Here is a 72,089-nt window from a genome sequence, read left to right on the forward strand (position 1 = left end):
GTTGGCATAACATCTGTACAAAACAATGAGGGCAATACTACTGTGAGGGGTTATGATTTTCTTAAAGTATTTGGGGGGGGGGGTGCCAGAGAAAGGACCCGCCCCAGGTGCCAAACAGCCTAGGCACGCCACTGCTGCTGATCAGATCGTTTGTTGGCTGATTTGCATGTTTTATCAGGATGAAAGACGTACAATTATTGTCAGCATATCTCACTGTGTAATCAGGAATTTGCTGCCAATAATCAACAGAACTGAATGAGGGAGCAGTGACTGTGGTAGTGATTATTCCTCCCCATTTACTTTGCATCAGCCTGTGTAATAGGCTGATGCAAACAAGTGCTGATTAACTTTTTTTTTTGCGGCCCCTTGAAATAGAGCAATGTGACAATGCGGCCCCGAGACCAAAAAAGGTTGTGCACCCCTGTTTTAGTGTCTCCATATTCTGAGCTATAGTTTTTTTTATTTTTTAGGCGATTGTCTCAGGTAGGGGCTTATTTTTTACGGGATGAGATGACTGTTAGATTGGTACTATTTTGGTGGGCAAACGCCTTTTTGATCGCTTGCTGTTGGACTTTTTGTGATGTAAGGTGACAAAAAAATGGTTTATTTAGCACAGTTTTTATTTTTCATTTTTTACGGTGTTCATCTGAGGGGTTAGGTCATGTGATATGTTTATAGAGCCGGTCGATATGGACGCGGCGATACCTAATATGTATACTTTTTTTCCCCCCTATTTTTTACCTTTTTTTTTTTATTTTATTTGGTGAGAATAAAGTTTTAGTTTATTTTTACTTGAAACTTTTAATTTTTTGGGGGGGAAAACTTAATTTTTTCAACTTTTTTTTTCACTTTATTTTTTGTCCCACTTTGGGACTTGAACTTTTGGGGGTCTAATCCTTTACAATGCATTCCAAAACTTCTGTATTGGAATGCATTGGCTGTATGAGTAATACTAGTGTGTATTACTCATACAGCTTCCGGCCTGTGAGATTCAGGGGGCTGGATCTCACAGGCTCGTCTTAGACATCGCGATGCCTTCCATGCCATCGGGTCCCCCCCACAGCCGCATGGGGACCCGATGGCACCGCTGACCACCACTGCCGCACCAGGTAAAAGCCGCAACCCGCAGGTCTGAATTGACCTGCGGTTTGCGTCGATCGCCGATATGGGGGGGGGGGTCACATGACCCCCCCCGGTGTTGTGACAGGATGCCCGCTGAATGATTAACCCCCGCCGCGCCACAATCTACTTTTAAACTTAGGACGTACCGGTACGTCCTGAGTCCTTAAGGACTCGGCAAACGTGGCGTACTGGTACGTCCTAAGTCCCTAAGGGGTTAAGGACTGGTATAGGTGTGCTATCGATAGGTGTGATACACAGAGGGGTGCGATATACTTATAAAATACTTTTATAATGAGTCAAAAACACATAGATCTATATAGTGATCACTTGGAAGTCAGGGGCCTAGGGGCTTACTAGGGCCATTTTTATATAGGGTAAGGTTCCGGACGGGGTCGCTCTTATCAGGGCGGGTGGTCTGTGGTTAGTCTATCTGTTTTTTGCTTTCCCTCTGGGATTCATGGATGTGCACTGGAACCCCCCGGATTGTGGTAGGACATATGGTTTCTGATTTGGTGCCGTCGAGCACTTGTTATTGCCGACCACATCTATGCTTTTTGCTTAACTTTAATAATTTAATTTATTTTCCATTCACACGTCCGCAAAATGGGTCCGCATCCGTTCCGCAATTTTGCGGAACCGGTGCAGACCCATTCATTTTCAATAGGGCCGGAATGTGCTGTCCTCATCCTCATTTGCGGATCCGCATTTCCGCATCCGTGCTTCCGCAAAAAAATAGAACATGTCCTATTCTTGTCCGCAATTGCAGACAAGATTAAGCATTTTCTATTACAGTGCCGGCGATGTGCGGTCCGCAAATTATCTTTATGTATATTCTAATGGATTGCTTTCCATGTACAATGTTATAATATACTTTCTATGTTAGACAGTATATTATAGAGCATTTGTATTGTGCGGCAGTTGTGTGCGGTTCTGCTGCGATACTGCAGGTATATAGAGGGACAAGCGTTATTGGAACAAATCATTTCTACTGGTGCGATATACCAGTCGTTCCCCCAAAAAACAGATTTAAGCGGGGTGTTATATACCAATATACAGTACAGACCAAAAGTTTGGACACACCTTCTCATTCAAAGAGTTTTCTTTATTTTCATGACTATGAAGGCATCAAAACTATGAATTAACACATGTGGAATTATATACATAACAAACAAGTGTGAAACAACTGAAAATATGTCATATTCTAGGTTCTTCAAAGTAGCCACCTTTTGCTTTGATTACTGCTTTGCACACTCTTGGCATTCTCTTGATGAGCTTCAAGAGGTAGTCCCCTGAAATGGTCTTCCAACAGTCTTGAAGGAGTTCCCAGAGATGCTTAACACTTGTTGGCCCTTTTGCCTTCACTCTGCGGTCCAGCTCACCCCAAACCATCTCGATTGGGTTCAGGTCCGGTGACTGTGGAGGCCAGGTCATCTGGCGCAGCACCCCATCACTCTCCTTCATGGTCAAATAGCCCTTACTTTCAAAGTTTTCCCAATTTTTCTGCTGACTGACTGACCTTCATTTCTTAAAGTAATGATGGCCACTCGTTTTTCTTTACTTAGCTGCTTTTTTCTTGCCATAATACAAATTCTAACAGTCTATTCAGTAGGACTATCAGCTGTGTATCCACCTGACTTCTCCTCAACGCCACTGATGGTCCCAACCCCATTTATAAGGCAAGAAATCCCACTTATTAAACCTGACAGGGCACACCTGTGAAGTGAAAACCATTTCAGGGGACTACCTCTTGAAGCTCATCAAGAGAATGCCAAGAGTGTGCAAAGCAGTAATCAAAGCAAAAGGTGGCTACTTTGAAGAACCTAGAATATGACATATTTTCAGTTGTTTCACACTTGCTTGTTATGTATATAATTCCACATGTGTTAATTCATAGTTTTGATGCCTTCAGTGTGAATCTACAATTTTCATAGTCATGAAAATAAAGAAAACTCTTTGAATGAGAAGGTGTGTCCAAACTTTTGGTCTGTACTGTACTTTCATTATAGTACATTTGGGTACTATATAGTGCATTTGCGCATGCGCTTACACGAAAATTATATTGCCGATATTTCGCATTGAAAAAAATTATGAATGGAGATCGCAAATTGGAATAATACATCTGGTATGTCACTGTCCATGTTGTGGGACTATTTGTGCACTTCTAGTAATTATTTCTTGGCTGCAAATATGAGCTGAAGGTTTTTCAGGTTCGCCTGCGATTAAAATGAATGGTACTCGCCGCAAACTTGCGGTTCGCGAACATTTGATTGCGTTCGCGAACCGTCCCGGCAGATGTTCGTCCATCACTACTGAGAGATAACTCCTCCATAAGGCATCATCTAGCTTTCTAACTATTAGGTATGTGAAATTAGACCAGTCTTCGCTCGGAACCAGCGTGCGTCTGAACAACTGTGAAATAGCAACATCAACCTTGGGGGGTTCTTCCCACTGTTTATTTTCTTGGTCTGTCATGCACATGGTTTTAAACCTTTTGTTAAATATTGGTCCCTTACCTGGCGCTTTCCATTCATTGACCATAAGTCTTTTCACCAAAGGGTCAACCCTAAAGGCTCTAGATTTCTTGATAGGATACCATCATCTCCAACTATTTCTGCCTGTACTACAGACTCAGGCTCTAGAGAGTTAAATAATTTTGACATTTTCTGTAATGGAAATAAATTTATTTCCTGATCGCTATTCTCAGATTCTAAAGAGTTAAATCTCATCTATGATTCTGTGTTCATCAAACATGTCAGACTCTCTGGGAGAAGAATCCATCCTCTCAGAAGTAGCTGCCAGCCTCAACTCTGTCGGAGAAGCTTCAGCTTCATTATTCTTAGCGGTTGACTGAACGCATCATGTACAAAGTCTTTCATCCATAATAACACATCCTTATTAGATAAAGGCTGATCCTCCACAGGAAAGTAATTTGCTCTGCAGTCTGAGCAGGAATAAAACTCACTGCCATCCGGCAGGGGGGTGTTATACGATCTGCAGGACACGTGTTTTCGCTTCCTAGCGGACTTTCTGAGGAGTTTCTATCTTCAGAACCTTGAGACATTCTTCTACAATAGAGCAGAGCAAGTCATTAAGATTATTCTGCTCCATTGTGACAGTAAAAAAGTCACAGAATATGCAATGATATCTAAGAAAAAAACATAGCTTCATAAAACTGCATGCGTAAGGCTAAGGCCTCAAGCACACGACCGTTGTGTGCATCCGTGGTCGTTGTTTCGTTTTCCGTGATTTTCTGCGGACCCATTGACTTTCAATGGGTCCGTTGAAAACTCGGAAAATGCACCGTTGTTCATACGCGTCCGTGATCCGTGTTTCCTGTCCGTCAAAAAAATATGACATGGTTACCGATCGGAGCCCCAGCGATTAAACCGGGACTCCGATTGGAACTCTCCACTGCCACCAATGATGGGGGAACGCGATTTTAACTAGGGAGGGGGGAGGGGAGATGTGAGGCCGCACTGGCCACCAATGATGGGGGATTCGGAACGTGATTTTAACAAGGGGGGGGGAGATGTGAGTCCGCACTGGCCACCAATGATGGGGGATTCGGAACGTGATTTTAACTAGGGGGGGGGGGGAGAGGGGAGGCCGCACTGCCCACCAATGAATATAATATTGGGGAGGGAGGGGGGTCTGCCCCCTCCTGCCTGGCAGCACCTGATCTCTTACAGGGGGCTATGATACGCACAATTAACCCTTTAGGTGCGGCACCTGAGGGGTTAATTGTGCGGATCACAGCCCCCTGTAAGAGATCGGGTGCTGCCAGGCAGCAGGGGGCAGTCATGTACACAGTTCGTAGGATATTCTAACTTGAAGCGTCCCCATCACTATGGGAACGCCTCTGTGTTAGAATCTAATGTCGGATATGAGTTTCACGATCTAACTCAAATCCGATGGTATATTCTAACATAGAGGTGTTCCCATGGTGATGGGGACGCTTCAAGTTAAAATATACCATCGGATTGGAGAAAACTCCTGACTTTACATTGAAAGTAAATGGGGGACGGATCCGTTTGCAATTGCACCATATTGTGTCAACGTCAAACGGATCCGTCCACATTGACTTGCATTGTAAGTCAGGACGGATCTGTTTGGCTCCGCACGGCCAGGCGGACACCAAAATGACTTTTTTTTCATGTCCGTGGATCCTCCAAAAATCAAGGAAGACCCACGGACGAAAAAAAGGTCACGGACCAACGGAACCCCGTTTTGCGGACCGTGAAAAAATACTGTCGTGTGCATGAGGCCTTACTGTAAAGCCTGAGAACTGCAGAGAGCCAATGCCATACTACTACACATACACCAGATTGAGAAAAAAGAAAGAACCTCGGTGCATTTGGAGACTAAGGAGGGCAGACCCAGCATAGAAAACATCACCAGCAGCAGCTCCAAAGGCAAACAATAATAACGTGCCCCCAGCAGAGAAGCCCCTACTACAACAGAGTTCATGTGTGAGGGGCCTCCTTCAATACGTAGAAGATCCGGCAAACAGCTCGCTTACCTTAGCAGGAGTGTGGCAAAGCCCAGCAGAGTGTAGAGGATGACGGACGCCACCATGTTTTTATCCCTCTCCCCCTCCCTGCGAGGCGGCGCACGCGCAAGACGCACTCTTGCAGCGTCGGCCGGGAGGAGGTGGAACCACCAGAGGGACACGCCGCCATAGGTAACAGCCTACGTCTGCACACAAAATACAAATCTCCTGCACAACAGCACAAGCGCGCTGTTTAGCTCTTGCAGGATAAAAGCATACAGGATAAAAAATCCTGAGTGTTATGTAAGGGCTCATGCACACGGCCATTGTGTGCCCGTGGCCGTATTGTGTCCTGCATCACGGATGCGGACCCAGTCACTTGAATGGGTCCACAATTACGGAGATGCGGAACGGAAGCACGGATCGGAACCCCGCAGAAGCACTATGGAGTGCTTCCATGATGTTTCTGTCTGTGCCTCTGCACCGCAAAAAAATAGAACATATTTCACAGATCCATTCAAGTTGAATAGGTCTGGATCCATCCCGGCCGCACGTTGCCCGTGCATTGGGGACCGCAATTGTATTCTATGAGAATTTGAAATTCTCAATGCACATGATGCTGATTTTTTTCCGCGCTGATTTTTACCTGTGGTGCAGATTTTAAAATCCGCAGCATGTCAATTTATTTTATTTTTCCTCATTGGATTTTCTTTATTCACTTAGTAAAATCCGAATGCCGCAAATTCGGACCGAATCTGCACCAATTGATGCGGATTGACCAAACAGATTTGCCTGCGACCACCTGCGGATTTCAGTGCCTATTCTCCGCACATGAATCCTGACTGTGTTCATTTAGCCTAAGTCTAAAGCTGCTAACTCCAGCCTATTGCCACCATCTAAAGGATGGAATATAACAAATAAATACTTCCCAACATCTCCACCTCCTTCACAGAAAGAGGTCTCCAGGAAGGACAGGAAAAAAATAGGAGGGTCTAAGTTAGGCAGTCTTATAGGATCTGCATTTAATTGATATCTCCTGTCCTATGTTTCAGGAGAATTAGAAATCCCCGTTGGTGCTGCTGCTGTAGGAAAACAAGGAAATATTAGAAGTCTGACTCCCAGCAGCTTACAAAGCACAGTGCTGTATATTGTATAATGGCTGTGCTTGGTATTGCAGCTCAGCCCCATTCACTTCAATAGGAGTGAGCTACAAATAAGCCATGTGACCCATGAACAGTACTTTACTGGCCAACGAAGAGGCCATGTTGCTCACCGGCCTATTAAAGAAGATTAAGGGGTTGTTTTATCAGACTCCACAGAGTGGCCAGATATGCAATGCTGATTATACTTACCTGGTCCTCCTCACTGGGTTCTGGCTTCCTCTCCTGCCCAGTCGACTCCACGGGTCTCGGGTCTCCCAGATCCTGGGAACATGAACATAGCAGCCAATGAATGCCGGCAGCGGTGACATATCACCTGTGTGGCATATCACAGGGTCACATGCCACATGGGTAATACTTCGCTGCCATTCATTGGCTACAGCAGTTACATGCCCAGATATGAACACAGATTAGCCAGAACCCAGCAGCGGGGACCAGGTTAGTATGATCACTACCACGGGTCTGGCCACTATGTGGGGTCTGATTTAACATGTTAAAGGTAGACAACCCCTTTAAAGACAATGAATTGCCTAATATGTAAAATATATATGAAAATGGTCCTTGTGTGATATCTATGTATAACAAGATTTTATTTATCTGAAAAGCGCTTCTTACATTTTGAGCATGAAAACAGCTTCTCTCCTTTGTGACTTATCTGATATGTGAATTCTGTCATGTATAACAAGATTTGATTTCTGTGTAAAACATTTCCCACATTCTGAACATGAAAACGACTTTGCCCCGGTGTGAATTTTCTCATGTTTAAGTAGATCTGATTTTTGTCTAAAAGATTTCCCACATACTGAACATGAATATGGTTTCTCTCCCGTGTGAATTCTTTTATGTGCAACAAGATTTGATTTGACTGTAAAACATTTTCCACATTCTGAACATGAAAATGGCTTTGCCCCGGTGTGAATTTTCTCATGTTTAAGTAGACCTGATTTTTGTGTAAAAGATTTCCCACATTCTGAACATGGAAACGGCTTCTCTCCTGTGTGACTTTTCTCATGTCTAACAAGAGCTGATTTTTGTGGAAAACATTTTCCACATTCTGAACATGGAAACGGCTTCTCTCCTGTGTGACTTTTCTCATGTCTAACAAGAGCTGATTTTTGTGTAAAACATTTCCCACATTCTGAACATGAATAAGGCTTTTCTCCTGTGTGGCTTCTTTTATGTTTGACTAGTTGTGAATTATATGTAAAACATTTCCCACATTCTGAACATGAATATGGCTTCTCCCTTGTGTGAATTCTCTCATGTTTAACAAGATGCCATTTCTGTGTAAAGCATTTCCAACATTTTGAACATGTATATGGCTTCTCTTCTGTGTGGCGTCTCTCATGTATAACAAGATGTGATTTCAGTTTATAACATTTCCCACATTCTGAGCAAGAGTATGGCTTCTCTCTTGTGTGAATTCCTCTGTGTGAAGAAAGACCTGCGCTTTTTGTGGACTCTTTATCACAATGAAACCTTTCAACTCCTTTCTGAGCTGTACTTGTGGTTGCAATCTGTGATTGATCAGAAGATGGTTCTTCATAATTAGGGGGATTATATGAAAGATTTGTACTGTGACATCCTGGATAAACATTAGGGGTAATGAGCTTTTGTTCTGTAAAGTTCTCCATGATATCTTCATCTTCTAGAGATAACATGAAGTTTTCCTCAGAATTGTTACTGGGGATTTCTGTTAAGATAAGAATTGAAAATTTATTTTTACAAACTACAGAGTAGACAAACTTATAACATTACCATTAGGCTGAAGGTTGATCGAGCAGGAAGAACTATAGGCCATTTACTTTGAATCCACTCCTGGTTTTGGCTAACAAAAATAAAAACTACACTTGTTATTTCAATCTTACAAAGCTTCTATAACTTCCTGACAAAGTCCAGGATTCTGTTTTACACCAGGTCATGACTTTTATTACATACAGTAAATTATGACATGCTAAAACTCAAAAATGTGAAATGCCCGACCATGTCTGGCACCCAGTCCTGCTCTCCGCCACAGTACTTTTTGCTCCCCAACACCAACTGGGCTTTTATACAAGTTCACAAGTGTGACGATATCACACCTCGCAGCCCTGCCTGACTGTACATTGGCATCATACGGGCACGGGCACAGGTAGGCATGGGGAGGGAGAGAGGGTCGTCCATGCTACCTTCAGGCATGACACAACACTCGCTCAAAACCCTGACAGCAAACCCTGCCCCAGTGCAAAAGAGCTCTGCCTGCCCGGTAGACTGCCACCAGTTTCTCATAATATATATGCCCGGTCCATTAATGGGATTATATCGGGTTAGAAACCAACCCACAGGTAGCATATAACGTTATGCCAAAAGACGGATGTGGGGATTCGTGGATTGAGATACAGAACAACGCAAGATTCATTTATATATTTAATTGTTTTAAGGGTGCACTAGACACAACACTATATACACACACACACAACACTATATACACACAGGTATATACAATGGTCAGATGTGCAAATACAGATGGTGGTATAATCAGTTAGCAAATGAAAGTCAGTTACCAAATATGTAGGTGGTTCTTGAAAACTATAGTTCCTTAGCTTTATTCTTGGATGGTTGTCACAGTCACATGGAGGTAGTGACGTGAGCAGGTTTTCCAAGGTTCCTCCAAACATGCTACACAACATGACCTCCTTCAGAGAAAAAACAATGGCCTGTGCCCTGCACGGGCACTTTAAACCTTAGTCAGTCATGCCCTTTCCTCCACCTGGGAGGATTCCACTTCCTCTTACTGGTCCTGGTAGCCAAAACTCCACAAAACCCATTATGGCTCATAGCTCCACACCGGAAGGTCATGGGAGATGGTTCTGGTACCAACGGATCCGCCTGGATTCTGGGTACAATTCGAAACCAAACATGGCACCATTATTTGGTTCCTACTAGGATTTCTCCGTATCTCCCCTTCTCTGCATCCCACACACAAGAAAAGACCCAGGGTCGCAAAGACGTGATTGGTGTATGTATGCAATGTACGGATAGTTCATAATTTCTTATGAACTGCCGGTTCCATGATGTCTACAGAATTTCTTTGTTGTTATTGACCTGCTGAGCTGCCAGTGTGGCAGAGTGGGGTGTGAAATGTGAACACGTGGCCCTGCTGTGACCTGTGGAGCCTGATTTCCTCTGCCCACTTATGGAGCAAATGGCAGCAATTAAATCATAACTCCACATATTTCTCACAAGGATCAATGATCTGTCACCTTTCAACACAAACTGCATCTATTATTAAACAGCTATTAAACCTGATGACACTGGTGTACTCATTAGAAGAATTCATGTCATAATGCCCATTTTTATTTTTAGTGCACCTCCTCCCCTGATAAGAATCCCACACATGCTCAGTACAGGCTGCAGTCTCCCTGGCTCTTTAGTGAGAGAGCACCCATCTTCTAGGAGCATGGGAAATCACAGCTTCTAATTCCATCTACTGCTTTATTTTTCTGCAGCTTGTACAGAGCACGAGCAAGACAAATAAACGCAATAAATATTTCTACAAACCCATAGAATAAAATGAACATTTTCTTTTTACTGCAGAATAAACATGTGTGACTTTTCATCAGCAGCAGAGGAGGAGGTACATTGAAAGGTAAAGCAGCCTGTCAATTACATTATACAGTCATGGCCAAAAGTTTTGAGAATGACACAAATATTAGTTTTCACAAAGTTTGCTGCTAAACTGCTTTTAGATCTTTGTTTCAGTTGTTTCTGTGATGTAGTGAAATATAATTACACGCACTTCATATGTTTCAAAGGCTTTTATCGACAATTACATGACATTTATGCAAAGAGTCAGTATTTGCAGTGTTGGCCCTTCTTTTTCAGGACCTCTGCAATTCGACTGGGCATGCTCTCAATCAACTTCTGGGCCAATTCCTGACTGATAGCAACCCATTCTTTCATCATCACTTCTTGGAGTTTGTCAGAATTAGTGGGTTTTTGTTTGTCCACCCGCCTCTTGAGGATTGACCACAAGTTCTCAATGGGATTAAGATCTGGGGAGTTTCCAGGCCATGGACCCAAAATGTCAACGTTTTGGTCCCAGAGCCACTTAGTTATCACTTTTGCCTTATGGCACGGTGCTCCATCGTTCTGGAAAATGCATTGATCTTCACCAAACTGTTGTTGGAAGAAGTTGCTGTTGGAGGGTGTTTTGGTACCATTCTTTATTCATGGCTGTGTTTTTGGGAAAAATTGTGAGTGAGCCCACTCCCTTGGATGAGAAGCAACCCCACACATGAATGGTCTCAGGATGCTTTACTGTTGGCATGACACAGGACTGATGGTAGCGCTCACCTTTTCTTCTCCGGACAAGCCTTTTTCCAGATGCCCCAAACAATCGGAAAGAGGCTTCATCGGAGAATATGACTTTGCCCCAGTCCTCAGCAGTCCATTCACCAAACTTTCTGCAGAAGATCAATCTGTCCCTGATGTTTTTTTTTTTTAGAGAAGTGGCTTCTTTGCTGGCCTTCTTGACACCAGGCCATCTTCCAAAAGTCTTCGCCTCACTGTGCGTGCAGATGCCCTCACACCTGCCTTCTGCCATTCCTGAGCAAGCTCTGCACTGGTGGCACTCCGATCCCGCAGCTGAATCCTCTTTAGGAGACGATCCTGGCACTTGCTGGACTTTCTTGGATGCCCTGAAGAATTGAACCTCTTTCCTTGAAGTTCTTGATGATCCTATAAATTGTTGATTGAGGTGCAATCTTAGTAGCCACAATATCCTTGCCTGTGAAGCCATTTTTATGAAACGCAATGATGGCTGCACGCGTTTCTTTGCAGGTCATCATGGTTAACAATGGAAGAACAATGATTTCAAGCATCACACTCCTTTTAACATGTCAAGTCTGCCATTTTAACCCAATCAGCCTGACATAATGATCTCCAGCCTTGTGCTCGTCAACATTCTCACTTGAGTTAACAAGACGATTACTGAAATGATCTCAGCAGGTCCTTTAATTACAGCAATGAAATGCAGTGGAAAGTTTTTTTGGGGATTAAGTTAATTTTCATGGCAAAGAAGGACTATGCAATTCATCTGATCACTCTTCATAACATTCTGGAGTATATGCAAATTGCTATTATAAAAACTTAAGCAGCAACTTTTCCAATTTACAATATTTATGTAATTCTCAAAACTTTTGGCCACGACTGTAGGTGGACACACAGGACTCGTGAGAACGCTAATATTCTAGATAGACACAAATCACTGCAAAAAAATGCACCAAAATGATATGCAACGGACAATACTAGCTAATTCCTCAGGCCGATGTTAAAAGCTGAGAACTTTGCCAATATCTTCCAGTCAGGAACATATCGGAGCACCTCATGCACCACGTCACGGTGTCTCAGCACGCATGGGGTCCTACCACTAACGTGCCCGTGATGTGTGAACAGGGTCTGAACAGTGCTAGAAATTACTCACAGTCAGACTCTCACATGCCTCCACAGTGGTATCACCAATGCATTGTGAGGTAAAATAAACCAGTGAGCCGCACCCACAACAGACCATGTGACACAGAAGCCGCACCCACAACAGACCATGTGACACAGAAGCCACCAGGTGCAAAAGAATGTTACCAACAAAATAAAGTGGCACATTCCATACACATAAAGACAAAAACTCACTGAAAAAAGTGGCCTAAACGGGTGAAAATGCTCCAAACCCAGACACTGTAGCGTGTCTATAACCGGGGGAGCAATTCCTCCGCATGTGGTCTGCAGATAACGGCAATCCCCTAGATGGACTCATAAAATGGTTATTTTTATATCAGCCATTCTAGCAGTGTTTCAAAGTCAGTACACCGGCCTCCTCAGATGTAAGAGACCAATATAATGTAATCTGTATTGTGAAATCTAATTTTGTTATGGAGCACTTTTTACTTTGTACTGTTTATATTTTCGGTGCCACAGTATAAGACCCACAACTTCTATATAATTTTTTCGATATAGCTGTATGAGGGCCTGTTTTTTTTGTGCAAAGAGTTGTGTTTTTTTAATGCCACCATTTTGGGGTATACAGTTGCAAGAAAAAGTATGTGAACCCTTTGGAATGATATGGATTTCTGCACAAATTGGTCATAAAATGTGATCTGATCTTCATCTAAGTCACAACAATAGACAATCACAGTCTGCTTAAACTAATAACGCACAAAGATTTAAATGTTACCATGTTTTTACTGAACACACCATGTAAACATTCACAGTGCAGGTGGAAAAAGTATGTGAATCCTTGGATTTAATAACTGAACCTCCTTTGAACCTTTAATAGTTGAACCTCCTTTGGCAGCAATAACTTCAACCAAACGTTTCCTGTAGTTGCAGATCAGACGTGCACAACGGTCAGGAGTAATTCTTGACCATTCCTCTTTACAGAACTGTTTCAGTTTAGCAATATTCTTGGGATGTCTGGTGTGAATCGCTTTCTTGAGGTCATGCCACAGCATCTCAGTCGGGTTGAGGTCAGGACTCTGACTGGGCCACTCCAGAAGGCGTATTTTCTTCTGTTTAAGCCATTCTGTTGTTGATTTACCTTTATGCTTTGGGTTGTTGTCCTGTTGCAACACCCATCTTCTGTTGAGCTTCAGCTGGTGGACAGATGGCCTTAAGTTCTCCTGCAAAATGTCTTGATAAACTTGGGAATTCATTTTTCCTTCGATGATAGCAATCCATCCAGGCCCTGACACAGCAAAGCCGCCCCAAACCATGATGCCCCCACCACCATACTTCACAGTTGGGATGAGGTTTTGATGTTGGTGTGCTGTGCCTCTTTTCCTCCACACGTAGTGTTGTGTGTTTCTTCCAAACAACTCAACTTTGGTTTCATCTGTCCACAGAATATTTTGCCATTACTGCTGTGGAACATCCAGGTGCTCTTGTGAAAACTGCAGCAATGTTTTTTTTGGACAGCAGTGGCTTCTCTGTGGAATCCTACTATGAAATCCATCCTTGATTAGTGTTTTACGTATCGTAGATTCGCTAACAGGAATGTTAGCATATGCCAGAGACTTCTGTAAGTCTTTAGCTGACACTCTAGGATTCTTCTTCACCTCATTGAGCAGTCTGCGCTGTGCTCTTGCAGTCATCTTTACAGGACGGCCACTCCTAGGGAGAGTAGAACCAGTGCTGAACTTTCTCCATTTATAGACAGTTTGTCTTACCGTGGACTGATGAACAGCAAGGCTTTTGGAGATACTTTTATAACCCTTTCCAGCTTTATGCAAGTCAACAATTCTTAATCGTAGGTCTTCTGAGAGCTCTTTTGTGCGGGGCATCATTCACATCAGGCAATGCTTCTTGTGAAAAGCAAACCCAGAACTGGTGTGTGTTTTTTATAGGGCAGGACAGCTGTAACCAACACCTCCAATCTCATCTCATTGATTGGACTCCAGTTGGCTGACACCTCACTCCAATTAGCTCTTGGAGATGTCGTTAGTCTAGGGGTTCACATACTTTTTCCACCTGCACTGTGAATGTTTACATGGTGTGTTCAATAAAAACATGGTATCATTTAATTCTTTGTGTGTTATTAGTTTAAGCCGACTGTGATTGTCTATTGTTATGACTTAGATGAAGATCAGATCACATTTTATGACCAATTTGTGCAGAAATCCATATCATTCCAAAGGGTTCACATACTTTTTATTGCAACTGTATGTAATATATTGTTCAGGTTTTATTCATTTTTTTGAGGAAACTATGTAATGATTTAAAATATGTTGTAATATTTATGATGTTTTAGTACTTTTACGCAAAAAATCTTATTTTATGCATCAAAAAGTAATTTTTATTTTTATTTTATTTCAAAACTCCTAACTTTTTTGCTCGACATACCCGTATAAGGATTTATTTTTTTGCAAGATGAGTTTTCATTTTTATTGGTACATGTAATGATTTTGCAGTACAATTAATCTATTGACAACTTTTAATTTTTTTGGGGTGGGGGAAGGCAAATATGTCTTTTTTTAGCTCAATGCGTAGTTGAGTATGAATAAGTTATATTTATTCTATGGGTTGCTAGGATTGCACTGGAACCAAATATGTAGATTGTTCTATAGTTAACGTTCTATTACTATAGTTCTATTACCTATAATCCAGCCAGCTTCCCTTCTGGACGGGCCATCTTTGGAGCTTCAGCACGAGTGTCCCAGCCACACAAGGCTCGGTATCAGAGCCCTCTACAGCTCAGACTGTTGTGACTAGCCTGACATCAGTACAATTTGTGTTTACATGTGATAGGGATGATACTTCTCTCCATTGTAAAGCAAAGACCCAGAAATGTGGAATTTCCCGCATTCCTTTGATTCCCAGAGACTTTCAGAAGTTCATGAAGGAGAACTGCACTCAAGTTCTCATCATACCATACTGACCCAGGAGGAGATGGTTCGGCCTAATGAACACTCAGCCTAGAAAAACCCATTAAACTCCCCTTATCTCCAGGGTTGTTGACCCAGGGTCCAGTCCGCCACCAAACACTTACAAATTCTGCAGTTATCCGCCTGGAGTTTGAGAAATCCATCCTGTTACAAAATGTCATATCTGAGAGTGGTGCAGAAATTACTACCACCTCCAAAATGTACCTTAAATATGGAAAAATAATTGCTTCATGTTGTGGACAACAAAAGAATGAGGATTCTCCAAATATCCCCTTGGGATTAGATTTTTTTTTTATAGGATGTCCATAGATCTGAGCCTCCGTAGACCCTTATAGGAGACCCCCAGAAGACATGTTCCCGGAGAGCTGTATAGTGGGCACTAGATTATAGACATCAGCCGGTCACCGCTCAGAGAGGGGGCATAAGGGGGGAAAGGTTCCCTCCATAGACCCTTATAGGAGACCCCCAGAAGACATGTTCCCGGAGAGCTGTATAGTGGGCACTAGATTATAGACATCAGCCGGTCACCGCTCAGAGAGGGGGCATAAGGGGGGAAAGGTTCCCTCCATAGACCCTTATAGGAGACCCCCAGAAGACAAGTTCCCGGAGAGCTGTATAGTGGGCACTAGGTTATAGACATCAGCCGGTCACCGCTCAGAGAGGGGGCATAAGGGGGGAAAGGTTCCCTCATAGACCCTTATAGGAGACCCCCAGAAGACATGTTCCCGGAGAGCTGTATAGTGGGCACTAGATTATAGACATCAGCCGTCACCGCTCAGAGAGGGGGCATAAGGGGGGAAAGGTTCCCTCCATAGACCCTTATAGGAGACCCCCAGAAGACATGTTCCCGGAGAGCTGTATAGTGGGCACTAGGTTATAGACATCAGCCGTCACCGCTCAGAGAGGGGGCATAAGGGGGGGAAGGTTCCCTCATAGACCCTTATAAGAGACCCCCAGAAGACATGTTCCCGGAGAGCTGTATAGTGGGCACTAGATTATAGACATCAGCCGGTCACCGCTCAGAGAGGGGGCATAAGGGGGGAAAGGTTCCCTCCATAGACCCTTATAGGAGACCCCCAGAAGACATGTTCACGGAGAGCTGTATAGTGGGCACTAGATTATAGACATCGGCCGTCACCGCTCAGAGAGGGGGCATAAGGGGGGGAAGGTTCCCTCATAGACCCTTATAAGAGACCCCCAGAAGACATGTTCCCGGAGAGCTGTATAGTGGGCACTAGATTATAGACATCAGCCGGTCACCGCTCAGAGAGGGGGCATAAGGGGGGAAAGGTTCCCTCCATAGACCCTTATAGGAGACCCCCAGAAGACATGTTCCCGGAGAGCTGTATAGTGGGCACCAGGTTATAGACATCAGCCGGTCACCGCTCAGAGAGGGGGCATAAGGGGGGAAAGGTTCCCTCATAGACCCTTATAGGAGACCCCCAGAAGACATGTTCCCGGAGAGCTGTATAGTGGGCACTAGATTATAGACATCAGCCGGTCACCGCTCAGAGAGGGGGCATAAGGGGGGAAAGGTTCCCTCCATAGACCCTTATAGGAGACCCCCAGAAGACATGTTCCCGGAGAGCTGTATAGTGGGCACTAGATTATAGACATCAGCCGGTCACCGCTCAGAGAGGGGGCATAAGGGGGGAAAGGTTCCCTCCATAGACCCTTATAGGAGACCCCCAGAAGACATGTTCCCGGAGAGCTGTATAGTGGGCACTAGATTATAGACATCAGCCGGTCACCGCTCAGAGAGGGGGCATAAGGGGGGGAAGGTTCCCTCCATAGACCCTTATAGGAGACCCCCAGAAGACATGTTCCCGGAGAGCTGTATAGTGGGCACTAGATTATAGACATCAGCCGGTCACCGCTCAGAGAGGGGGCATAAGGGGGGAAAGGTTCTCTCCATAGACCCTTATAGGAGACCCCCAGAAGACATGTTCCTGGAGAGCTGTATAGTGGGCACTAGATTATAGACATCAGCCGGTCACCGCTCAGAGAGGGGGCATAAGGGGGGAAAGGTTCTCTCCATAGACCCTTATAGGAGACCCCCAGAAGACATGTTCCCAGAGAGCTGTATAGTGGGCACTAGATTATAGACATCACCTGGTCACCGCTCAGAGAGGGGGCATAAGGGGGGAAAGGTTCCCTCCATAGACCCTTATAGGAGACCCCCAGAAGACATGTTCCCGGAGAGCTGTATAGTGGGCACTAGATTATAGACATCAGCCGGTCACCGCTCAGAGAGGGGGCATAAGGGGGGAAAGGTTCCCTCCATAGACCCTTATAGGAGACCCCCAGAAGACATGTTCCCGGAGAGCTGTATAGTGGGCACTAGATTATAGACATCAGCCGGTCACCGCTCAGAGAGGGGGCATAAGGGGGGGAAGGTTCCCTCATAGACCCTTATAAGAGACTCCCCAGAAGACATGTTCACGGAGAGCTGTATAGTGGGCACTAGATTATAGACATCGGCCGGTCACCGCTCAGAGAGGGGGCATAAGGGGGGAAAGGTTCCCTCCATAGACCCTTATAGGAGACCCCCAGAAGACATGTTCCCGGAGAGCTGTATAGTGGGCACTAGATTATAGACATCACCTGGTCACCGCTCAGAGAGGGGGCATAAGGGGGGAAAGGTTCCCTCCATAGACCCTTATAGGAGACCCCCAGAAGACATGTTCCCGGAGAGCTGTATAGTGGGCACTAGATTATAGACATCAGCCGGTCACCGCTCAGAGAGGGGGCATAAGGGTGGAAAGGTTCCCTCCATAGACCCTTATAGGAGACCCCCAGAAGACATGTTCACGGAGAGCTGTATAGTGGGCACTAGATTATAGACATCGGCCGGTCACCGCTCAGAGAGGGGGCATAAGGGGGAAAGGTTCCCTCCATAGACCCTTATAGGAGACCCCCCAGAAGACATGTTCCCGGAGAGCTGTATAGTGGGCACTAGATTATAGACATCAGCCGGTCACGGCTCAGAGAGGGGGCATAAGGGGGGAAAGGTTCCCTCCATAGACCCTTATAGGAGACCCCCCAGAAGACATGTTCCCGGAGAGCTGTATAGTGGGCACTAGATTATAGACATCAGCCGGTCACGGCTCAGAGAGGGGGCATAAGGGGGGAAAGGTTCCCTCCATAGACCCTTATAGGAGACCCCCAGAAGACATGTTCACGGAGAGCTGTATAGTGGGCACTAGATTATAGACATCGGCCGGTCACCGCTCAGAGAGGGGGCATAAGGGGGGAAAGGTTCCCTCCATAGACCCTTATAGGAGACCCCCAGAAGACATGTTCACGGAGAGCTGTATAGTGGGCACTAGATTATAGACATCGGCCGGTCACCGCTCAGAGAGGGGGCATAAGGGGGGGAAGGTTCCCTCATAGACCCTTATAAGAGACCCCCAGAAGACATGTTCCCGGAGAGCTGTATAGTGGGCACTAGATTATAGACATCAGCCGGTCACCGCTCAGAGAGGGGGCATAAGGGGGGAAAGGTTCCCTCCATAGACCCTTATAGGAGACCCCCAGAAGACATGTTCACGGAGAGCTGTATAGTGGGCACTAGATTATAGACATCGGCCGGTCACCGCTCAGAGAGGGGGCATAAGGGGGGAAAGGTTCCCTCCATAGACCCTTATAGGAGACCCCCAGAAGACATGTTCCCGGAGAGCTGTATAGTGGGCACTAGATTATAGACATCAGCCGGTCACCGCTCAGAGAGGGGGCATAAGGGGGGGAAGGTTCCCTCATAGACCCTTATAAGAGACCCCCAGAAGACATGTTCCCGGAGAGCTGTATAGTGGGCACTAGATTATAGACATCAGCCGGTCACCGCTCAGAGAGGGGGCATAAGGGGGGAAAGGTTCCCTCCATAGACCCTTATAGGAGACCCCCAGAAGACATGTTCCCGGAGAGCTGTATGGTGGGCACTAGATTATAGACATCGGCCGGTCACCGCTCAGAGAGGGGGCATAAGGGGGGAAAGGTTCCCTCCATAGACCCTTATAGGAGACCCCCAGAAGACATGTTCCCGGAGAGCTGTATAGTGGGCACTAGATTATAGACATCAGCCGTCACCGCTCAGAGAGGGGGCATAAGGGGGGAAAGGTTCCCTCCATAGACCCTTATAGGAGACCCCCAGAAGACATGTTCCCGGAGAGCTGTATAGTGGGCACTAGATTATAGACATCAGCCGGTCACCGCTCAGAGAGGGGGCATAAGGGGGGAAAGGTTCCCTCCATAGACCCTTATAGGAGACCCCCAGAAGACATGTTCCCGGAGAGCTGTATAGTGGGCACTAGATTATAGACATCAGCCGGTCACCGCTCAGAGAGGGGGCATAAGGGGGGAAAGGTTCCCTCCATAGACCCTTATAGGAGACCCCCAGAAGACAAGTTCCCGGAGAGCTGTATAGTGGGCACTAGGTTATAGACATCAGCCGGTCACCGCTCAGAGAGGGGGCATAAGGGGGGAAAGGTTCCCTCATAGACCCTTATAGGAGACCCCCAGAAGACATGTTCCCGGAGAGCTGTATAGTGGGCACTAGATTATAGACATCAGCCGTCACCGCTCAGAGAGGGGGCATAAGGGGGGAAAGGTTCCCTCCATAGACCCTTATAGGAGACCCCCAGAAGACATGTTCCCGGAGAGCTGTATAGTGGGCACTAGGTTATAGACATCAGCCGTCACCGCTCAGAGAGGGGGCATAAGGGGGGGAAGGTTCCCTCATAGACCCTTATAAGAGACCCCCAGAAGACATGTTCCCGGAGAGCTGTATAGTGGGCACTAGATTATAGACATCAGCCGGTCACCGCTCAGAGAGGGGGCATAAGGGGGGAAAGGTTCCCTCCATAGACCCTTATAGGAGACCCCCAGAAGACATGTTCACGGAGAGCTGTATAGTGGGCACTAGATTATAGACATCAGCCGGTCACCGCTCAGAGAGGGGGCATAAGGGGGGAAAGGTTCCCTCCATAGACCCTTATAGGAGACCCCCAGAAGACATGTTCCCGGAGAGCTGTATAGTGGGCACTAGGTTATAGACATCAGCCGGTCACCGCTCAGAGAGGGGGCATAAGGGGGGAAAGGTTCCCTCATAGACCCTTATAGGAGACCCCCAGAAGACATGTTCCCGGAGAGCTGTATAGTGGGCACTAGATTATAGACATCAGCCTGTCACCGCTCAGAGAGGGGGCATAAGGGGGGAAAGGTTCCCTCCATAGACCCTTATAGGAGACCCCCAGAAGACATGTTCCCGGAGAGCTGTATAGTGGGCACTAGATTATAGACATCAGCCGGTCACCGCTCAGAGAGGGGGCATAAGGGGGGAAAGGTTCCTTCATAGACCCTTATAGGAGACCCCCAGAAGACATGTTCCCGGAGAGCTGTATAGTGGGCACTAGATTATAGACATCAGCCGGTCACCGCTCAGAGAGGGGGCATAAGGGGGGAAAGGTTCCCTCCATAGACCCTTATAGGAGACCCCCAGAAGACATGTTCCCGGAGAGCTGTATAGTGGGCACTAGATTATAGACATCAGCCGGTCACCGCTCAGAGAGGGGGCATAAGGGGGGGAAGGTTCCCTCATAGACCCTTATAAGAGACTCCCCAGAAGACATGTTCACGGAGAGCTGTATAGTGGGCACTAGATTATAGACATCAGCCGGTCACCGCTCAGAGAGGGGGCATAAGGGGGGAAAGGTTCCCTCCATAGACCCTTATAGGAGACCCCCAGAAGACATGTTCCCGGAGAGCTGTATAGTGGGCACTAGATTATAGACATCACCTGGTCACCGCTCAGAGAGGGGGCATAAGGGGGGAAAGGTTCCCTCCATAGACCCTTATAGGAGACCCCCAGAAGACATGTTCCCGGAGAGCTGTATAGTGGGCACTAGATTATAGACATCACCTGGTCACCGCTCAGAGAGGGGGCATAAGGGGGGAAAGGTTCCCTCCATAGACCCTTATAGGAGACCCCCAGAAGACATGTTCCCGGAGAGCTGTATAGTGGGCACTAGATTATAGACATCAGCCGGTCACCGCTCAGAGAGGGGGCATAAGGGGGGGAAGGTTCCCTCATAGACCCTTATAAGAGACCCCCAGAAGACATGTTCCCGGAGAGCTGTATAGTGGGCACTAGATTATAGACATCAGCCGGTCACCGCTCAGAGAGGGGGCATAAGGGGGGAAAGGTTCCCTCCATAGACCCTTATAGGAGACCCCCAGAAGACATGTTCCCGGAGAGCTGTATAGTGGGCACTAGATTATAGACATCAGTCTGTCACCGCTCAGAGAGGGGGCATAAGGGGAGAAAGGTTCCCTCCATAGACCCTTATAGGAGACCCCCGGAAGACATGTTCCCGGAGAGCTGTATAGTGGGCACTAGATTATAGACATCAGCCGGTCACCGCTCAGAGAGGGGGCATAAGGGGGGAAAGGTTCCCTCCATAGACCCTTATAGGAGACCCCCAGAAGACATGTTCCCGGAGAGCTGTATAGTGGGCACTAGATTATAGACATCAGCCGGTCACCGCTCAGAGAGGGGGCATAAGGGGGGAAAGGTTCTCTCCATAGACCCTTATAGGAGACCCCCAGAAGACATGTTCCCGGAGAGCTGTATAGTGGGCACTAGGTTATAGACATCAGCCGTCACCGCTCAGAGAGGGGGCATAAGGGGGGAAAGGTTCTCTCCATAGACCCTTATAGGAGACCCCCAGAAGACATGTTCCCGGAGAGCTGTATAGTGGGCACTAGGTTATAGACATCAGCCGTCACCGCTCAGAGAGGGGGGCATAAGGGGGGAAAGGTTCTCTCCATAGACCCTTATAGGAGACCCCCAGAAGACATGTTCCCGGAGAGCTGTATAGTGGGCACTAGATTATAGACATCAGCCGGTCACCGCTCAGAGAGGGGGCATAAGGGGGGAAAGGTTCCTCCATAGACCCTTATAGGAGACCCCCAGAAGACATGTTCCCGGAGAGCTGTATAGTGGGCACTAGATTATAGACATCAGCCGGTCACCGCTCAGAGAGGGGGCATAAGGGGGGAAAGGTTCCCTCCATAGACCCTTATAGGAGACCCCCAGAAGACATGTTCCCGGAGAGCTGTATAGTGGGCACTAGATTATAGACATCAGCCGGTCACCGCTCAGATAGGGGGCATAAGGGGGGAAAGGTTCCCTCCATAGACCCTTATAGGAGACCCCCAGAAGACATGTTCCCGGAGAGCTGTACAGTGGGCACTAGATTATAGACATCAGCCCGTCACCGCTCAGAGAGGGGGCATAAGGGGGGAAAGGTTCCCTCATAGACCCTTATAGGAGACCCTCAGAAGACATGTTCCCGGAGAGCTGTATAGTGGGCACTAGATTATAGACATCAGCCCGTCACCGCTCAGAGAGGGGGCATAAGGGGGGAAAGGTTCCCTCATAGACCCTTATAGGAGACCCCCAGAAGACATGTTCCCGGAGAGCTGTATAGTGGGCACTAGGTTATAGACATCGGCCGTCACCGCTCAGAGAGGGGGCATAAGGGGGGAAAGGATCCCTCCATAGACCCTTATAGGAGACCCCCAGAAGACATGTTCCCGGAGAGCTGTATAGTGGGCACTAGATTATAGACATCAGCCCGTCACCGCTCAGAGAGGGGGCATAAGGGGGGAAAGGTTCCCTCATAGACCCTTATAGGAGACCCTCAGAAGACATGTTCCCGGAGAGCTGTATAGTGGGCACTAGATTATAGACATCAGCCGGTCACCGCTCAGAGAGGGGGCATAAGGGGGGAAAGGTTCCCTCCATAGACCCTTATAGGAGACCTCCAGAAGACATGTTCCCGGAGAGGTGTATAGAGGGCACTAGATTATAGACATCAGCCGTCACCGCTCAGAGAGGGGGCATAAGGGGGGGAAGGTTCCCTCCATAGACCCTTATAGGAGACCCCCCAGAAGACATGTTCCCGGAGAGCTGTATAGTGGGCACTAGATTATAGACATCAGCCGTCACCGCTCAGAGAGGGGGCATAAGGGGGGAAAGGTTCCCTCCATAGACCCTTATAGGAGACCCCCAGAAGACATGTTCCCGGAGAGCTGTATAGTGGGCACTAGGTTATAGACATCTGACTGCTGATATCACAGCCTAAGGTTGTTCTATAGGAAAGTCCTGAAGACAACATGTCCCCCTGTGACTTGTGTGCAGAGTTGTCAGGAGACCTTGTGTGTTGTCAGATGTCTCCTCAGTTCTTGCCCCCAGCCTCATATATGAAATAAATAAGTAAGATGAGGAGCTTTCTTCTCCGCTGTTATTATTGTGGGATTTCTTCACCAATTTATTTGATTTAACTAAAATCACCAAAATGTCAGGATTTATTGTAAGGTCTACTAATGAGCCCAAAACAATGCTTAACCCTTTCCTGCACAGAGGTACATGTAGGTCACTGATGTAATTCCTGCACAATGCCGTACATGTAGTTCATCATGGAGGTGCAGACACAAAATCTGTGCCCTCATAGTCCCCAGTGGGTGTGTGGATGTGACTGACCGTCATGTCCTGCAGGAACAGCCGGGATCAGAGAAGAATCTGATCAGAGATCGCCGTCAGCTGGATAAGGGGAACACTTCATGATGTGATGGAGACATCTCCAATCAGAGAGCAGCAGCCGGTGATCAGATTCTCCTCCTGCCCTGAAGGCACCAAGGACAGAACCTGAAGTCACTTTCTCCATTCATGATTCCATACCTGTGGTGACATCTCCTGGAATGTCCTCCTCCATCTCACTCTTACACGGGGGATCGCCCATCATCCTCTCTTCTTCATCCTCCACTTTAATATCAGTCAGATCTTCCCCCTGATTTGTCATCTGTAACAATTCAGTACAATACAGCGGACAGGTGGGAAATCTAACAGATCCACAGAAGAGACCCCCACAATCTATGACCCCTCTATGACTGCAGGACCCCCCTATATAGATGTGTATAGGGCTCAGCTCCATCTACCTGAGGGTTCTCTGGGACCTTCTCCTCTGGACAGTCCTGGGAATACAGAGGACGGGGACATCTCTCTGGTGGATTTCTCCTCCTGGATCCATCTGTGGAGACACAAGCACACAGTGACTGAATACATGGCCTCCTGTAGATCTGTCTATAGATCAGACTCTTCTCTCAGTTCCAGAATTCTGTCTAAGTTTGCAACAAGTGGTGATACCTTGGACGTTGATGAACAGAAGGCGTCGCACAATCATCCCACACAACTTCATCCAATTTCTAAGGCTGGATAAAAAAACGTTGCTTTTAATCTGCCTTTTACACCACTCCCCGATGCCACTGATTGGAGCTAGGTGCTGGAAAATTTGATCAACTACAGATCTTACCACCTTCTACTTCCTCTATTTTACATAACCATATGGATTGTCCACCTTGGTGTTGTCATTTCAGTATTAAGGAGTATATGTGCGGAGGGATTCCTAATACCTATATCTGACAGAAGCTCCGACGTCAGGCTCTACACAGTCCCACAGGGGCGGACATTGCCCAGAAGCTCCATGTATATTCTACAATGTATACGCTGCGGAACACGGATTTCACAGGACGCCTCTGATAGAGCAGTGTAGTCTACTATACCGGCCCGATGGAGGCCAGAAGGACACGCTCCCATCATGTGACTGGAGACCTATGGATATAACTGACATATAAAGAACACGTAGCCTCTAATGTAATGTGAGAAGAAACTGTGGAGCTTCTCCATTACATGTCACTGCACACACGTGTATACACTGCACATGACGGCTCTTACCTTGTGATATAAGAGGCTGGTGCTCCTCCATTACATGTCACTGCACACACGTGTATACACTGCACATGACGGGTCTTACCCTGTGATATAAGAGGCTGGTGCTCCTCCATTACATGTCACTGCACACACGTGTATACACTGCACATGACGGGTCTTACCTTGTGATATAAGAGGCTGGAGCTCCTCCATTACATGTCACTGCACACACGTGTATACACTGCACATGACGGCTCTTACCTTGTGATATAAGAGGCTGGTGCTCCTCCATTACATGTCACTGCACACACGTGTATACACTGCACATGACGGCTCTTACCTTGTGATATAAGAGGCTGGTGCTTCTCCATTACATGTCACTGCACACACGTGTACACACTGCACATGACGGGTCTTACCTTGTGATATAAGAGGCTGGAGCTCCTCCATTACATGTCACTGCACACACGTGTATACACTGCACATGACGGCTCTTACCTTGTGATATAAGAGGCTGGTGCTCCTCCATTACATGTCACTGCACACACGTGTATACACTGCACATGACGGCTCTTACCTTGTGATATAAGAGGCTGGTGCTTCTCCATTACATGTCACTGCACACACGTGTATACACTGCACATGACGGGTCTTACCTTGTGATATAAGAGGCTGGTGCTTCTCCATTACATGTCACTGCACACACGTGTATACACTGCACATGACGGCTCTTACCCTGTGATATAAGAGGCTGGTGCTCCTCCATTACATATCACTGCACACACATGTATACACTGCACATGACGGCTCTTACCTTGTGATATAAGAGGCTGGTGCTTCTCCATTACATGTCACTGCACACACGTGTATACACTGCACATGACGGCTCTTACCTTGTGATATAAGAGGCTGGTGCTCCTCCATTACATGTCACTGCACACACGTGTATACACTGCACATGACGGCTCTTACCCTGTGATATAAGAGGCTGGTGCTCCTCCATTACATGTCACTGCACACACGTGTATACACTGCACATGACGGCTCTTACCCTGTGATATAAGAGGCTGGTGCTCCTCCATTACATATCACTGCACACACGTGTATACACTGCACATGACGGCTCTTACCTTGTGATATAAGAGGCTGGTGCTCCTCCATTACATGTCACTGCACACACGTGTATACACTGCACATGACGGGTCTTACCTTGTGATATAAGAGGCTGGTGCTTCTCCATTACATGTCACTGCACACACGTGTATACACTGCACATGACGGCTCTTACCTTGTGATATAAGAGGCTGGTGTCCTCCATTACATGTCACTGCACACACGTGTACAAACTGCACATGACGGCTCTTACCTTGTGATATAAGAGGCTGGTGCTCCTCCATTACATGTCACTGCACACACGTGTATACACTGCACATGACGGCTCTTACCTTGTGATATAAGAGGCTGGTGCTCCTCCATTACATGTCACTGCACACACGTGTATACACTGCACATGACGGCTCTTACCCTGTGATATAAGAGGCTGGTGCTCCTCCATTACATGTCACTGCACACACGTGTATACACTGCACATGACGGGTCTTACCTTGTGATATAAGAGGCTGGTGCTCCTCCATTACATGTCACTGCACACACGTGTATACACTGCACATGACGGGTCTTACCCTGTGATATAAGAGGCTGGTGCTCCTCCATTACATGTCACTGCACACACGTGTATACACTGCACATGACGGCTCTTACCCTGTGATATAAGAGGCTGGTGCTCCTCCATTACATGTCACTGCACACACGTGTATACACTGCACATGACGGCTCTTACCTTGTGATATAAGAGGCTGGAGCTCCTCCATTACATGTCACTGCACACACGTGTATACACTGCACATGACGGGTCTTACCTTGTGATATTAGAGGCTGGTGCTTCTCCATTACATGTCACTGCACACACGTGTATACACTGCACATGACGGCTCTTACCTTGTGATATAAGAGGCTGGTGCTCCTCCATTACATGTCACTGCACACACGTGTATGCACTGCACATGACGGCTCTTACCCTGTGATATAAGAGGCTGGTGCTCCTCCATTACATGTCACTGCACACACGTGTATACACTGCACATGACGGCTCTCACCTTGTGATATAAGAGGCTGGTGCTCCTCCATTACATGTCACTGCACACACGTGTACACACTGCACATGACGGCTCTTACCTTGTGATATAAGAGGCTGGTGCTCCTCCATTACATGTCACTGCACACACGTGTATACACTGCACATGACGGCTCTTACCCTGTGATATAAGAGGCTGGTGCTCCTCCATTACATGTCACTGCACACACGTGTATACACTGCACATGACGGCTCTTACCTTGTGATATAAGAGGCTGGTGCTCCTCCATCATGGCCTCCTTGTACAGGTCCTTGTGTCCTTCTATATACTCCCACTCCTCCATGGAGAAATAGACAGTGACGTCCTGACACCTTATAGGAACCTGACAACACAATGACACCGTCATCACCCAGACCCCTCCAGTGCTGTTACTGGAGAATTTCCCAGCATTCCCAGCAGTGTCACCTCTCCAGTCAGCAGCTCCATCATCTTGTGGGTGAGTTCTAGGATCTTCTGCTCATGTATCAGGGGGTGAGGGGGAGGCTCTGTGATGGGGGGAGGGGTCCTGCTCCGCCCTCCTGACTCCTGGAGATGGATGATGGGAGTCACACAGTCCCCCGATGTCTTCTTCACTATTGTGTACTCCTGTGGATGGAGAGAGACACTTAGGGAATAAACCCTTCAGGGGCCATGTGCTCTCCTCCGGCCCTCTCCTCCTGGGTACAACGTGCCTACTTACCTTCTCATGGCTCCTACAACATGACTATTGGTCACTGGTCACATGACACATCACTCACCATACTGGGGGCTGATCTTCAGGTTCTCCATCACTTGGAAGGTCTGGAGGCCGTTCTCCAGGACCCTGGACTCTTCCTATCACTTCCTATAATGGATTCTCCTTCCCGATGTCTGACTTGTTACAGAATACAATAAAGAGGAGAGAAATCTAGAAAAGTTTACCTCTCCGCTCAGCAGGGAGATGATCTCCAAGGTGAGGTCTAATATTCTTCTGCTGATCTCCTTCCTGTCCATCCTTGGTGGTCATTCAGGAGGAGAGAACTGGAGGAGCTGGAGGCTTCTAGTACTGCAGGCGCCTTTATGAGAAGAGGAGAGGAAATCATCCAGGGGACAAGACCAGATGTCACCTCCAGAACCGCACTTCCTGAGCCTGGAGGGGCCCCGCTTCTCAGAGCCCCCACCACATGTATTCCAGGGGCCCCAACATGGAGATCTCTGGTGTCTCCACAGGAGATAAATGTCTGATAGATGCAGGTCCCACCTCTGGGCTGTGCTCAGCTGTGTCCACAACTCCTAGAGAAGAGACTGGAGAGAGCTGAGCTCAGGCCGGGCCCCGCTCCATTCATTCTCCTCCTGGAGGCAGGGGCCCCTCACCAGGACAGTCAGGGGCCAGTGAATGATGACAACCCCCACTATCCCCACTACTCCTCCCCCATCATACTAAGCTGAGGAGCAGAGAAGGATTCCTTGTGTGTAATGGAGGAGAATCTCCAGAGGTGACATGTCTGAGCTCTCCACCACACTGTCTCCTCACAGCTCATCTTACCTGCAGGCTGGAGGAATGGCTGATACCAGAGAGAACAAGAGCCCTGACTACCGACCAGGACCTGCCCAGTATCTGCTGCACTGCCAGAGCTGAAGGACCTGGGGTGACGTCACTGTCATGTGATTAATACAGGGGGCGGGGCTTAGTAGTAGAGAGGAGGTGGTGAAGGACCTGTGATGATGTCACTGTCATGTGATCAGTGGAGGGGGCGGGGCTCAGCAGTGGAGAAGAAAATAGGTGGTGAAGGACCTGTGATCACGTCACTGTCATGTGATCAGTGCAGGGGGTGGGGCTCAGCATTGGAGAATAGAAGAGGTGGTGAAGGACCTGTGATGATGTCACTGTCATGTGATCAGTGAAGGGGGTGGGGCTCAGCATTAGAGAGGAGAGGAGGTAGTGAAGGACCTGTGATGATGTCACTGTCATGTGATCAGTGTATGACGGGGCAGAGCTCAGCAATGGAGAGGATGAGGTTGAAAAGAACCTGTGATGATGTCTTGTGGTGATCAGTGCAGTGAGAGGGGTTTTGAATGGAGGAGAAGAAGGTGGAAAACTTACGAATTCATAATTCAGTCATTCTTCTTTTTTTACAGAGCCAAAGAAATCCTGGCAGTTATAGTTGTTTTTAAAACTCTACAATAACACCCTGGACATGCTGAGAGTTGTAGTTATTTCTGATATGGTATGATAACCTACACATGATGGGAGTTGTAGTTCTCTAATATTCTATATTACTTGCTTAGAGATTATGTAAATTGTAGTTTTCTATTTTAAAATTGTATAATAACAGCCTGCACATGCTGGGAGCTGTAGTTCTCTCCCCTGATATCATTGAATAACGGCCTGGACATGCTAAAAGTTGTAGATTTCTCCTATAATAACAGCTTGGGCATGCAGGGAGTTATAGTTCTCTCCTCTAGTATCCTGTAATAACAGGCTTGGCATGCTGGGACTTATGGTGGATTCAGTAGTCCATAGGTCCAGCATCTTGGGGACAACTTGTGCCTCTAGTAGAGAACAGCTCCTTGTCTGTGTTATCAGTGTAACATCATCTATTATAGCTTTGATACCAGAGAAGGAAGAAAAGTGTCAGAGTACAAAGGCCCCATCATCAGGAGAAAAGACCCCAATGTGGAGGAGAGAAAACATGTCAGAATAAGGACGCCGGAAGTGTGGGGAACATGGAAGAGAGGAGGCACAAGACATGTCAGAATAAGGACAGCAGAAGTGTGGGGAACATGGAAGAGAGGAGACACACGACATGTCAGAATAAGGAGAGCAGAAGTGTGGGGAACATGGAAGAGAGGAGACACAAGACATGTCAGAATAAGGACAGCAGAAGTGTGGGGAACATGGAAGAGAGGAGGCACAAGACATGTCAGAATGAAGACAGCAGAAGTGTGGGGAACATGGAAGAGAGGAGACACAAGACATGTCAGAATAAGGACACCAGAAGTGTGGGAAACATGGAAGAGAGGAGACACAAGACATGTCAGAATAAGGACAGCAGAAGTGTGGGAAACATGGAAGAGAGGAGACACAATACATGTCAGAATAAGAACAGCAGAAGTGTGGGGAACATGGAAGAGAGGAGGCACAAGACATGTCAGAATAAGGACAGCAGAAGTGTGGGGAACATGGAAGAGAGGAGGCACAAGACATGTCAGAATAAGGACAGCAGAAGTGTGGGGAACATGGAAGAGAGGAGACACACGACATGTCAGAATAAGGAGAGCAGAAGTGTGGGGAACATGGAAGAGAGGAGACACAAGACATGTCAGAATAAGGACAGCAGAAGTGTGGGGAACATGGAAGAGAGGAGGCACAAGACATGTCAGAATGAAGACAGCAGAAGTGTGGGGAACATGGAAGAGAGGAGACACAAGACATGTCAGAATAAGGACACCAGAAGTGTGGGAAACATGGAAGAGAGGAGACACAAGACATGTCAGAATAAGGACAGCAGAAGTGTGGGGAACATGGAAGAGAGGAGACACAAGACATGTCAGAATAAGGACAGCAGAAGTGTGGGGAACATGGAAGAGAGGAGACACATGACATGTCAGAATAAGGACAGCAGAAGTGTGGGAAACATGGAAGAGAGGAGACACAATACATGTCAGAATAAGAACAGCAGAAGTGTGGGGAACATGGAAGAGAGGAGGCACAAGACATGTCAGAATAAGGACAGCAGAAGTGTGGGGAACATGGAAGAGAGGAGGCACAAGACATGTCAGAATAAGGACAGCAGAAGTGTGGGGAACATGGAAGAAAGGAGACACAAGACATGTCAGAATAAGGACAGCAGAAGTGTGGGAAACATGGAAGAGAGGAGGCATAAGACATGTCAGAATAAGGAAAGCAGAAGTGTGGGGAACATGGAAGAGAGGAGGCACAAGACATGTCAGAATAAGGACAGCAGAAGTGTGGGGAACATGGAATAAAGGAGACACAAGACATGTCAGAATAGGGACAGCAGAAGTGTGGGGAACATGGAAGAGAGGAGACACAAGACATGTCAGAATAAGGACACCATAAGTGTGGGGAACATGGAGGAGAGGAGACACAAGACATGTCAGAATAAGGACACCATAAGTGTGGGGAACATGGAAGAGAGGAGGCAAAAGACATGTCAGAATAAGGACATAAGATGTGTGGGAAACATGGAAGAGAGGAGACATATGACATGTCAGAATAAGGACAACAGAAGTGTGGGGAACATGGAAGAGAGGAGACATATGACATGTCAGAATAAGGACAACAGAAGTGTGGGGAACATGGAAGAGAGGAGACACAAGACATGTCAGAATAAGAACAGCAGAAGTGTGGGAAACATGTAAGAGAGGAGGCACAAGACATGTCAGAATAGGGACAGCAGAAGTGTGGGGAACATGGAAGAAAGGAGGCATAAGACATGTCAGAATAAGGACACCAGAAGTGTGGGGAACATGGAAGAGAGGCGACACAAGACATGTCAGAATAAGGACAGCAGAAGTGTGGGAAACATGGAAGAGAGGAGGCACAAGACATGTCAGAATAAGAACAGCAGAAGTGTGGGGAACATGGAAGAGAGGAGGCACAAGACATGTCAGAATAAGGACAGCAGAAGTGTGGGGAACATGGAAGAAAGGAGACACAAGACATGTCAGAATAAGGACACCAGAAGTGTGGGGAACATGGAAGAGATGAGACACAAGACATGTCAGAAAAGGATTAGCAGAAGTGTGGGAAACATGGAAGGGAGGAGGCAAAAGACATGTCAGAATAAGGATATCAGAAGTGTGGGGAACATGGAAGAGAGGAGGTACAATACATATGAGAATAAGGACACCAGAAGTGTGGGAAACATGGAAGAGAGGAGACACAGGACATGTCAGAATAAGGACAGCAAAAGTGTGGGAAACAGGGAAGAGAGGAGGTACAAGACATGTCAGAATAAGGACACTAGAAGAGTGGGAAACAGGGAAGAGAGGAGACATACAACATGTCAGAATAAGGACACCAGAAGTGTGGGAAACATGGAAGAGAGGAGACACAGGACATGTCAGAATAAGGACAGCAAAAGTGTGGGAAACAGGGAAGAGAGGAGGTACAAGACATGTCAGAATAAGGACACTAGAAGAGTGGGAAACAGGGAAGAGAGGAGACATACAACATGTCAGAATAAGGACACCAGAAGTGTGGGGCACATGGAAGAGAGGAGGCACAAGACATGTCAGAATAAGGACATCAGAAGCATGGGAAACATGGAAGAGAGGAGAAACAAGACATGTCAGAATGTCACACCCTGCCCTGTGAGAGGCCTGAGAAGATCTGACAGACTTGCTACACGTGAGTCTATTTGATAGATTGTTTCTCTTTGTTGTGGTTTTGGGCAGGATCCCACCTTTCCACAGGTTCTGCTCATTAGCTATTTAGTGATGCTATTTATACCCGCCTCTCTCTTGACCCTTGTGGTTTATTTTTGCTTTTGGAGTTCTCAGCTGGAAAGGCTCAGGGATTGTCAGGTGGTGACCTTTCCCTGTTCCCTAGATTTGGGGCCTAGCCTGGTGATTTGTTGCTTTTGTTGCATTTGGTTTGCATCCCTTCCCTCACCTACCGTGACATTATAAACCGCCCATACCGTCATTTTTTTCCCCTTGCTCTCTGCAAAATGGAACCTGTTGATGCACTGGTGGATCGCATGCAGGAATTATCTTGGGAGGTAGCTGACCTCTGTAATTCTGTTATACTGTGTTCCTGTCATCCATCTGGCTCCACTGGTGGTAACCAGGCCAGCCTTGAACCTAAGGTTTTCTGGGGGAAGTGATAACTTTGTTCGGTTCAGGGAATCTTGTAGATTGTGTTTTCGTCTACGTCTGATCTCATCTGGAGACAAAAATCAAAGAGTGGGGATTATCATTTCTTTGCTAAAAGGTGATGCTCAGTCCTGGGCCTTTACTCTGCCAATCGGTTCTCAGTCCCTCCGATCGGTGGATGAATTTTTCAGAGCCCTGGGTTTTATTTATGATGATCCAGACCGGGTCTCTCTGGCTGAATTTAAGCTGCGTAGCTTGAGTTAGGGAGAACGTTCTGCTGAGTCATATTGTGCTGAATTTATGCACATGACCCAGATATCCATAGTCAGTTCTGTCAGGGGCTGTCTGAGAGACTAAAAGATGCCCCTGCATTTCATGAAAACCCTGAGTCTTTGGAGACGGCCATGTCCCTAGCCGTACAGATTGATAGACCCCTGAGGGAGAGGTGCAAGGTTCCCCTCAACCAGGATGAATTATCATGTGGGGAAACTGTTCCTCCTGTCCCTCGGGGCACAGTGACACTTGAACCAGTGCCTGAGGATGAACCTATGCAGTTAGGTCAGGTCTCTTCTTGCCCTGGTAATAGGAACTCTAGAGGTCAGAGAAGATTCTGTTTCTTCTGTGGTAAAGAACGACATTTCATTAATGTGTGTCCTTTTTGGAAGCCTCAAAGTAGAAAAACAAAAAAAAGTGGTTCTTTCCAATAAAACGAGTTCCATCACCCTTGGTAGTGTGAATGGGGAGTCAGAAAAGGTATATTTGTATTCTACCTGCAGTACCCGATTTCTCCTGCCTGCAATGACTCTGGAAATATTGAGTTAGAAGTATTTGTGGACAGTGGTGCAGGGGTTAACCTTGTTGATTATCAATTTGTTCAGAGTCATGGTTTTATAAGAAGCGCATTAAGCAAAGAGATATCAGTATTTGGAAAAAGTAGTATAGACAAACCGCTTACTCCCCTTTCAATTCTGGATTGGGTGCTCTAGTCTCAAATTGATTCACTCAAATCAACAAAGGCGTAATAAAAAGTATATATTATGTAGTATGAGACTGGCACTCCCTCGCATGGAAATAGAGCAATAGTAATAATGTTGTTACACAATATTTAATATATTAAAATACAACATCACAATAAATATTAAAAGTCCCTAAAAATACCTAAAATCTAAAACTTCAATAAAAAAAAAAAGTCCAAAAAGAAGGGGACCATACGTCCTGAATGTGCAAAAATATCGCAAGACAAAAGTGTCAGTCTATTCCTTATAATAGTATTGGCATTCCTTTCTTGTATGCAATCTAACCTTCAAAATCCATGCAAGGCACCTTTTCAAATATTCAGAATTGTCCGATATCAATATTCAATAAAGTATCCAATCGGACACCAAAGACCACCTCACACACAGAGACACCAAGAACCAGAAATTCATCCGGTACCATATCAACAAAGGAAGAGGGACAATTTACACTACCAGGAACACCAAGAAATCCCAAAAAGACACGGAGAGGGAGAAAGAAGACACAGAGAACACAGGAGATAATCCCACAAGTAGTAGAAACTAGTAGCATTATGAACCTGAGTGAAATTACACTCACTCAGGCGCAAATGTCACTCCTCAATAAAGGTTTAAAATTTGCACCCACGGCAAAGCTAGACAAATTTAACACGTATATTGACATACAAAAATTCATAAAAAATATATGTCTCAAAAAATATTTTTTGAAAAATCCTATTACCACTGAAATTCATAAAGATGAGAACTTCCTACATACAAACCTTAGGAACAAATCCAAGAATTTTCCCAAGAACGAAATAGGACCAGAAATAGCTAGCTTTCAGAAAAATGTTGAAGCAGATCTGAGAAGAGTCAAAGAGAAAAAAAGAGGTTATCACAATTTAACAAATAAAGAGATAATGGCAATCAAAGAACTTCAGAAAAAAGAACAAATCACCATTCGCCCCGCCGATAAAGGCGGAGCCATTGTGATTTTAAATACAAATAAATACAACGACAAATGTTTTAAACAATTATTAGATACAACCACCTATAAAAAATTAGAAGTGGACCCCACTGTGGAATATAATAAGGAATTAGGAGATTTTATCTAAGCAAGAATTTGATTTTATAATGGGAACACCAGGGAGACTCCCTGTATTCTATTGTTTGCCCAAGGTTCATAAGAACCCAGTGGACCCCCCAGGCCGTGCCATAGTATCAGGGATTGGGTCCCTGACTTCCAACTTGTCCAAATATTTGGATATGTGGTTACAACCACTAGTCAAAAATATGAGATCATATTTAAACGATACGACACAAGTGATCCAGATGTTGGAGAAGTTGGAAGTAAAATCCGATTGGATAATGGCAACTTTGGATATACAATCATTGTATACCATAATAGATCATGGGCAAGGGATCTCTGCTTTAAAAACTATACTGGGATCTCAGGATAATTTTAAACAGCAACAAATTGATTTTATAGTAGAAGGGGTGAAACATATTCTTGAACATAATTATTTTTATTTTGAAGGCCATCATTACTTACAAATAAAAGGTACCGCCATGGGCACCAGGTTTGCCCCCAGCTATGCAAATCTGTTCCTTGCATATTGGGAGCAGCAGTGCATCAATCCACAGCGTGGGGGCAACCTGGTGCTCTGGCAAAGGTACATAGATGACGTGCTACTGATATGGAAAGGAAAAGAGGAAGAACTCGTAGCATTTATAGCTGGTCTAAATCAAAATGATTATAATTTAGTGTTCACATCGAATGAGAATAAAAAGGAAATAGAATATTTAGATCTTTTGATCACCCAGAAAGATAAAAAATACATCTGTAGCACGTATCAAAAGCCGATAGCGAGGAATGGTTTTATTCGATATTCGAGCTGTCATTTACCGAATTGGCTTCTAAATGTCCCCTTTGGCCAATTTCGGCGTCTAAAACGAAACTGTACGGAGAACTCACAATTTGAAATGGAGGCGTCAATTATGAAAGAAAAATTTTTAGAGAGAGAATACCCATCCGAAACCATAGAGGAAGCACTTGAGAAAATAAGAAACATACCGAGAGGAACGTTTCTTTTACTAAAAACACAACAAACTACACCTAATAATGCGAATTTTAGATTGATCTTACCTTACTCTATCCAACACAGACAAATAGGGTCAATCATTAAACGGCATTGGCATCATATCTTACAAGATAAACTCTTGGGCCCATTGGTACCCGTGGTACCCCAAATAACTTATACTAGGGCACCTAATCTAGGGATTAAGATAGCCCCATTAATTAAACATAAAGATAAAAAACCAAATATAATGCACAATTGGATTGGACTCAAGGGTTTCTATAGGTGTGGTAAATGTCGTGGGTGTAAAAACACGACATTTCCAAAAAAAACAACTCAGGTCACCTCAACTCAGAACTCGTTTTCGGTAGAAATAAAGCATTTTCTTACATGCGATTCTACCAGTGTAATTTATTTGATACAATGTCCATGCCGAAAACAGTATATAGGCCGGACCAAAAGAGCTCTGAAAACAAGGATTTCTGAACATTTGACAAATATAAAAAACGGATATATGAAACATTCTCTCTCTAGACATTTTAAGGAGGCCCATAATAAAGACTATAGGGGGCTAACATTCACTGCTCTGGAAAGGATCGATAAGAATTGGCGAGGAGGGAAACATGTAGAGACCATGTCCAGAGCAGAATCTAGGAAAATTTATGAATTGGTGGGTGTGCCCCTCGTCAGACAAGGGGTCGAATGTCTGGCTGTCTTTCAGCACTGCGACCCCTCCTCTGTGATGGGCCTACCCACCATTTAACACTTCAACACATGCACGGTCACCTTATTTATTAGTATATTATATGTAACATTATATTTATTTCACTTGTATGTTTCATATTTATGTAATGTTATTTATGAAGTTAATATCCACAATATAGCACTTAGAATTGATTTTTGTTACAGGATATCTGCACATTGATATATTTTGTTATGGATCGATCATTTAGCAACCTTTCTGGACTATTTCTGTCATAGACTAGATTAATTAGACCATGGGACACATTATACCATAAAAAACGCATTGTCCCCCAAAAAAATGCATGGAAACCGCATATGCGTTATTTGGTTCCAGACCAGATTTTGGTGTTCTAGAGCAGATCCCTTACTCCAGATCTGATCTTACATGCATCTTAAAAGGGATATAAAAGAAATCACAGTAAGTTGGGATGTCACCACTGAGGAAGGGGAAAGGAGATCCCCGAAACGGGTTTGGTGCTTTTCAAAGACATCCCCAACAAGTGACCCCCACTGGAAGTTCGGCTACTGATATCCGGAGATACACAAAGAAATTGGAGCGCTCCAAAGATAAAGACCCGGATTTTAAGCCATTCAAACTGGTCAGTACAAGTTTAAGTTCACCTCTCGCGATATTACACCCTGATCGTATAACCGGATCTGAGATTTGTGGATAACGATCGAGAGAGACCAGAGACGAACGAACCAGGTGGGACGCTAAACACTGAGAACCAGGTGAATAAATACCGTGAGTAAAAATCAAAAGGATTGAATATTGGGACTGCAGGATAATCGACATTCACCTGTGAGTAACAACTTGGTGTCCGATTGGATACTTTATTGAATATTGATATCGGACAATTCTGAATATTTGAAAAGGTGCCTTGCATGGATTTTGCATGTTATATTGCATACAAGAAAGGAATGCCAATACTATTATAAGGAATAGACTGACACTTTTGGCTTGCGATATTTTTGCACATTCAGGACGTATGGTCCCCTTCTTTTTGGACTTTTTTTTAGTTTTTATTGAAGTTTTAGATTTTAGGTATTTTTAGGGACTGATATTGTCTCCGCTGCAGCGATTGTTATTTTAATATTGTATTGTGATGTTGTATTTTAATATATTAAATATTGTGTAACAACACTATTACTATTGCTCTATTTCCATGCGAGGGAGTGCCAGTCTCATACTACATAAGATATCAGTATTTGCTATAGATTCTGCTCCTCTCTCGCAAAAGTATCTAACTCATATTGTGCAGGATATTCATTTGATGGTGGGTGATTCCCATGTTGAGTAAATTTTTTATTTTATACTGAAGGGTTTGCCTGCTCCTCTGGTACTGGGTTTACCATGGTTGATGAAACATAATCCTACCATTGATTGGCCAACTAGACAAATCAGTAATTGGAGTGATTTTTGTATGGAGAACTGTCTCGGCGCATCTATTTCTGTGGTTTCCACTAAGGCGTTAACTTCGTTTCTTTTAGATTTTGCTGACGAGGGTGGAGATCAGGAGTTGCCCCCTTACCGAGAGTATGATTGTCCGATTAATTTTATTCCCGGAGCTAAATTGCCCAAATCTCGGCTATTTAATCTTTCCCAATCCGAAAGAGTAGCCATGCGGGAGTATATTGCCGAGAATTTGACAAAAGGGCATATTAGGCCATCTAAGTCAGCTATGGTAGCTGGCTTCTTTTTTGTTAAAAAAAAAAGACGGGACCCTTAGACCATATCTAGATTTCCGGGAACTGACTCTCATCACTGTCCGTGATCCTTATCCTCTTCCCTTGATCCTGGATTTATTTGATCAGATTGTCGGAGCCAAGGTGTTTTCTAAGTTGGATTTGAGAGGGGCTTATAATCTGATAAGAATCAAGGAAGGGGATGAATGGAAGACGGCCTTCAATACCCCTGAGGGCAACTTCGAGAGCCTGGTCATGTCCTTTGGTTTGACTAATGCCCCGGCAGTCTTTCAGCACTTTATCAATGACATTTTTCATAATTTGGTGGGGAGGTTTGTTGTTATTTACCTCGATGACATACTAATTTACTCACCCCATATGGAGACTCATCAGGATCATTTAAGACAAGTATTATCGATCCTTCGGGAGAATAAATTGTATGCTAAGTTGGAGAAATGTGTGTTTGCTGTCCAGGATCTGCAGTTTCATATTGCAAGCTACAATTGCAAGCATACCATTGCAACCATTCAGATTCCATATTGCAATCCAAATTGCATACAACCATACCAGATCATACTGGACTATCTGCTGCAGAGGCGGCAGTGCTATATATGAAGAAAAGTTAAAGTTAATAAAGAAGTTATTTGGAGCATTTGGTGTGCTATTTAAACCTACTGTTTCCATAAAATGGCGCTAGAGGAATTACAGAGTAATAGACAGTCTGGTTAGACTAAAATCAAGGAAAAATCCCAGCAGTCGTGTCTTGAATATTCGTGAATGTTTTATTGCATCAAATCAAAGATGTCCTCAATCCAGGACGCGTTTCGGCAAGCATGCCTTTATCAACAGATACAGGTATACTGAAATAACCAGGTATATATAATAGGATAACTCCTCCCCTTATGACGTCATGACCACCTCCCATCCACTCAACAGGTGGTGGGAGGGGTGAGCAAACGAACAAAGTATCAATCCATGTATCAGAAGCTGACAGACAAAGTACATGTCTCAAACTATGTTTCAAAGTACATCAGAAATATATATATAACAGACCATATTTTCAGGTGTATGTGATCCCTCAATGGATAATTGATGTCTGAAAAATAATAAAAATATAGATAAATCACATGTCAAATATGCATAATCTCATAATCCCTGTTAAGGCCCCTCGGATGCAAAGTATCCAACATATGAATCCAATAGGCCTCTCTACGTAATAACAGTTTCTTCATGTCCCCTCCTCTCCTAGGTCTTTTAACCTGTTCCAATACCTGGAACCTCAGTTGGGCTATCCCATGTTTGCACTGATCAAAATGGAATGGAATAGGTAACATCAAATTCTTTGTTCTAATAGTAGATTTATGTTTCCCAATGCGATCCCTAATCATTAGTGTGGTCTCTCCAATATATAATAGACCACAGGGACATTTTATCAAATAGATCACATTAGTGGATTCGCACGTAAAAAAGCCTTCAATTGAAAAAGGTCGCCCACTATGTGGGTGATAAAATGTAGAACCTCTAATTATATGGGAACATTGAGAACAGTGCAAACATGGGAACGTGCCCTTACGTTGAGTAGCTAACACCATTTGTTTTAATGTCTTTTTTGTACTCCCAATGTCAGAGTGCACAAGTTTGTCCCTATAACTGGAATTCCTTTTGTTACATATCAAAGGAGGATTCTTAAACCCTTTAATCATGGGATATGCCTTCTCCAACAGATGCCAATGTCTACGTATGATATTATCCAGTTTCTGGTTGTAGGGATGAAACTTGTGCACAAGTGCCACTCTAGGCGATTTAATTGTCCCTAATTTATCAGGATTATCAAGTTCCCTTCTTGTTTTACTCAAAATCGAAAGAGGGTAACCCCTTTGTTCAAATCTATTAGTCATCTCGTTAATCCTGGTAAATTGCATATCTGGATCGGACACAATTCTCTGCACACGCTGATATTGGGATTTGGGAATAGTCCTCTTAAGTGCTGGTGGATGAGCGCTTGAAAAATGAAGAATACTGTTCCTATCAGTATCCTTTCTAAAAAGATCAGTAGATAGAATACCACATTGGTCCTTATTCACTATGGTATCAAGAAAGCTCATTTTATGATTGTCACAGACTAGTGTAAATTGTAACCCTTCATGTGCATGGTTCAAGTAATCAAGGAAGGACAATAGGGTCTCATGTGGCCCCGCCCATATGCAAAAAATGTCATCAATAAATCTTTTCCAAACGAGGACATTATTTTGGTACCAACTGGTATTATATACATGCAAGTCCTCAAAATCTGACATATATGCATTTGCATAGGGTGGGGCCAAATTCGACCCCATCGCGGTCCCACGCCGCTGCAGGTAGAAGTCATCCTCAAACATGAAGTAATTTTCATATAACACAAGTTTTAAAAGGTGTAGAAAAAATTCCTGTTCTTCCTTAATGTACTTACTTCTACCTAACAGTGATCTAACCGCTTCAATACCTGTTACATGGTCAATAGAGGTATATAAACTAACCACATCAATGGTTACCAAGAGACTATCAGGGGGAACGGATTTTAGACTGGCAATTGTATTGAGAAAATGTTGTGTGTCTGACAAAAAGGATTTAGTGTCCTTAATTAAAGGAGTCAATGCCTTTTCCAATACAATTGCCAGGGGTGATAGTATTGACCCTACAGAGGCCACAATGGGTCGCCCCGGAGGGTCCACTAAGGTCTTGTGCACCTTGGGCAGAATATAGAAGACCGGGGTAATAGGTGTATGATTAACCAAAAAGGTATGTAATTTCCCATCAATAGCCCCCAAGGATAAGAAATGGTTTACTGTTTGCACAATTTTCTCTTTGATTCGAAAAACTGGATCACTTGATAATTTTTCATAGGTATTTGCATCAGAAAGTTGACGCATTACTTCTGCGACATATTTTCCTCTATCCATCAAGACAATCGCGCCGCCTTTATCCGCAGGCTTTAGGATAAGATCTTTATCTTCCATTAATGATCGAATGGCCATTTTCTCTTGTAATGTCACGTTATATGAAAAACGTAATTCACCCCTCTTTATAGAATCCATCTGACTCTGTATATCCTTGCTGACTAAATGAACGTAAGTCTCTATAGGATGGTAAACCTTTGGGGGCATAAAGTGACTCTTAGTCTTCAAACCTGGATCAACCATGCGTAGGCCAGAATGTCCCCCCTCATCCCCATGCACACGGTGCGGTTTTTCATCAGATTCCACAAAATGGGCCTTAAGTCTCAATTTACAGAAGAAATGATTAAGGTCAATATCAAACTGAAAGGAATCAAATGGAGTAGATGGACTAAAGGAAAGTCCTTTTTGTAAAGCTTTCATTTGATCAACATTAAGACTCCTGGAAGACGAGTTAATCACAAGAGACGTGCTCTTACCTGAGAGCGCGTCTGGATCGCTTGACTCAGTCCCATCCCTTCGCCAGTGTCTGCGATGCTTGCGGCCTGCGCGCTTCCTCCTCCACGCGGACGCCGATCGCCCCTCCGAGAAAAAGAGCGAGTCTCCTGTGGTCCTGCGGATTCGTTTCCCGAACTGGAGGTATACGACCCCGGTTTTGTTTGTCTCCTGTAGCCCGACTTCTGGCGGGATGACGTGTCTTGCCATTTATACACTTTATTTAAATGGTAGTCCTCGCTATCGCGTAGGAACTTTGATCTTTTTCTGTCTTCCGTCTCCTTCTTATATGTTGCAATATATGAGTCCACTGAATCCTTCAGTTGCTGAAATTCTTCGGGTGTTATGGAATCTCTAAGTTGTTGTTCAGTGGCAGAGATTTGCGCTTGTATTTCTCCCACTGCGATCTGTATGCGATTAATAGTCAGCAACATAAGATCATAGGAACATTTGTTAATGATCCGTTCAAAATCTTTACAGTATTCGATATCCTCAGGAAAAAATGTTGGACGCAAATGCACTCTGAGGCCCCTCGGGATACTCTTCACCTTATGGTATTCCGCCAATGTTATGGCATGTAACTCATATGATGTACAGTACAGACCAAAAGTTTGGACACACCTTCTCATTCAAAGAGTTTTCTTTATTTTCATGAAAATGAAAATTGTAGGTTCACACTGAAGGCATCAAAACTATGAATTAACACATGTGGGATTATATACATAACAAACAAGTGTGAAACAACTGAAAATATGTCATATTCTAGGTTCTTCAAAGTAGCCACCTTTTGCTTTGATTACTGCTTTGCACACTCTTGGCATTCTCTTGATGAGCTTCAAAGAGGTAGTCCCCTGAAATGGTTTTCACTTCACAGGTGTGCCCTGTCAGGTTTAATAAGTTGGATTTCTTGCCTTATAAATGGGGTTGGGACCATCAGTTGCGTTGAGGAGAAGTCAGGTGGATACACAGCTGATAGTCCTACTGAATAGACTGTTAAAATTTGTATTATGGCAAGAAAAAAGCAGCTAAGTAAAGAAAAACGAGTGGCCATCATTACTTTAAGAAATGAAGATCAGCTCGTTCAGACGAAAAATTGGGAAAACTTTGAAAGTAAGGGCTATTTGACCATGAAGGAGAGTGATGGGGTGCTGCGCCAGATGACCTGGCCTCCACAGTCACCGGACCTGAACCCAATCGAGATGGTTTGGGGTGAGCTGGACCGCAGAGTGCAGGCAAAAGGGCCAACAAGTGCTAAGCATCTCTGGGAACTCCTTCAAGACTGTTGGAAGACCATTTCAGGGGACTACCTCTTGAAGCTCATCAAGAGAATGCCAATAGTGTGCAAAGCAGTAATCAAAGCAAAAGGTGGCTACTTTGAAGAACCTAGAATATGACATATTTTCAGTTGTTTCACACTTGTTTGTTATGTATATAATTCCACATGTGTTAATTCATAGTTTTGATGCCTTCATAGTCATGAAAACTCTTTGAATGAGGTGTGTCCAAACTTTTGGTCTGTACTGTATATATATATATTTCTGATGTACTTTGAAACATAGTTTGAGACATGTACTTTGTCTGTCAGCTTCTGATACATGGATTGATACTTTGTTCGTTTGCTCACCCCTCCCACCACCTGTTGAGTGGATGGGAGGTGGTCATGACGTCATAAGGGGAAGAGTTATCCTATTATATATACCTGGTTATTTTAGTATACCTGTATCTGTTGATAAAGGCATGCTTGCCGAAACGCGTCCTGGATTGAGGACATCTTTGATTTGATGCAATAAAACATCACGAATATTCAAGACACGACTGCTGGGATTTTTCATTGATTTTAGTCTAACCAGACTGTCTATTACTCTGTAATTCCTCTAGCGCCGTTCTATGGAAACAGTTGGTTTATAGAGCACACCAAATGCTTCAAATAACTTCTTTATTAACTTCAACTTTTCTTCATATATAGCACTGCCACCTCCGCAGCACATAGTCCATGTACATAACACGTGTTGAAAAGATATCACAAAATGGCGGTATGCATAAGATGGTGGTTCAACTGTTCAATCTTGTCATTTAACATAAAATGGTGGATATATTTCCTGGTGAGATCCCAGCATGTATGACATGTACTGATTTCCAACTGCAGCATCGCTTCGATACTGAGGAGATCCAATGTATTCAGTTTCTTGCAGATATTCATAGCGATAACATCACTGTACCCGATTCTCAGTCTTTATTTTCGGGCGGCATCAGGTCCACGTTTCTTCCCCCCATGCCGGCGGGCTTTGCCATTGACCTCTTCCACAAGAGAGTACCTAGAGATGTACGTGCACTGATTTACCCAGTGGCACCCCCTAACATTACTCGTGAGGAACGGGTTACTTTACAATGGCTTGACGGTCTAGATGACGTTGTCATTAAACCCGCCGACAAGGGGGGCAACGTGGTCCTGATGACCAAAGCCTACTATATGGAGGAAGCCTCCAGACAATTGGAAGACAGGAGTGTATATGAGAAGCTTAGTGACAACCCTGTCCCGTTGATATTGGCCAGGGTTCAGTCACTTCTTGCTAAATATATTGACATACAATTCCTGCCCAAGAATATTCTAGAGAGGTTGACCCCCAAGTTCCCCAAGAACCCGGCTTGGTATTTCGTCCCTAAAATACACAAGTCGCTGTCCCATCCCCCGGGGCGACCCATTGTCGCCGGAATGGGGTCAGCGACTGAAACTATTTCTAGGTACACTGATTGGCTGCTGAGGCCTTTGCTTAGGGGCACTCCCACGTATCTCAAGGACACCGGGGACTTCCTCCGCGCCCTCAATAACCTTGAGTGGCGGGAGGAATTCCACCTTGTGTCCTTGGACGTGGAGAGCCTCTACACAAGGATTCCCCATGACTTGGGTTTAAAGGCCATAGCATTAGTCTTGAGTCGCTCTGATAAAAGTCCTGTGTTTTCCCAGTTTATACAGGAATCATTGGATCTGATACTCACCGACAATGTCTTTCAGTTTGATCGTCAGTGGTGCCGCCAGATACTAGGTACAGCGATGGGCACACATGTGTCGTGCACCTTCGCTAACCTGTATCTGGCGGTATTTGAAGAGACATATGTCTTTTCTGTGGAAAACCCCTTTCTTAGGTATATCCATCTTTACCTGCGTTATGTGGATGACGTGTTCCTGATCTGGTCGGGCAGCGAGGAGTTGTGTAGGCAGTTTGTGCAGCATTTAAATGACAGCAATAAAATGAACATGAAGTTCACCCTCAACTTTGGTGGCAACACACTAGATTTCCTGGATGTGAAGGTCACCGCTTTTGAGGGTGCGCTGCACACTACAGGTTTCCGTAAACCTACGGCAACCAACTCGTTGCTCCACCAGACCAGCTTTCATCCCCCAGCAGTAAAAAATGCTGTCCCTTTTGGGCAATTTATACGCCGAGGCAGGATCAACAGCACTGATCAAGATTACTTTAGGCAGGCCTACCAACTCAAAGATAGACTGCTTCAAAGGGGGTACCCGAGGAGAGACGTGATCGATGCTTTGCATCGTGCGTCTCTCCATCCACGATCTAGTCTCCTCAGTGACAAGAATCGCGACAGTAACCAGGATAGGTTTACGTTTATTTTCAAATTTAGTCCAGCTGCAGACATTGTTAGACGGGCAGTGTCTAACAACTGGGACCTCTTGAAAGGGGAACCTTCTTTGGGGGACATTGTTTCAAGGAGACCCTTGATCACGTTTAAGAAATGTCACACCTTGAAAGACAGGTTGGTTCATAGTGTTTTGAGATGTGCCAAACAGACTACCTGGCTGCAGAGTAGAAGACCCCAGGGCAACTACAAATGTGGAACATGCTCTTTCTGTTCCCACAATTCACAGGGGAAGATACTGTCCCTAGGTGGTGTAACCCACAAAGTAAAAGATTTTATTACCTGTCGCACTACTCATGTAGTCTATGTTATATCATGCACTTGTAGGATGTTCTATATCGGTAAAACAATTAGGCCTTTGTTTGAGAGAGAGCGGGAGCATTTGGGTTCCATTAGGACAGGCCGTGGCTCGCCCCGTCTGATTGACCATGTCCGTGCTGCCCACAATGGTGATCCGTCCAGCCTCACTTTTGCTGGCATCGAGGCTGTAGGGCCCATCTCTCGGGGTGGGGACCGCCACCGCCTGTTGCTGCAGCGGGAGGCTCGATGGATCATCAGGACGGGCGCCATGGGCTTACATGGTTTGAACGACAAAAATGATATGGCCGTGTTCCTTTAAAACTTGTTGCTTTGTCAGCATAGGACACCATTAGGTTTGTTACGGCTTTAACATCTGTGTGCGGTTTTACCTGCCATGGCGGCTCTTGCTTAGCATCCTTATTTTCTTTTCCCCTCCCCTTGTTGGTCTTGGATTCGGGGTGACCTATCCCGTCTCTGGGGAGGTTCCACCAGGGATCCTTGCAGCGATGGGAAGTCTCATCCATCAGCATAGCGTTTTGCTAGTTTAGTAATGGGCTCTATTGTATTTGATACTGACTGTGTTTTAAATATTATATTGTATTATTTCCGTACTGCTCTATTTCCACACCTCCCCCTTGCTAAGATGTTTGCTTTTTGTGAATTTGTTGCCTCCCGGTTAGCTACTTTTTTTGCTATGATTTGTCTCAGTGCTCATTTGTATGTTGTTATAATGTCTCTCTTTCCTTTTTGTATCCGCTACCTGTGGAGCGTCGATGGTCACCATGGTGATGACCCGCGGCTTGCTCTTAAATGCACGGAGGTGCGCCTGTGCGTCACAAGCGGTCCGAGGAAGCGCGAGATACGCGCGAAACGGCCGTCCCCGCCGGTTCACACCTCCTGGCCATCCCGCTCCCTAGCCTGTGCCTCCGTACCACTATGTAAGCAATAAAGCTGCTTGAAGATTTGCTTGACCCTGGTGAGTGCCACGTTTCTTTTTTCTCATTGCCGCACCTTATTCTGACATGTCATATGTCTCCTCTCTTCCATGTTCCCCACACTTCTGCTGTCCTTAATCTGACATGTCTTGTGTCTCCTCTCTTCCATGTTCCCCACACTTCTGCTGTCCTTATTCTGACATGTCTTGTGCCTACTCTCTTCCATGTTCCCCACACTTCTGCTGTCCTTAATCTGACATGTCTTGTGTCTCCTCTCTTCCATGTTCCCCACACTTCTGCTGTCCTTATTCTGACATGTCATATGTCTCCTCTCTTCCATGTTCCCCACACTTCTGCTGTCCTTAATCTGACATGTCTTGTGTCTCCTCTCTTCCATGTTCCCCACACTTCTGCTGTCCTTATTCTGACATGTCTTGTGCCTACTCTCTTCCATGTTTCCCACACTTCTGCTGTCCTTAATCTGACATGTCTTGTGTCTCCTTTCTTCCATGTTCCCCACACTTCTGCTGTCCTTAATCTGACATGTCTTGTGTCTCCTCTCTTCCATGTTCCCCACACTTCTGCTCTCCTTATTCTGACATGTCTTGTGCCTCCTCTCTTCCATGTTCCCCACACTTCTGCTGTCCTTATTCTGACGTGTCTTGGGTCTCCTCTCTTCCATGTTTCCCACACTTCTGCTGTCCTTATTCTGACATGTCTTGTGCCTCCTCTCTTCCATGTTCCCCACACTTCCGGCGTCCTTATTCTGACATGTCTTGTGTCTCCTCTCTTCCATGTTCCCCACACTTCTGATGTCCTTATTCTGACATGTCTTGTGTCTCCTCTCTTCCATGTTCCCCACACTTCTGCTGTCCTTATTCTGACATGTCTTGTGCCTTCTCTCTTCCATGTTTCCCACACTTCTGCTGTCCTTATTCTGACATGTCTTGTGTCTCTTCTCTTCCATGTTTCCCACACTTCTGATATCCTTATTCTGACATGTCTTGTGTCTCCTCTCTTCTATGTTCACCACACTTCTGCTGTCCTTATTCTGACATGTCTTGTGTCTCCTCTCTTCCATGTTTCCCACACTTCTGCTGTCCTTATTCTGACATATCTTGTGCCTCCTCTCTTCCATGTTCCCCACACTTCCGGCGTCCTTATTCTGACATGTCTGGTGTATCCTCTCCTCCATGTTTCCCACACTTCTGATGTCCTTATTCTGACATGTCTTGTGCCTCCTCTCTTCCATGTTCCCCACACTTCTGCTGTCCTTATTCTGACATGTCTTGTGTCTCCTCTCTTCCATGTTCCCCACACTTCTGATGTCCTTATTCTGACATGTCTTGTGTCTCCTCTCTTCCATGTTCCCCACACTTCTGCTGTCCTTATTCTGACATGTCTTGTGTCTCCTCTCTTCCATGTTCCCCACACTTCTGATGTCCTTATTCTGACATGTCGTGTGTCTCCTCTCTTCCATGTTCCCCACACTTCTGCTGTCCTTATTCTGACATGTCTTGTGCCTCCTCTCTTCCATGTTCCCCACACTTCTGCTTTCCTTATTCTGACATGTCTTATGCCTCCTCTCTTCCATGTTCCCCACACTTCTGCTGTCCTTATTCTGACATGTCTTGTGTCTCCTCTCTTCCATGTTCCCCACACTTCTGCTGTTCCTATTCTGACATGTCTTGTGTCTCCTCTCTTCCATGTTTCCCACACTTCTGCTCTCCTTATTCTGACATGTCTTGTGCCTCCTCTCTTCCATGTGCCCCACACTTCTGCTGTCCTTATTCTGACATGTCTTGTGCCTCCTCTCTTCCATGTTCCCCACACTTCTGCTGTCCTTATTCTGACATATCTTGTGTCTCCTCTCTTCCATGTTCCCCACACTTCTGCTGTCCTTAATCTGACATGTCTTGTGTCTCCTCTCTTCCATGTTTCCCACACTTCTGCTGTCCTTATTCTGACATGTCTTGTGCCTCCTCTCTTCCATGTTTCCCACACTTCTGATATCCTTATTCTGACATGTCTTGTGTCTCCTCTCTTCCATGTTTCCCACACTTCTGCTGTCCTTATTCTGACATGTCTTGTACCTCCTCTCTTCCATGTTCCCCACACTTCTGATGTCCTTATTCTGACATATCTTGTGTCTCCTCTCTTCCATGTTTCCCACACTTCTGCTCTCCTTATTCTGACATATCTTGTGTCTCCTCTCTTCCATGTTTCCCACACTTCTGCTCTCCTTATTCTGACATGTCTTGTGCCTCCTCTCTTCCATGTGCCCCACACTTCTGCTGTCCTTATTCTGACATGTCTTGTGTCTCCTCTCTTCCATGTTCCCCACACTTCTGATGTCCTTATTCTGACATGTCTTGTGCCTCCTCTCTTCCATGTTTCCCACACTTCTGATATCCTTATTCTGACATGTCTTGTGTCTCCTCTCTTTCATGTTCCCCACACTTCTGCTGTCCTTATTCTGACATGTCTTGTGCCTCCTCTCTTTCATGTTCCCCACACTTCTGCTGTCCTTATTCTGACATGTCTTGTGCCTCCTCTCTTCCATGTTTCCCACACTTCTGCTCTCCTTATTCTGACATGTCTTGTGTCTCCTCTCTTCCATGTTCACCACACTTCTGCTGTCCTTATTCTGACATGTCGTGTGTCTCCTCTCTTCCATGTTCCCCACACTTCTGCTCTCCTTATTCTGACATGTCTTGTGCCTCCTCTCTTCCATGTTTCCCACACTTATGATGTCCTTATTCTGACATGTCTTGTGTCTCCTCTCTTCCATGTTCCCCACACTTCCGGGGTCCTTATTCTGACATGTCTTGTGTCTCCTCTCTTCCATGTTCCCCACACTTCTGCTGTCCTTATTCTGACATGTCTTGTGTCTCCTCTCTTCCATGTTTCCCACACTTCTTATGTCCTTATTCTGACATGTCTTGTGCCTCCTCTCTCCCATGTTCCCCACACTTCCGGCGTCCTTATTCTGACATGTTTTCTCTCCTCCACATTGGGGTCTTTTCTCCTGATGATGGGGTCTTTGTACTCTGACACTTTTCTTCCTTCTCTGGTATCAAAGCTATAATAGATGATGTTACACTGATAACACAGACAAGGAGCTGTTCTCTACTAGAGGCACAAGTTGTCCCCAAGATGCTGGACCTATGGACTACTGAATCCACCACAAGTCCCAGCATGCCAAGCCTGTTATTACAGGATACTAGAGGAGAGAACTATAACTCCCTGCATGCCCAAGCTGTTATTATAGGAGAAATCTACAGGCCGTTATTCAATGATATCAGGGGAGAGAACTACAGCTCCCAGCATGTGCAGGCTGTTATTATACTATTTTAAAATAGAAAACTACAACTCACATAATCTCTAAGCAAGTAATATAGAGTATTAGAGAACTACAACTCCCATCATGTTATCATACAATATCAGAAATAATTACAACTCTCAGCATGTCCAGGGGGTTATTGTAGAGTTTTAAAAAGAACTATAACTGCCAGGATTTCTTTGACTCTGTAAAAAAAGAAGAATGACTGAATTATGAATTTGTAAGTTTTCCACCTTCTTCTCCTCCATTCAAAACCCCTCTCACTGCACTGATCACCACAAGACATCATCACAGGTTCTTTTGAACCTCATCCTCTCCATTGCTGAGCTCTGCCCCATCATATACTGATCACATGACAGTGACATCACCCCAGCAGGTCCTTCACCACCTCTTTTCTTCTCCACTGCTGAGCCCCGCCCCCTCCACTGATCACATGACAGTGACATCATCACAGGTCCTTCACCACCTCTTCTCATCTCCACTGCTGAGACCCACCCCCTGCACTGATCACATGACAGTGACGTCACCCCAGGTCCTTCACCACCGCCTCTTCTCTCCACTGCTGAGCCCCGCCCCCTGCACTGATCACATGACGGTGACGTCACCGCAGGTCCTTCAGCTCTGGCAGTGCAGCAGATACTGGGCAGGTCCTGGTCGGTAGTCAGGGCTCTTGTTCTCTCTGGTATCAGCCATTCCTCCAGCCTGCAGGTAAGATGAGCTGTGAGGAGACAGTGTGGTGGAGAGCTCAGACATGTCACCTCTGGAGATTCTCCTCCATTACACACAAGGAATCCTTCTCTGCTCCTCAGCTTAGTATGATGGGGGAGGAGTAGTGGGGATAGTGGGGGTTGTCATCATTCTCTGGCCCCTGACTGTCCTGCTGAGGGGCCCCTGCCTCCAGGAGGAGAATGAATGGAGCGGGGGCCCGGCCTGAGCTCAGCTCTCTCCAGTCTCTTCTCTAGGAGTTCTGGACACAGCTGAGCACAGCCCAGAGGTGGGACCTGCATCTATCAGACATTTATCTCCTGTGGAGCCTCCAGAGATCTCCATGTTGGGGCCCCTGGAATCCATTTGGTAGGGGCTCTGAGAAGCGGGGCCCCTCCAGGCTCAGGAAGTGCGGTTCTGGAGGTGACATCTGGTCTTGTCCCCTGGATGATTTCCTCTCCTCTTCTCATAAAGGCGCCTGCAGTACTAGAAGCCTCCAGCTCCTCCAGTTCTCTCCTCTACTCCTGAATGACCACCAAGGATGGACAGGAAGGAGATCAGCAGAAGAATATTAGACCTCACCTTGGAGATCATCTCCCTGCTGAGCGGAGAGGTAAACTTTTCTAGATTTCTCTCCTCTTTATTGTATTCTGTAACAAGTCAGACATCGGGAAGGAGAATCCATCATAGGAAGTGATAGGAAGAGTCCAGGGTCCTGGAGAACGGCCTCCAGACCTTCCAAGTGATGGAGAACCTGAAGATTAGCCCCCAATATGGTGAGTGATGTATCATGTGACCAGTGACCAATAGTCATGTTGTAGGAGCCATGAGGAGGTAAGTAGGCACGTTGTACCAGGAGGAGAGGGCCGGAGGAGAGCACATGGCCCCTGAAGGGTTTATTCCCTAAGTGTCTCTCTCCATCCACAGGAGTACACAATAGTGAAGAAGACATCGGGGGACTGTGTGACTCCCATCATCCATCTCCAGGAGTCAGGAGGGCGGAGCAGGACCCCTCCCCCCATCACAGAGCCTCCCCCTCACCCCCTGATACATGAGCAGAAGATCCTAGAACTCACCCACAAGATGATGGAGCTACTGACTGGAGAGGTGACACTGCTGGGAATGCTGGGAAATTCTCCAGTAACAGCACTGGAGGGGTCTGGGTGATGACGGTGTCATTGTGTTGTCAGGTTCCTATAAGGTGTCAGGACGTCACTGTCTATTTCTCCATGGAGGAGTGGGAGTATATAGAAGGACACAAGGACCTGTACAAGGAGGCCATGATGGAGGAGCACCAGCCTCTTATATCACAGGGTAAGAGCCGTCATGTGCAGTGTATACACGTGTGTGCAGTGACATGTAATGGAGGAGCACCAGCCTCTTATATCACAAGGTAAGAGCCGTCATGTGCAGTGTATACACGTGTGTGCAGTGACATGTAATGGAGGAGCACCAGCCTCTTATATCACAAGGTAAGAGCCGTCATGTGCAGTGTATACACGTGTGTGCAGTAACATGTAATGGAGGAGCACCAGCCTCTTATATCACAAGGTAAGAGCCGTCAGGTGCAGTGTGTACACGTGTGTGCAGTGACATGTAATGGAGGAGCACCAGCCTCTTATATCACAGGGTAAGAGCCGTCATGTGCAGTGTATACACGTGTGTGCAGTAACATGTAATGGAGGAGCACCAGCCTCTTATATCACAAGGTAAGAGCCGTCATGTGCAGTGTATACACGTGTGTGCAGTGACATGTAATGGAGGAGCACCAGCCTCTTATATCACAGGGTAAGAGCCGTCATGTGCAGTGTATACACGTGTGTGCAGTGACATGTAATGGAGGAGCACCGGCCTCTTATATCACAAGGTAAGAGCCGTCATGTGCAGTGTATACACGTGTGTGCAGTGACATGTAATGGAGGAGCACCGGCCTCTTATATCACAAGGTAAGAGCCGTCATGTGCAGTGTATACACGTGTGTGCAGTGATATGTAATGGAGGACACCAGCCTCTTATATCACAAGGTAAGAGCCGTCATGTGCAGTGTATACACGTGTGTGCAGTGACATGTAATGGAGGAGCACCAGCCTCTTATATCAGAAGGTAAGAGCCGTCATGTGCAGTGTGTACACGTGTGTGCAGTGACATGTAATGGAGGAGCACCAGCCTCTTATATCAGAAGGTAAGAGCCGTCATGTGCAGTGTATACACGTGTGTGCAGTGACATGTAATGGAGGAGCACCAGCCTCTTATATCACAGGGTAAGAGCCGTCATGTGCAGTGTATACACGTGTGTGCAGTGACATGTAATGGAGGAGCACCAGCCTCTTATATCACAGGGTAAGAGCCGTCATGTGCAGTGTATACACGTGTGTGCAGTGACATGTAATGGTGGAGCACCAGCCTCTTATATCACAGGGTAAGAGCCGTCATGTGCAGTGTATACACGTGTGTGCAGTGACATGTAATGGAGGAGCACCAGCCTCTTATATCACAGGGTAAGAGCCGTCATGTGCAGTGTATACACGTGTGTGCAGTGACATGTAATGGTGGAGCACCAGCCTCTTATATCACAGGGTAAGACCCGTCATGTGCAGTGTATACACGTGTGTGCAGTGACATGTAATGGTGGAGCACCAGCCTCTTATATCACAGGGTAAGAGCCGTCATGTGCAGTGTATACACGTGTGTGCAGTGACATGTAATGGAGGAGCACCAGCCTCTTATATCACAGGGTAAGAGCCGTCATGTGCAGTGTATACACGTGTGTGCAGTGACATGTAATGGTGGAGCACCAGCCTCTTATATCACAAGGTAAGAGCCGCCATGTGCAGTGTATACACGTGTGTGCAGTGACATGTAATGGAGGAGCTCCAGCCTCTTATATCACAAGGTAAGAACCGTCATGTGCAGTGTATACACGTGTGTGCAGTGACATGTAATGGAGGAGCACCAGCCTCTTATATCACAAGGTAAGAGCCGTCATGTGCAGTGTATACACGTGTGTGCAGTGACATGTAATGGAGGAGCTCCAGCCTCTTATATCACAAGGTAAGAACCGTCATGTGCAGTGTATACACGTGTGTGCAGTGACATGTAATGGAGGAGCACCAGCCTCTTATATCACAAGGTAAGAGCCGTCATGTGCAGTGTATACACGTGTGTGCAGTGACATGTAATGGAGGACACCAGCCTCTTATATCACAAGGTAAGACCCGTCATGTGCAGTGTGTACACGTGTGTGCAGTGACATGTAATGGAGGAGCTCCACAGTTTCTTCTCACATTACATTAGAGGCTACGTGTGCTTTATATCATATCCATAGGGCTCCAGTCACATGATGGGAGCGTGTCCTTCTGGCCTCCATCGGGCCGGTATAGTAGACTACACTGCTCTATCAGAGGCGTCCTGTGAAATCCGTGTTCCGCAGCGTATACATTGTAGAATATACATGGAGCTTCTGGGCAATGTCCGCCCCTGTGTGACTGTGTAGAGCCTGACGTCGGAGCTTCTGTCAGATATAGGTATTAGGAAGCCCTCCGCACATATACTCCTTAATACTGAAATGACAACACCAAAGTAGACAATCCATATGGTTATGTAAAATAGAGCAAGTAGAAGGTGTTAAGATCTGTATTTGATCAAATTTTCAGCACCTAGCTCCAATCAGTGGCATCGGGGAGTGATGTAAAAGGCAGATTAAAAGCAACGTTTTTTTATCCAGCCTTAGAAATTGGATGAAGTTGTGTGGGATGATTGTGCGACGCCTCCTGTTCATCAACGTCCAAGGTATCACCACTTGTTGCAAACTTAGACAGAAATCTGGAACTGAGAGAACTTGGCAGCAAGAGGTGCAGAGAGGACAACCTCTGCCCAGACGGATTGTGTGACTACAAGAATGGCACCTAGTGATCCATTCTGTGCTGGAAGTGAAATTAGACGTCCCATTTCAGGTCTAGATCGCTGCTCTCTGATTGGAGATGTCCCCATCACATCATGAAGTGTTCTCCTTATCCAGCTGACGGTGATCTCTGATCAGATTCTTCTCTGATCCCGGCTGTTCCTGCAGGACATGACGGTCAGTCACAGCCACACACCCACTGGGGACTATGAGGGCACAGATTTTGTGTCTGTGATATCATGATGAACTACATGTACTACATGTGCAGGAATTTCATGCCGCCAGTGACCTACATGTACCTCATTGTGCAGGAAAGCGTTTTACAGAACATCTACAGTGTGGAAGTCGCATGGAGTCCGTAAAAACTCCCAACCTGAGTTTCTCCTCGTTTTCTGCTTCTTCTGGGGCAGTAGCTCCATTTCCTCCTAAAGGGTTTTATTTCGTATCCACCAAATGTGTATACTTAATAAAATACATCAATAACACTGGATCTGTCAGCAGGATCAACCTAAAAAGGGCGTTACTGTCCTTCCAATGAAACTTCCTACAGAGGAAAATGGGGGTTTCAGTGATCTCAGAGGTTCCTGTTCTTGTCCAGCAGGGCGGCAGTCTCTCTCATCTGATACTTTTCTTTTTCCCCAATTCACCAAGAAAGCTCCTTAGGAGAAAGTGACCTGGAGGGGGATATAGATGTAGAGCTTTCTCCGACATCTCGGAGCCTGTTGGAGAGGAGACTGGGAGGAGTAGTTTTGTCTGATCTACAGACAGATCTACAGGAGGCCATGTATTCAGTCACTGTGTGCTTGTGTCTCCACAGATGGATCCAGGAGGAGAAATCCACCAGAGAGATGTCCCCGTCCTCTGTATTCCCAGGACTGTCCGGAGGAGAAGGTCCCAGAGAACCCTCAGGTAGATGGAGCTGAGCCCTATACACATCTATATAGGGGGGTCCTGCAGTCATAGAGGGGTCATAGATTGTGGGGGTCTCTTCTGTGGATCTGTTAGATTTCCCACCTGTCTGCTGTATTGTACTGAACTGTTACAGATGACAAATCAGGGGGAAGATGTGACTGATATTAAAGTGGAGGATGAAGAAGAGAGGATGATGGGCGATCCCCCGTGTAAGAGTGAGGTGGAGGAGGACATTCCAGGAGATGTCACCACAGGTATGGAATCATGAATGGAGAAAGTGACTTCAGATTCTGTCCTTGGTGCCTTCAGGGCAGGAGGAGAATCTGATCACCGGCTGCTGCTCTCTGATCGGAGATGTCCCCATCACATCATGAAGTGTTCTCCTTATCCAGCTGACGGTGATCTCTGATCAGATTCTTCTCTGAGCCCGGCTGTTCCTGCAGGACATGACGGTCAGTCACATCCACACACCCACTGGGGATTATGTGGGCGCAGATTTTGTGTCTGTGATATCATGGTGGATACATGTACGGCATTGTGCAGGAATTACATGACATCAGTGACCTACATGTACCTCTGTGCAGGAAAGGGTTAAGCATTGTTTTGGGCTCGTCAGTAGACCTTACAATAAATCCAGACATTTTGGTGATTTCCTTAAAATCAAATAAATTAGTGAATAAATCCCCCAATAATAACAGCGGAGAAGAAAGCTCCTCATCTTACTTCTATATTTCATATATGAGGCTGGGGGCAAGAACTGAGGAGACATCTGACAACACACAAGGTCTCCTGACAACTGTCCACAAGTCACAGGGGGACATGTTGTCTTCAGGATATTCCTATAGAACAACCTTAGGCTGTGATATCAACAGTCAGATGTCTATAATCTAGTGCCCACTATATAGCTCTCCAGGAACATGTCTTCTGGGGGTCTCCTATAAGGGTCTATGGAGGGAACCTTTCCCCCCTTATGCCCCCTCTCTGAGCGGTGACCGGCTGATGTCTATAATCTAGTGCCCACTATACAGCTCTCCGGGAACATGTCTTCTGGGGGTCTCCTATAAGGGTCTATGGAGGGAACCTTTCCCCCCTTATGCCCCCTCTCTGAGCGGTGACGGCTGATGTCTATAATCTAGTGCCCACTATACAGCTCTCCGGGAACATGTCTTCTGGGGGTCTCCTATAAGGGTCTATGGAGGGAACCTTTGCCCCCTTATGCCCCCTCTCTGAGCGGTGACCGGCTGATGTCTATAATCTAGTGCCCACTATACAGCTCTCCGGGAACATGTCTTCTGGGGGTCTCCTATAAGGGTCTATGGAGGAACCTTTTTCCCCTTATGCCCCCTCTCTGAGCGGTGACGGGCTGATGTCTAGAATCTAGTGCCCACTATACAGCTCTCCGGGAACATGTCTTCTGGGGGTCTCCTATAAGGGTCTATGGAGGGAACCTTTCCCCCCTTATGCCCCCTCTCTGAGCGGTGACCGGCGGATGTCTATAATCTAGTGCCCACTATACAGCTCTCCGGGAACATGTCTTCTGGGGGTCTCCTATAAGGGTCTATGGAGGGAACCTTTCCCCCTTATGCCCCCTCTCTGAGCGGTGACAGGCTGATGTCTATAATCTAGTGCCCACTATACAGCTCTCCGGGGACATGTCTTCTGGGGGTCTCCTATAAGGGTCTATGGAGGGAACCTTTCCCCCCTTATGCCCCCTCTCTGAGTGGTGACGGCTGATGTCTATAATCTAGTGCCCACTATACAGCTCTCCGGGAACATGTCTTCTGGGGGTCTCCTATAAGGGTCTATGAAGGAACCTTTCCCCCCTTATGCCCCCTCTCTGAGCGGTGACGGCTGATGTCTATAATCTAGTGCCCACTATACAGCTCTCCGGGAACATGTCTTCTGGGGGTCTCCTATAAGGGTCTATGGAGGGAACCTTTCCCCCTTATGCCCCCTCTCTGAGCGGTGACCGGCTGATGTCTATAATCTAGTGCCCACTATACAGCTCTCCGGGAACATGTCTTCTGGGGGTCTCCTATAAGGGTCTATGGAGGGAACCTTTCCCCCTTATGCCCCCTCTCTGAGCGGTGACGGCTGATGTCTATAATCTAGGGCCCACTATACAGCTCTCCAGGAACATGTCTTCTGGGGGTCTCCTATAAGGGTCTATGGAGGGAACCTTTCCCCCCTTATGCCCCCTCTCTGAGCGGTGACCGGCTGATGTCTATAACCTAGTGCCCACTATACAGCTCTCCGGGAACATGTCTTCTGGGGGTCTCCTATAAGGGTCTATGGAGGGAACCTTTCCCCCTTATGCCCCCTCTCTGAGCGGTGACCGGCTGATGTCTATAATCTAGTGCCCACTATACAGCTCTCCGGGAACATGTCTTCTGGGGGTCTCCTATAAGGGTCTATGGAGGGAACCTTTCCCCCCTTATGCCCCTCTCTGAGCGGTGACGGCTGATGTCTATAATCTAGTGCCCACTATACAGCTCTCCGGGAACATGTCTTCTGGGGGTCTCCTATAAGGGTCTATGGAGGGAACCTTCCCCCCCTTATGCCCCCTCTCTGAGCGGTGACGGCTGATGTCTATAATCTAGTGCCCACTATACAGCTCTCCGGGAACATGTCTTCTGGGGGTCTCCTATAAGGGTCTATGGAGAGAACCTTTCCCCCCTTATGCCCCCTCTCTGAGCGGTGACGGCTGATGTCTATAATCTAGTGCCCACTATACAGCTCTCCGGGAACATGTCTTCTGGGGGTCTCCTATAAGGGTCTATGGAGGGAACCTTTCCCCCCTTATGCCCCTCTCTGAGCGGTGACGGCTGATGTCTATAATCTAGTGCCCACTATACAGCTCTCCGGGAACATGTCTTCTGGGGGTCTCCTATAAGGGTCTATGGAGAGAACCTTTCCCCCCTTATGCCCCCTCTCTGAGCGGTGACCGGCTGATGTCTATAACCTAGGGCCCACTATACCTAGGGCCCACTATACAGCTCTCCGTGAACTTGTCTTCTGGGGGTCTCCTATAAGGGTCTACGGAGGCTCAGATCTATGGACATCCTAAAAAAAAAAATCTAATCCCAAGGGGATATTTGGAGAATCCTCATTCTTTTGTTGTCCACAACATGAAGCAATTATTTTTCCATATTTAAGGTACATTTTGGAGGTGGTAGTAATTTCTGCACCACTCTCAGATATGACATTTTGTAACAGGATGGATTTCTCAAACTCCAGGCGGATAACTGCAGAATTTGTAAGTGTTTGGTGGCGGACTGGACCCTGGGTCAACAACCCTGGAGATAAGGGGAGTGTGATGGGTTTTTCTAGGCTGAGTGTTCATTAGGCCGAACTATCTCCTCCTGGGTCAGTATGGTATGATGAGAACTTGAGTGCAGTTCTCCTTCATGAACTTCTGAAAGTCTCTGGGAATCAAAGGAATGCGGGAAATTCCACATTTCTGGGTCTTTGCTTTACAATGGAGAGAAGTATCATCCCTATCACATGTAAACACAAATTGTACTGATGTCAGGCTAGTCACAACAGTCTGAGCTGTAGAGGGCTCTGATACCGAGCCTTGTGTGGCTGGGACACTCGTGCTGAAGCTCCAAAGATGGCCCGTCCAGAAGGGAAGCTGGCTGGATTATAGGTAATAGTCCCAGCGCCATTACAAAAGACCATGTGCTTTAAGGCTGTGAAGCCTGGAAAGGGCACGTTCTACCCCCTGAGTCTGATGTGATCACCAAGGACTTGCTCCGGTCCCATGCTGCCTTTCCACATTAAGCCCCCCGGGCCACCACTGGAGGGAATTTCATTAGGGCTACAGCGCCTGCAGAGACGGGGACCAAGCCACAACATGAGGAGGGAATGCCGCTGCCCGTCGGATCTGACCTCGGCCTAGACAGAGTAAAACCCCAGAGGAGCTCCCCCGCACCTCACTGATCTGCCTGCCTTTGACAGGACAGGAAAGAACACTGGAGGGGTGGGGTTTTAAACCTTTGTTTTTTCCTGTCCTATCAGGAGAAGGCAGTCTGAGATGTGCTGTCATGGAGACGACAGGGGAAATAGTTTTTCTTTAAAATTGTTAACCATAGAACAATCTACATATTTGGTTCCAGTGCAATCCTAGCAACCCATAGAATAAATATAACTTATTCATACTCAACTACGCATTGCGCTAAAAAAAGACATATTTGCCATCATTTGCCTTCCCCCACCCCAAAAAATTTTTAATTTGTCAATAGATTAATTGTACTGCAAAATCATTATATGTACCAATAAAAATGAAAACTCCTCTTGCAAAAAAATAAATCCTTATACGGGTATGTCGAGCAAAAAAGTTAGGAGTTTTGAAATAAAATAAAAATTACTTTTTGATGCATAAAATAAGATTTTTTGCGTAAAAGTACTAAAACATCATAAATATTACAACATATTTTAAATCACCACATAGTTTCCTCAAAAAAATGAATAAAACCTAAACAATATATTACATATACCCCAAAATGGTGCCATTAAAAAAACACAACTCTTCGCACAAAAAAAACAAGCCCTGATACAGCTATATCAAAAAAATATATAAAAGTTGTGGGTCTTATAATGTAAAGTAAAAAGTGCTCCATAACAAAATTAGATTTCACAATACAGATTACATTATATTGGTCTCTTACATCTGAGGAGGCCGGTGTACTTACTTTGAAACACTGCTAGAATGGCTGATATAAAAATAACCATTTTATGAGTCCATCTAGGGGATTGTCGTTATCTGCGGACCACATGCGGAGGAATAGCTCCCCCGGTTATAGACACGCTACAGTGTCTGGGTTTGGAGCATTTTCACCCATTTAGGCCACTTTTTTCAGTGACTTTTTGTCTTTATGTGTATGGAATGTGCCACTTCATTTTGTTGGTAACATTCTTTTGCACCTGGTGGCTTCTGTGTCACATGGTCTGTTGTGGGTGCGGCTCACAGCTTTATTCTACCTCACAGGTCATTGGTGATACCACTGTGGAGGCATGTGAGAGTCTGGCTGTGAGTAATTTCTAGCACTGTTCAGACCCTGTTCACACACCACTGGCAGGTTAGTGGTAGGACCCCATGCGTGCTGAGACACTGTGACGTGGTGCATTAGGTGCTCCGATATGTTCCTGACTGGAAGATATTGGCAAAGTTCTCAGCTTTTAACATTGGCTTGAGGAATTAGCTAGTATTGTCAGTTGCGTATCATTTTGGTGCATTTTTTGCAGTGATTTGTGTCCATCTAGAATATTAGCGTTCTCATGAGTCCTATGTGTCCACCTATAATATAATTGACAGGCTCCTTTACCTTTCAATGTACCTCCTCCTCTGCTGCTGATGAAAAGTCACACATGTTTATTCTGCAGTAAAAAGAAAGTGTTCATTTTATTCTATGGGTTTGTAGAAATATTTATTGCATTTATTTGTCTTGCTCGTGCTCGGTACAAGCTGCAGAACAATAAAGCAGTAGATGGAATTAGAAGCTGTGATTTCCCATGCTCCTAGAAGATGGGTGCTCTCTCACTAAAGAGCCAGGGAGACTGCAGCCTGTACTGAGCATGTGTGGGATTCTTATCAGGGGAGGAGGTGCACTAAAAATAAAAATGGGCATTATGACATGAATTCTTCTAATGAGTACACCAGTGTCATCAGGTTTAATAGCTGTTTAATAATAGATGCAGTTTGTGTTGAATGGTGACAGATCATTGATCCTTGTGAGAAATATGTGGAGTTATGATTTAATTGCTGCCATTTGCTCCAGTAGTGGGCAGAGGAAATCAGGCTCCACAGGTCACAGCAGGGCCACGTGTTCACATTTCACACCCCACTCTGCCACACGGGCAGCTCAGCAGGTCAATAACAACAAAGAAATTCTGTAGACATCATGGAACCGGCAATTCATAAGAAATTATGAACTATCCATACATTGCATACATACACCAATCACGTCTTTGCGACCCTGGGTCTTCTCTTGTGTGTGGGATGCAGAGAAGGGGAGATACGGAGAAATCCTAGTAGGAACCAAATAATGGTGCCATGTTTGGTTTCGAATTGTACCCAGAATCCAGGTGGATCCGTTGGTACCAGAACCATCTCCTCATGACCTTCTGGTGTGGAGCTATGAGCCATAATGGGTTTTGTGGAGTTTTGACTACCAGGACCAGTTAGGGGAAGTGGAATCCTCCCAGGTGGAGAAAAGGGCATGACTGACTAAGGTTTAAAGTGCCCGTGCAGGGCACAGGCCATTGTCTTTTCTCTGAAGGAGGTCATGTTGTGTAACATGTTTGGAGGAACCTTGGAAAACCTGCTCACGTCACTACCTCCATGTGACTGTGACAACCATCCAAGAATAAACCTAAGGAACTATAGTTTTCAAGAACCACCTACATATTTGGTAACTGACTTTCATTTGCTAACTGATTATACCACCATCTGTATTTGCACATCTGGCCATTGTATATACCTGTGTGTGTATAGTGTTGTGTGTGTATATAGTGTTGTGTCTAGTGCACCCTTAAGACAATTAAATATATAAATGAATCTTGCGTTGTTCTGTATCTCAATCCACGAATCCCCACATCTGTCTTTTGGCATAACGTTATATGCTACCTGTGGGACCGGGCATATATATTATGGGAAACTGGTGGCAGTCTACCGGGCAGGCAGAGCTCTTTTGCACTGGGGCAGGATTTGCTGTCAGGGTTTTGATCGAGTGTTGTGTCATTCCTGAAGGTAGCATGGACCACCCTCTCTCACTCCCCGTGCCTACCTGTGCCCGTGCCCGCATGATGCCAATGTACAGTCAGGCGGGGCTTTGAGGTGTGGTATCGTCACACTTGTGAACTTGTATAAAAGCCCAGTTGGTGTTGGGGAGCAAAAAGTATTGTGGCAGAGAGCAGGACTGGGTGCCAGACATGGTCGGGCATTTCACATTTTTGAGTTTTAGCATGTCATAATTTACTGTATGTAATAAAAGTCATGACCTGGTGTAAAACAGAATCCTGGACTTTGTCAGGAAGTTATAGAATCTTTGTAAGATTGAAATAACAAGTGTAGTTTTTATTTTTGTTAGCCAAAGCCAGGAGTGGATTCAAAGTAAATGGCCTATAGTTCTTCCTGCTCGATCAACCTTCAGCCTAATGGTAATGTTATAAGTTTGTCTACTCTGTAGTTTGTAAAAATAAAATAAATTTTCAATTCTTATCTTAACAGAAATCCCCAGTAACAATTCTGAGGAAAACTTCATGTTATCTCTAGAAGATGAAGATATCATGGAGAACTTTACAGAACAAAACCTCATTACCCCTAATGTTTATCCAGGATGTCACAGTACAAATCTTTCATATAATCCCCCTAATTATGAAGAACCATCTTCTGATCAATCACAGATTGTAACCACAAGTACATCTCAGAAAGAAGGTGAAAGGATTCATTGTGATAAAGAGTCCACAAAAAGCTCAGGTCTTTCTACACACAGAGGAATTCACACAGGAGAGAAGCCATATTCATGTTCAGAATGTGGGAAATGTTTTACATATAATTCACAACTAGTCAAACATAAAAGAAACCACACAGGAGAAAAGCCTTATTCATGTTCAGAATGTGGGAAATGCTTTACAGAGAAATCAAATCTTGTTACACATGAGAGAATTCACACAGGAGAGAAGCCATATTCATGTTCAGAATGTGGGAAATGTTTTACATATAATTCACAACTAGTCAAACATGAAAGAAACCACACAGGAGAAAAGCCTTATTCATGTTCAGAATGTGGGAAATGCTTTACAGAGAAATCACATCTTGTTAAACATGAGAGAAGTCACACAGGAGAGAAGCCATATTCATGCCCAGAATGTGGGAAATGTTTTACACAAAAATCAGCTCTTGTTAGACATGAGAAAAGTCACACAGGAGAGAAGCCGTTTCCATGTTCAGAATGTGGAAAATGTTTTACACGGAAATCACATCTTGTTAGACATGAGAAAAGTCACACAGGAGAGAAGTCATATTCATGTTCAGAATGTGGGAAATCTTTTACACAAAAATCAGATCTACTTAAACATGAGAAAATTCACACCGGGGCAAAGCCGTTTTCATGTTTAGAATGTGGTAAATGTTTTACACAGAAATCACATCTTGTTACACATGAAAGAATTCACACGGGAGAGAAAGCATATTCATGTTCAGTATGTGGGAAATCTTTTAGACAAAAATCAGATCTACTTAAACATGAGAAAATTCACACCGGGGCAAAGTCGTTTTCATATTCAGAATGTGGGAAATGTTTTACACAGAAATCAAATCTTGTTATGCATGACAGAATTCACATATCAGATAAGTCACAAAGGAGAGAAGCTGTTTTCATGCTCAAAATGTAAGAAGCGCTTTTCAGATAAATAAAATCTTGTTATACATAGACATCACACAAGGACCATTTTCATATATACACTGCTCAAAAAAATAAAGGGAACACTTAAACAACACAATGTAACTCCAAGTCAATCACACTTCTGTGAAATCAAACTGTCCATTTAGGAAGCAACACTGAGTGACAATCAATTTCACATGCTGTTGTGCAAATGGGATAGACAACAGGTGGAAATTATAGGCAATTAGCAAGACACCCACAATAAATGAGTGGTTCTGCAGGTGGTGACCACAGACCACTTCTCAGTTCCTGTGCTTCCTGGCTGATGTTTTGGTCACTTTTGAATGTTGGCGGTGCTTTCAATCTAGTGGTAGCATGAGACGGAGTCTACAACCCACTCAAGTGGCTCAGGTAGTGCAGCTTATCCAGGATGGCACATCAATGCGAGCTGTGGCAAGAAGGTTTGCTGTGTCTGTCAGCGTAGTGTCCAGAGCATGGAGGCGCTACCAGGAGACAGGCCAGTACATCAGGAGACGTGGAGGAGGCCGTAGGAGGGCAACAACCCAGCAGCAGGACCGCTACCTCCTCCTTTGTGCAAGGAGGAACAGGAGGAGCAATGCCAGAGCCCTGCAAATGACCTCCAGCAGGCCACAAATGTGCATGTGTCTGCTCAAACGGTCAGAAACAGACTCTATGAGGGCCCGACGTCCACAGGTGGGGGTTGTGCTTACAGCCCAACACCGTGCAGGACAATTGCCATTTGCCAGAGAACACCAAGATTGGCAAATTCGCCACTGGCGCTCTGTGCTCTTCACAGATGAAAGCAGGTTCACACTGAGCACATGTGACAGAGTCTGGAGACGCAGTGGAGAACGTTCTGCTGCCTGCAACATCCTCCAGCATGACCGGTTTGGCATTGGGTCAGTAATGGTGTGGGGTGGCATTTCTTTGGAGGGCCGCACAGCCCTCCATGTGCTCGCCAAAGGTAGCCTGACCGCCTTTAGGTACCGAGATGAGATCCTCAGACCCCTTGTGAGACCATATGCTGGTGCGGTTGGCCCTGGGTTCCTCCTAATGCAAGACAATGCTAGACCTCATGTGGCTGGAGTGTGTCAGCAGTTCCTGCAAGACGAAGGCATTGATGCAATGGACTGGCCCGCCCGTTCCCCAGACCTGAATCCAATTGAGCACATCTGGGACATCATGTCTCGCTCTATCCACCAACGTCACGTTGCACCACAGACTGTCTAGGAGTTGGCAGATGCTTTAGTCCACGTCTGGGAGGAGATCCCTCAGGAGACACCCCACCATCTCATCAGGAGCATGCTCAGGTGTTGTAGGGAGGTCATACAGGCACGTGGAGGCCACACACACTACTGAGCCTCATTTTGACTTGCTTTAAGGACATTACATCAAAGTTGGATCAGCCTGTAGTGTGTTTTTCCACTTTAATTTTGAGTGTGACTCCAAATCCAGACCTCCATGGGTTAAAAAATTTGATTTCCATTTTTTTATTTTTGTGTGATTTTGTTGTCAGCACATTCAACTATGTAAAGAACAAAGTATTTCAGAAGAATATTTAATTAATTCAGATCTAGGATGTGTTATTTTTGTGTTCCCTTTATTTTTTTGAGCAGTGTATTTGACATATTAGGCAATTCATTGTCTTTAAAGGGGTTGTCCACCTTTAACATGTTATATCAGACCCCACATAGTGGCCAGACCCGTGGTAGTGATCATACTAACCTGGTCCCCGCTGCTGGGTTCTGGCTAATCTGTGTTCATATCTGGGCATGTAACTGCTGTAGCCAATGAATGGCAGCAAAGTATTACCCATGTGACCCTGTGACATGCCACACAGGTGATATGTCACCGCTGACGGCATTCATTGGCTGCTATGTTCATGTTCCCAGGGTCCGCACATCGCCGGCACTATAATAGAAAATGCTTAATCTTGTCTGCAATTGCGGACAAGAATAGGACAGGTTCTATTTTTTTGCGGAAGTGCGGATCCGCAAATGCAGATGAGGACAGCACATTCCGGCCCTATTGAAAAAATGAATGGGTCTGCACCGGTTCCACAAAATTGCGGAACGGATGCGGACCCATTTTGCGGACGTGTGAATGGAAAAGATATCCCTCAAAATGAAAATAAATTAAATTATTAAAGTTAAGCAAAAAGAATAGATGTCGTCGGCAATAACAAGTGCTCGACGGCACCAAATCAGAAACCATATGTCCTACCACAATCCGGGGGGTTCCAGTGCACATCCATGAATCCCGGAGGGAAAGCAAAAAACAGATAGACTAACCACAGACCACCCGCCCTGATAAGAGCGACCCCGTCCGGAACCTTACCCTATATAAAAATGACCCTAGTTAGCCCCTAGGCCCCTGACTTCCAAGTGATCACTATATAGATCTATGTGTTTTTGACTCATTATAAAAGTATTTTATAAGTATATCGCACCCCTCTGTGTATCACACCTATCGATAGCACACCTATACCAGTCCTTAACCCCTTAGGGACTTAGGATGTACCGGTACGCCACGTTTGCCGAGTCCTTAAGGACTCAGGACGTACCGGTACGTCCTAAGTTTAAAAGTAGATTGCGGAGCGGCGGGGGTTAATTGTGACAGCATGCCCGCAATCATTCAGCGGGCATCCTGTCACAACGCCGGGGGGGGGGGGTGTCATGTGGAACACCTAAAGGGTTAAAAAAGTTTGTAAAATCAGTTTTGAATACCTTGAGGGGGGTAGTTTATAGAATTTTTGGGTGGTTTCTATTATGTAAGCCTCCCAAAGTGACTTCAGACCTGAACTGGTCCCTAAAAATTTCAAGATTTGCTTCTAAACTTCTAAGCCTTGTAACAACCCCAAAAAATAAAATATCATTCCCAAAATGATCCAAACATGAAGTAGACATATGGGGAATGTAAAGGAATAACTATTTTTGGAGGTATTACTATGTAATATAGAAGTAGAGAAATTCAAACTTGGAAATTTGCAATTGTTTTACAGATTTTTGGTAAATTTGGTATTTTTTTATAAATAAAAATGATTTTTATTTACTTCATTTTACCAGTGTCATGAAGTACAATATGTGAAAAAACAATCTCAGAATGGCCTGGATAAATCAAAGCGTTTTAAAGTTATCAGCACTTAAAGTGACACTGGTCAGATTTGCAAAAAATGACCAAGTCGGGAAGGTGAAATAGGGCAGAGTCCTTAAGGGGTTAAAAGACTTTTGTGGCCCTATTAGCTAGCGTTTGGTGCCCCCTAACAGTCTGTCCCTGCTCCATACAGCAACCTCTCCCGACACTGGCAATAAACTGAATGTAAAATGGCAGCCAGATCAGGTTTATTTATAAGGTAGGGGGTAGGTCCATGTGCTGAAACATCTCAATTGGCTGTCCTTTACCACCTGATGGATGTGTCATGGGACAAAGTTCTTCACAATGTAAAAGAATATGGTGGGTGCGAATATCTCCATATGTTCGGCGAATCGTGAACACGCAAAGTTCGCCGCGAAATGACGGCCGGGCGAACTGCAAGGCCATCTCTATCTCTCAGGCCAGTCAAAAGCAGCACTCTTCTTATACGGTCGTTAAGAACCTTAGATCATGGCTCCTCCAGATGGAGGAAGATATAGACAAGAGTGTGCCAAGAGAAGATATTTTACTATCTATGGTAAGCTTTTCAGATAGGAAAGGCAAATCCCTTCCTTATGCTGCTAAGAAGAAGTGGTTTTCTTCCCTACGCGCAGCTAATAGAGGCGCAGAGCGCAGAAGATCAGACAGAGGAGAGACATCTGTTCCAGAGAATCCTCAACAATGTGGAGAAGAGGCCATGGAAGAGAAGCCCTGTCCTCCAAACGCAAGTTGGAGTTTTGACACCAGAGGTAAGCCTGTAGGGGGAAGATTAGCCTACTTCTATGTAGAATGGGAAAAAGTGGTGAAAGATCTATGGGTTCTAGATACCGTAAAAAATGGTTATCGTATAGAACTAATGCCAGACCCCCTGAAATGTATATCAGAACTCACAGGTTGCAAGTTCAGAAACATGGCCTAGTAGAGCAGGCCATAAGGGAGTTCATTCAGATGAATGTACTAAAACCTGTCCCAGAAAGAGAGATCTTTCAGGGAGTTTATTCAAAAGTGTTTCTAGTTCCAAAACCTCAGATGAGGTGGATGACCATTGTCGATCTAAGATATTTAAACAGATTCATACGCAGAAAGAGATTCCGTATGGAGATGGTTCAGTCCGCACTAAGTCTTCTAGAGCCAGGAGATTACTTTGCTACGATAGACTTAAAGGACGTGTCTTTGCACATCCCCATTCACTGAAATCACTAAAGATTCCTGGCCTGTTGTAGTTTTAGGGGGGCAACTACATCACCTACAGTTTACAGCACTCCTATTCAGGATTTTGTCAGCCCCATTCACTTTTACGAAGGTGATCGCAGCGGTAGTAGCAGGTCTCAGAGAATTAGGGATAACAGTAATACCATATTTGGACGATTAGCTTGTGAGGGGTTAAGCACGGTCAAGCAATTTTTAGGGTTCATTCTGGACACCAAGGCAATTACTGTTTCCCTTCCAATGAAGATGATGAATGTTCTGCGCCAAAATATACAATTATTGAGGAAGATCAGACCGATTTCCCTTTGTCAGATGATGAAGATGCTCAATCTCATGACGGCTGCCAGCCAGGCAATTCCGTGGGCAAATTGGCACACGAGACAATTACAGTGGGAGATATTACAGAAGTGGGATCGAGACAGCAATTCTCTAGATCACACAAGGCAGTGGATGGCTTTAAACACTGGCAGGACGTTTCCCTTCCCGTATGGACCGAGCTCACGACCGACGCTTCGGCTATAAGTTGGAGTGCTCACATGAAGGGGCAGAGGGTGAAAGGAACCTGGACCCCAGTGGAGAGAAATGAGAGCAGTCTACAATGCTCTAACGCATTTCCACCCCATGGTCAAGCCATAAAATCGGACAACATGACCACCGTTGCGTACTTAAATGGCCAGGGAGGTACCAGATCCTTATCCCTCCTCAAAGAGGCAGAGCGGATCTTCATATGGGCGGAGGCCAATATTTAACAGCTGCCAGCTGTACACATCAGAGGGAACAACAATTCAGACTATGCCGCGACTTGCCACTCCCGGGAGAATGGTCGTTGCACCCAGAAGTATTTGCGCAACTCACGAGGTGTTAGGTTCGACCCCAGATACATTTAATGGCTACTCAGAAAAATGCAAAGGTGCCACTGTTTTGCTCCCTATTTGGGGAGGACAACCTCCGGGCTCTGGATGCCCTCTCAGTCCTTTGGGACTTCACGCTGGCCTACATTTTTCCACCCATCGCTATGATCCCAAAGGTCTTGCAGGAGATCAGACAGGATCAGGTCTCGACAATCCTAATCTGTCCGTACTGGAACACCTTCTGGAAGCTCCCACAGATTCCAGACCTGGTGACTCAGGGCGACAGATGTTGTCCACATTTATGCCACCTGCAATTGACGGCCTGGATGTTGACTGCCTTTTTTTTAACTGGACAGGGCTTGTCTGATGCGGTAGTGAAGACCCTGCTACAATCCAGAGCGTGCACTACAAATAAGGTATACCTAGCAATCAAGAAGGTGTTCAATCTTTGGTGCGGAAAGAATGGAGTAGCATCTCAATCTCCTACAATCCAAGATATCCTGAATTTCCTGCAGCAGGGATTCGATAAAGGCTTTAAGCCTGGCACGATTAAGGTCAATATATCAGCCTTACCAGCTGCATTAGGAAAATTGTCCCAGGAGCCTTTAATCCAGAGGTTTGTCAAGGCTGTAAGAAGGATTAGACCGTAAATCATCGACTCAATTCCGAAATGGGACATTTGCGTGGTTCTAGATCAGCTATACAATGCTCCCTTTGAACCACTTCAGGAGTCGGATATGAATTTTTTGTACATCAAGGTCTGTTTTTTAGTGGCAATCACTTCGGCCAACCGGGTGAGTGAGATACAGGCCCTGGCATGTACCGAGTCTTACACAATCTTTCTTCAAGGCAGAGTGTTGCTGAGGTCTTTACCTGCATTTCAAGTGAAGGCTCCTTCTTTTTCTAATCTAAATCAGCAGATTGAGTTGCCAATTTTTTTTTTCCGGATCTGTCTTCAGAGGAAGAGTATAGACTTCACTCTCTGGATGTGGGCAGAGCCTTAAAGATATACAGGGAGTGCAGAATTATTAGGCAAGTTGTATTTTTGAGGATTAATTTTATTATTGAACAACAACCATGTTCTCAATGAACCCAAAAAACTCATTAATATCAAAGCTGAATATTTTTGGAAGTAGTTTTTAGTTTGTTTTTAGTTTTAGCTATTTTAGGGGGATATCTGTGTGTGCAGGTGACTATTACTGTGCATAATTATTAGGCAACTTAACAAAAAACAAATATATACCCATTTCAATTATTTATTTTTACCAGTGAAACCAATATAACATCTCAACATTCACAAATATACATTTCTGACATTCAAAAACAAAACAAAAACAAATCAGTGACCAATATAGCCACCTTTCTTTGCAAGGACACCCAAAAGCCTGCCATCCATGGATTCAGTCAGTGTTTTGATCTGTTCACCATCAACATTGCGTGCAGCAGCAACCACAGCCTCCCAGACACTGTTCAGAGAGGTGTACTGTTTTCCCTCCTTGTAAATCTCACATTTGATGATGGACCACAGGTTCTCAATGGGGTTCAGATCAAGGTGACAAGGAGGCCATGTCATAAGATTTTCTTCTTTTATACCCTTTCTTGCCAGCCACGCTGTGGAAGTACTTGGACGCGTGTGATGGAGCATTGTCCTGCATGAAAATCATGTTTTTCTTGAAGGATGCAGACTTCTTCCTGTACCACTGCTTGAAGAAGGTGTCTTCAGAAACTGCAGTAGGACTGGGAGTTGAGCCTTGACTCCATCCTCAACCCGAAAAGGCCCCACAAGCTCATCTTTGATGATACCAGCCCAAACCAGTACTCCACCTCCACCTTGCTGGCGTCTGAGTCGGACTGGAGCTCTCTGCCCTTTACCAATCCAGCCATGGGCCCATCCATCTGGCCCATCAAGACTCACTCTCATTTCATCAGGTCATAAAACCTTAGAAAAATCAGTCTGAGATATTTCTTGGCCCAGTCTTGACGTTTCAGCTTGTGTGTCCTTGTTCAGTGGGTGGTCGTCTTAAGCCCTTTCTTACCTTGGCCATGTCTCTGAGTATTGCACACCTTGTGCTTTTGGGCACTCCAGTGATGTTGCAGCTCTGAATATGGCCAAACTGGTGGCAAGTGGCATCTTGGCAGCTGCACGCTTGACTTTTCTCAGTTCATGGGCAGTTATTTTGCGCCTTGGTTTTTCCACACGCTTCTTGCGACCCTGATATAGGGTGTTGATGTCATTAGACCACACCCCTTCTCATTACAGAGATGCACATCACCTAATATGCTTAATTGGTAGTAGGCTTTCGAGCCTATACAGCTTGGAGTAAGACAACATGCATAAAGAGGATGATGTGGTCAAAATACTCATTTGCCTAATAATTCTGCACACAGTGTATGTCCAAAGAACAAGAGGGTTTAAGAAAACAGACCACCTGTTTGTATCGCATTCAGGGAAGAAAAAAGAGGAAGAACTAACGAAAGCCTCAATATCTAGATGGATAAGAGAAGCTATCACTATCTGCTATGAACAGAACGGCATGGAAATACCCAAGCCTATAAGGGCTCATTCGACTCATGCTATAGCCACATCATGGGCAGAGAAGAAATCTGTCCCTGGACCAGATGTGTAAAACAGAGTCATGGAGCTCGTCCAATACGTTTGTGATGCACTACAGGCTGGATATGAGACAAGCGGGAGAGACGTCTTTTGGCAGAGCGGTAATAGAGTCCATGGTGTAATGGAGAGCCCTCTCTGTAGGATTAATTGCTAAATACCCGTGGGACGACAAGGGAAGTGTAATTTTTTGTAAAATTATTTTCCTTTAGTCCAAAGCAGCAGCACATATTTGCCCACCCAATA

The 72,089-nt window shown here is 45.5% G+C and overlaps 2 protein-coding genes across 2 annotated transcripts; one reads left to right on the forward strand and one right to left on the reverse strand.

The window, feature by feature from the left end:
- Positions 1-7,177: 7,177 nt before the first annotated feature.
- Positions 7,178-27,378, reverse strand: LOC120992044 (gastrula zinc finger protein XlCGF17.1-like). Its single transcript, XM_040420804.1, has 2 exons — positions 27,348-27,378; positions 7,178-8,464 (listed from the first exon to the last, which is right to left on the reverse strand). Exons 1-2 carry the CDS (start codon positions 27,376-27,378, stop codon positions 7,383-7,385), a joined length of 1,113 nt encoding a protein of 370 aa, XP_040276738.1. The 3' UTR covers positions 7,178-7,382.
- Positions 27,379-52,072: 24,694 nt separating this feature from the next.
- Positions 52,073-64,029, forward strand: LOC120990628 (oocyte zinc finger protein XlCOF6.1-like). Its single transcript, XM_040419547.1, has 2 exons — positions 52,073-52,133; positions 62,864-64,029. The coding sequence occupies exons 1-2, from the start codon at positions 52,100-52,102 to the stop codon at positions 64,027-64,029; spliced, it is 1,200 nt and encodes a 399-aa protein (XP_040275481.1). The 5' UTR covers positions 52,073-52,099.
- The last annotated feature ends 8,060 nt before the right edge of the window (positions 64,030-72,089 follow it).

This window comes from Bufo bufo, chromosome 2, assembly GCF_905171765.1.
Source record: "Bufo bufo chromosome 2, aBufBuf1.1, whole genome shotgun sequence".
NCBI classification, from domain to species: domain Eukaryota; kingdom Metazoa; phylum Chordata; class Amphibia; order Anura; family Bufonidae; genus Bufo; species Bufo bufo.

Coding starts and splice junctions, on each gene's coding strand:
- LOC120992044 (XM_040420804.1), bottom strand. CDS start 27,378: ATGGAGGAGCACCAGCCTCTTATATCACAAG. Junction 8,465..27,347: donor CCAGCCTCTTATATCACAAG/GTAAGAGCCGTC, acceptor TTATCTTAACAG/AAATCCCCAGTAACAATTCT.
- LOC120990628 (XM_040419547.1), top strand. CDS start 52,100: ATGATGGAGGAGCACCAGCCTCTTATATCACAGG. Junction 52,134..62,863: donor CCAGCCTCTTATATCACAGG/GTAAGAGCCGTC, acceptor TTATCTTAACAG/AAATCCCCAGTAACAATTCT.